General features: G+C 37.1%; 2 protein-coding genes across 2 annotated transcripts; one reads left to right on the top strand and one right to left on the bottom strand.

Moving 5' to 3' along the window:
- Positions 1–3,184: 3,184 nt before the first annotated feature.
- On the top strand, positions 3,185–20,717 carry LOC114316956 (ras-related protein Rab7). The gene is made up of 7 exons (XM_028263661.2): positions 3,185–3,641; positions 3,853–3,879; positions 4,011–4,110; positions 16,742–16,888; positions 17,275–17,355; positions 17,461–17,606; positions 20,393–20,717. The coding sequence occupies exons 1-7, from the start codon at positions 3,589–3,591 to the stop codon at positions 20,457–20,459; spliced, it is 621 nt and encodes a 206-aa protein (XP_028119462.1). The 5' UTR covers positions 3,185–3,588; the 3' UTR covers positions 20,460–20,717.
- A 10,139-nt stretch (positions 20,718–30,856) lies between these two features.
- Positions 30,857–31,395, bottom strand: LOC114316954 (uncharacterized). Its single transcript, XM_028263659.2, has 2 exons — positions 31,351–31,395; positions 30,857–31,165 (listed from the first exon to the last, which is right to left on the bottom strand). Exons 1-2 carry the CDS (start codon positions 31,393–31,395, stop codon positions 30,857–30,859), a joined length of 354 nt encoding a protein of 117 aa, XP_028119460.2.
- Positions 31,396–63,831: the final 32,436 nt, after the last annotated feature.

The raw sequence follows: 63,831 nt of genomic DNA, 5'->3' as shown, positions 1-63,831 counted from the left end.
AACTCTGCCAATCTAAAGTTTTGTTCTTAGTTATATTTTTGTAACCCTTTTTGCCATTGGCACAATGAAACAAGCAGACCATTTTCTTGAGAATTGTTGTATTTTTGCCTAGCCAAGCAGATTTAGTGCGGTCCAAGGGGCAACTAACAATCATTTTGACGGAAAAATCAAAATTCCTTGCAAGGCGGATTTTTCTCGGCAAGAGATTTATTGATGGTTTTGATCAACTTTGGAATTCCTTGTCGGATGAATTTTACTTGGTAAGAGGTTTGTTGATGGTTTTAATCAACTTTAGAGTTCCTTGCCGAGCTGATCTTGCTCGCCAAGAAGCAAGTCGCCGAGCGGACCTTGCTCGCTGACCTTGGAGTTCCTTGCCAAGCTGATCTTACTCGCCGAGAAAGAAGTTGCGGAGCGGACCTTGCTCGCCTTCTTTGGAGTTCCTTGCCGAGCTGATCTTGCTCGCTAAGAAGCAAGTCGCCGAGCGGACCTTGCTCGCCGACCTTAGAGTTCCTTGCCGAGCTGATCTTGCTCGCCAAGAAGTAAGTCGCCGAGCGGACCATGCTCGCCGACCTTAGAGTTCCTTGCCGAGCTGATCTTGCTCGCCAAGAAGGAAGTTGCGGAGCCGACCTTGCTCGCCTTCTTTGAAGTTCCTTGCCGAGCTGATCTTGCTCGCCAAGAACAAGTCACCGAGCGGACCTTGCTCGCCGAACTTTGAGTTCCTTGTCGAGCTGATCTTGCTCGCCAAGAAAGAAGTTGCGGAGCGGACCTTGCTCGCCTTCTTTGGAGTTCCTTACCGAGCTGATCTTGCTCGCCAAGAAGCAAGTCGCTGAGCGGACCTTGCTCGCCGACCTTAGAGTTCCTTGCTGAGCTGATCCTGCTCGCCAAGAAGTAAGTCGCCGAGCGGACCTTGCTCGCCGACCTTGGAGTTCCTTACAGAGCTGATCTTGCTCGCCAAGAAAGAAGTTGCGGAGCCGACCTTACTCGCCTTCTTTGAAGTTCCTTGCCGAGCTGATCTTGCTCGCCAAGAACAAGTCGCCGAGTGGACCTTGCTCGCCGAACTTGGAGTTCCTTGCCGAGCTGATCTTGCTCGCCAAGAAAGAAGTTGCGGAGCGGACCTTGCTCGCCTTTTTTGGAGTTCCTTGTCGAGTTGATCTTGCTCGCCAAGAGACAAGTCGCGGAGCGGACCTTGCTCGCCTACCTTGGAGTTCCTTGCCGAGCTGATCTTGCTCGCCAAGAAGGAAGTTACGGAGCGGACCTTGCTCGCCTTCTTTGGAGTTCCTTGCCGAGTTGATCTTGCTTGCAAAGAGACAAGTCGCGGAGCGGACCTTGCTCACCTACCTTGGAGTTCCTTGCCGAGCTAATCATGCTCGCCAAGAAGAATGTTGCGGAGCGGACCTTGCTCGTCTTCTTTGGAGTTCCTTGCCGAGCTGATCTTGCTCGCCAAGAAACAAGTCGCGGAGCGGACCTTGCTCGCCTTGGAGTTCTTAAACCGAGCAAAGTGGATCACCGAGCAAAAAGTATAGCCCGACCTTATAATATAATCCCAGTCACGTTAGCTCGGATGGGATTAAGGGGCAATTGAGAGGGGAGATTTGCACAGTTAGTATGGCCGAGCTACGATAGTGCCGGTCGTGACAAACTTCACGGCGCCGCGCTATTTCCTCTATTGAGACGGCCGGTGGATCTGTTTTGCTCGGTCAAGGAGATTGGCAGACCAGGCGTGAACTACGCCCGGCCGAGCTGTGACTTGTAGACATTTGGCAGGGCACACAGTCGAGTGGCGAGACCGGGCTACGAGTAGCTCGGGCTAAACCGAGGACGAGGCGAAGACCGGCATGCCTTTGAACGGTTAGCCGAGATGGACAGATTCCAGATAACCTCGGATGAAAGTAGAACGAATGGAGGCCGGCATGCCTCGGAACTGGTAAGCCACAATAAACCGGTCAATATCAGCCCGGCCATGGGCATCACCCCTTGGCCTCTTTGCCAAAGGGGCAGGCCGGCGACCCATAGCTCGGTTGCGTGCATGTGGTGACAGTTCTCCACAAGGGATAGGCTGGTCGTGGTACTCCGGTTAGGTGTGCCACCTGGGCCAATGACGTGAGGGAGAGGACATCTGCTCCACACACGCATCAATACCGTTGGACAGTTCTGCGTGTACTGGTGGGAGGACTAAGCCTTTACACGCGTAAGGTGGTGAGAGGCGAGCACTGTCACCTGTCCAGGGAAGGACAGTAGGGGTAGTGCGCGCACAATCTTGAGGCTGCATGGCCAGCCTAGAAATAGAAAGAAAGAGGAACGTTAGAGGTATGAAAAATTCACTCTATCGCTAACACTCTCTCTCTCTCTCTCTGATAGCCTTCTTCTTCCTCCAGTGGTCTGACTTGATCGTCGGAGGGTCTATCCGGCACACCACCACCGGGCAGCTCACCATTTCTGTGTTGCAGAGATAGACGCCGTCACGAGAAGCTTGAAGTCCAAGGAGTACGGAAAGCAGAGGATATTTCGCCCCTGTACAGTTACATACACCCACAAACGTAAAAAAATTATAGTAAGCTTTTTCCAAACGTTACATACACCCGCATCATAAATGTTTTCCCAAATGTTACATACACCCACATCATAAAAAAGCTATAGTAAGGTTTTCCAAACGTTACATACGCCCACATCATAAATGTGATTTTTCAAAACGTTACATACACCCACATCATAAAAAAACTATAGTAAGCTTTTCACAAACGTTACATACACCCACATCATTCAAACATAATATCACCAAACCCAAAATAGTAAGTTCATGGGCAAAACTGTCCACCTCCAAATAATGGGACCTTTGTGTGTAGAAAATTAAATATGCGATTGATTAAATTACAATCCTACCTTTTAGGATTTATGGGTCAATTCCCTCCAATAAAATTAGTAAATGAGAGAAATTAAGGGTCACAAATTTTAGTTCAATAAGTGAAATGAAACATTTGAGATACAAGTGGTTATCTAATGAGGTGTTTGTGTAAATTTTTTTTTTCTACCCATTGAGATTCCCCCTTATAATAATCATAAAATTATGAATTATGAAATTTATCATTGATCAAGTGAGTTCATCATAAAAGAAAAAAATAAAAAATAAAAAAAATCAAGTGAGATCAATGAAAAAAATAAAATAAAATAGAAGGGGGTTTTGCAGTAGAGTTTTAAACTGTAAGTTCTAAAAAAGTTTTAAGGAGTGACCTCACTTATTGATTGGATATTTCAATTTTAAATTTTATTTTTTATTTTTTTAAATTTTCAACTCAAATTAGAGGATAATCATTGTTGAATGGCGCAATAGGAGGTCGCGACAGCTCTGTTTTGAGTCCAACGTATTTACAGCTTTCGATGAGAGTATACATGTAGAAGACTCCGTCCACACTAGATATTTATATATGTTCGAACATACCAGAAATGTTCCTTACGCAGTAGAGAGACAGGAAGAAGAACCTAGTTAGACTACTCAACTACTAGTACAAATCCCCAATTCCATTCACAGCTCTCTCTCTCTCTCTCTCTCTCTGGATCGGGTGCTTCTCTCAGCTGATTCGCACCCCCACCATGCCTTCCCGTAGAAGAACGCTTCTCAAGGTCATAATCCTCGGCGACAGCGGGTGAGTTATCTCTGTGCTAGCTCCGATCTTCAATTCTAGGGTTTTCAGACGTAGATTTTTTGTCTAGATCTTTCACTATGTCGATTCAATTGAAGCTCTTCAAGTTCTGCCACTTATTGAACTTGGATTCTCTCGATTTTGATCTAATCCAGGCATTATATGTGCCTGTATTTGTATGGTCTGACTGATTCGTTTTGTGTGTTAATTGCAGGGTGGGAAAGACCTCTTTAATGAATCAGTATCCTTCTTAGTTTGTTTTGTTGATTAATCAATGAATCTATTGGTGTGTTATATTGAATAATTCAATCTTTCTATTGCAAGCCTTTTTCTCTGGATTTGGTGTTGTCTGCCTTGATTTCTTGATTTTAGATATGTGAACAAGAAGTTTAGCAATCAGTACAAGGCGACCATCGGAGCTGATTTTTTGACCAAGGAAGTGCAGTTTGAAGATAGGCTCTTCACTTTACAGGTTAGTGATCAAATTAATAATGCTCAATTTCTTATTCTATTTGTTTTTTTTTTTTTATTTTTATTTTTTATGAGCTTTAGTTTCTGTGTTTTTGCTTGCTTGTTTCCATACTTGATTCTTCTTAGTTGTTGAAGAACATCAATTGTGGCTTCCCACTATGTAACTATGTTCAAATTGGTTGTTGAGTAAACAATGAAAGAAATGATAAAGTAGAATGAATTGGTAGGTGATCAAGTATTTTCCTAAACTCTGCAGTTCCATGACCAGAGTAAGTTAGATTCTGTTTTGTGTCTGGTCAACCTTGAATATGATGCTGATAATGTCATTTGAACAATGTTTTGTGCTAACTGCTGGCCAGGAATTGATGTTAAATGGTAAAAGCGCTGACCTGTTGACATTGTTATCTGGTAAGCTTGTGTGATGCTTGGAAACAAGTTTGCTGCAACTATCAACAACACTTCTCATATCAACAACAAAGGTTTTTGAAAGAAAAAACGATCTTTTTAAATGAAGCAAACTTAGCTAGTGTACTTAGTGACATATTGAACCTGTCTACAGTATTGCAAATTTGCAACTATTTATAACAAAATAGCTTGTGTCACTATACAAGCTTATTTGTTACATAGATTCTTCAAAATAAATCAAATACCCATGTCTGATACCCAACACTTGGAGAAGGGAGTGGGAATGTGTATGATTCTTTCCGTCGGACACTTATTATATATTTGTATTTAACACTATTTTTATGTATATATTGTTGTATAATTGATCTAAAATGAGTAAACACTATATGTCGCATATAATGCTATCTTTTTTGCCTAGTTCGCATACCCTTAAATTTGAGGGTTGATGGATCCAACATCTAGATATGTACGCACACATGACAACTGTATCTGAGTCCATGTGGCTTTACACATTGCAACCACCTGTATTATGGTGCTTTAAACTTTTTTGGTTGACAGAGAAATCCCCATTTCAATAGATACCTATTTGAAATTTTGTGAGGGATGAGATTGTATGGTTTTTCATTTTTTTTTTTGCTTTTGATCATGTGTGTACATGTCAATTATGTTGGTTTTACTCCTTAAATGCCTTGTAGCGGATTTATTAATGCCACCATCCTCTTGGTGTCTTCTAGTGGATTCTATTATTACCACCCTCTCCCAACTAAGAAAAAACTCTTATGAACATCTTTTTATTGGGTGGATTCTAGAAGTTTGGAATGAATTATGGAATTAAAATGGATAGATGGAGAAAAAAAAAACAAGATAACTCCCTCCATCCCATTTTGTTCGTCCACTATTCCATTGTGGGATGTCCCAAAATTATTGTCCCATTTGAAAAGTCAAAGTAAAAAATATTTGATTTTCCAAAACTATCCCTTTTGAGTAATTATAAATATATTAAAATTTTGAAAATATAGGGGCATTAGTGGAAAAATATTTTGAAATTTATATTTAAGTGTAATGATTTTATGCCTCCTTAAAAAGTTAGAATCTCCAAAAGGGACTAACAAATTGGGACAGAGGGAGTACATCTTCTATTGGGTTTAATATGAGTGGTTTGGTTTAAGCTCATCATAAAGAAGTTTGGCCATTAAATTTGGATATATCATTAGAATTGGGTGGAGTTGAACTGAATATGTCATTGTGGCCACTGGCCATAATTTTACGCTTTATCATGATGGAGGTGTTGGTAAAATGTTTGAAGATTTTAAGGATCTTGAATTTATGCAAATAGGGGGCTTTAGGATCTCTATAATATGAAAGATCCTTGTGACATATATCGTTTTTTTGCTTGATTGGTCGGTCATATGCATATATCTATACACTATAATAAAAGGAAATTGAAGCTTTTGAACAGTGTTTTCATTGTTCGCTGGTGGCTTCTTTTTTGTCAAGTTTTGCCCATAATGCTCTTTTACTTTTTTAGTTTGGTGAGTATCTTTAGTCAATTAATATACCCAAGCCTCACGGTAACTGTGGCTCTCTTTTTTTCTTCCATAATTGCCTTTCCTTTTGAAACTTACTTGAAATATGTGCAATGGTGTGAAGGCGACTTTAATGCTGATGTTGTAACATTTAATTATGATGGTGTTTTTTTTTTTAATTATTTGTTTATTTTTTTTTAAAGAATTATTATCATAATAATGTTACGGTTGGCCAAAGTAGTTTATCAAAAAATTTCATCTTTTATATCGATTCTTATGTAGCATGGTAACTCTCACTTTTTATTATATATGATGGGTTCTACACATGCATGCCTTTTATTGCACCGATACACATAAGAGGTGAAAACAAAATGGTGAAATAAAATCAATGATAAATAACATTTCACATAATGTTATTTATGATATCATAGTTATTTAGGGAAAAAATTGAAACCCTTAAAAAGGCTCTCCTAATTTACGCTCTCCTAATTTACCGACAATGATACGTATGTCAACTTTTGATTTGTCACAAATTCAACCATGTAAGGCCCGCCTCCTTGCAATGTCATTGTGAATTTTTAACATTCTTCATTTATTATATATTATATTATTTACATCTTATGTGTCAATACTCTATTGATTATAAATGTGAATGGTAAAACTCACTAAACCCATTAAATTGTTCATCCCAGAATTACTCTCTTTGAAAGGAAAAGGACAAGAAAGGGAATTGATTTATATTCTATATGAATGTATAAGTGTGGTTATATTAAAAAAAGGGTTAATTACACAGACTTTCCCTGAGATTTCTGACAATTTCAAAGACATCCCTTGTAGTTTTTGAAATTATGCTGGCCTCCCCTGTCAGAGTTGTCAGGTCATAGTCATTAACAGTGGATGTGATTTTACCAATTTACCCTTCTACTCTTTGCTTCTTTATGTCCTTGTACCCAAACAATCTTACCCCGAAGCATCTCACCCTATAACTAATTTTTGCAACCAAACATCCCTATTTCTTTGACTTTTCATTCCTTACCCTTATCTCCATCTCTTTTCTGGCTATGAAAGTCCGTTCCCCCAATATTTACAGAAGTTTAAATTAGATCCAATTCGCATGGAACCACTTCTATTAATTTAACCCGTTCCAGCGTTGACCACCTCGCTACGACAACCCCTTCACCTCCCGCAGACCACATCTTCCAATTTACACACCTTCAGAATGATGAGAGTCTCATTCCTTCTAAAATTCACAAGCCCACCACCTAATGCTCTATTTGGTTCATTAGAATGTGATGGAATGGAATGGAATGACGATTTCTTAGGCTTTTCTATCGAATGACCATTCCTTTCAAATTGTGAAAGATGATTCCATTTGTAATGCCTTTGTCATTATATTTTAGTTGAACCAAATATGTGAATAACTATTTTGTTGGAATGATCATTCCATTCCACTTTATTCCGGTGAACAAAACACTAGCTAAAGAGGAAGCTGTGGTCTACCACGTTTTGTTTTTCATCATAAGTGATAAAAGTTTGTCACATTCCATTCCCACACCTGACAAGATATTTATTGGAGTTAGTGAGGGTAATCTTGCGACCTGAATTGTTGATCTTGACCAGTCCGATAGGTTTCAGATGCTAAAGAAAATGAGATGATTAACAATGAAGACAATCCAATTAATTAATTTACATCTGTTAGAATGTTAGTGTTGAGTGGATGTTTTGTTAGTTGAAGGTAATTACTGTAGTAGTCAATGGATAGTTAGTTTCTATCTCACTTTTCTCTCTTTCTTGACTATTCTGTTCAACAGTTTCTTTACCGCCAACACAATCTTTTTCCTTTCCTTAAGCGAATGAATTTTCATGTCTCATTTCTGTCTCCTCTCATCTCCCTTTCTTTTTCCTTTACCAATGGGTTGACCTCCACAATTTGTTTGTGGAAAAATGGAGATAGTGGCTCACAAAGTCACAGAGGTGGTGGGGGAAGAGGTAGGTGGTGGCTCACGGGGGAAAGAGTGGTGTCGGTAGTAAGTGATTTCGGGTGAGGATGGGTTTGTGATTTCGGTGGGTCTATAATTCTATGGAATGGGTCTCTGTAAAAGGAGACAAACTCATTTTGGGTGATTGAAGTTTTGTGATTTCGTGGGGATAAAACTCAAAGAAAGGAAGCTAGCTACAATATATGTATATATATATATTCGTATGCTTTAATGTTTATATATATATATATATATATGTATATATAAAAGATACGGTAGTGGAAGCAAGTTTTCCAAAACAATTTTCATGGTTTGGTTTTCTCAAAAGGAAACAATCTAAGGCCTAAAGGTTGGTAGTTGTGGATATATATAGAACATGACTTTTTTTTTTTTTTTTTTTTCCCTTCAGGTGGTCGGTCATGGATTGTTGAGATAACCAGAGAATTTGATTAGGTAGGTGTTTGGACATAGGATGGATCAATAAAAGTTTGTTTGGTTATATTTTGTCAAAGCAATTTTGGCATTTTGATACTAAAATTGGCTTACATCATCAAATTCTGTTAAGTAGTGTAACAGTGGGATAACAAAGGGGAGGTTATATTGTCAGCATAAGTAGGGGAGGTCAGTGTAATTTCAAAAACTACAGGGGAGCTCCCTGTAATTGTTAGAAACCTCAAGGAAGGTTTGTGTAATTAACCCTAAGAAAATTAAGTTTTTGTTATGGAAAACTTTTGTATGTCTTTTTAAACATTTGTTTTTTTGGTAGTAGTGTACCATTTTACACTTGCTTATTTAGCAAAAAGTAAACAAGTTTTTTACTTTAAACCTTTTTAAGCCAAAAATGAACTTATAGCCAAACAAGTCTTCAGTTTAAAAATTCGCCTAAGATGATAGGAATTAAGTTCAGTGATGAGGGAGGCTGAGTGATGAGAGAGTTTCCTAAGGTATTTACCTACTGTACTTTAATGGTATTTCAAAATCTTGAGCTAAAATTTAACAAAGTTAAATTTTGTGTCAAATTTGTCTCATCAACAAAGACAATCATGATGACAAGATGTTTTTTAGAAAATAGATCCACTGATCAAAAACTGATATGGAGTTGGTTGTGCCAAAATAACATGGGAACCATTGGAGTAGTGTAGTTAAAAATGATTTTTTATTAACATTTTGTAAGAAAATATTGCTAAAATTTTACAATAACTAGCTATTTAGCTATTGAATCATTGAAGACACTAAGAATGTTACCAATAGTCACTGGATTCACATGATTTTAATATCAGCTATTTTATTTGTGCTTAAATTAATAGTGGATTTTGTTAATGTGAGCCATTGGGACATTTGTCAAGAAGTTCAAAGTGCTTGTACATCTTGCATAAAAATGCATGCATCTAAATAGTTAAAATCTATGAAGCACGGACACGGACACGGACACGGACACGGACACGGACACGTGACACGACACGGACACGACACAGACATGCAAAAATGCAAATTTTCAAAAAATAGGGAACACGACACACTGGGGACACGTTCAATATATATAATTAATTTTATTTATTATATAAAATTATTAAAAAAATCATTATTAATAAACATACATTATTAAAATTATTAATAACCATACATTATAAAAATTATATACTCAAATAATAGAAAAGAAAAAATAACATCAGAATATAGAAGAAAAAATAAAAGAAAAGAAAAACTAAAATAAAATCAGAATAAAAGAAAAAATAAAGGAAAAGAAAAAATAAAATAAAATCAGAAAAAAAGAAAAAAAAAGAAAAGAAAAAATAAAAGAAAAGAAAAAATCAGAGGCTGAGAGAGAGAGAGAGAGAGAGCGACTGAGGGAAATCGAAGAAGAATGAAGATCGAAGATTAAAGAAGAAGAGGTGTACCTTAACGACGAAGGGCGAGACACGACTGACGACTGACAACTGACGACCGACGAGGAGCGACGACGAACGACCAGGTCCTCTCTTTCTCACCCTTTCTCTGCTGTTTGTGTTCTAATCGAAGTAGATTAGGACAAATTTTGATATGTTTTGACTTATTTACAAATCGACCCCAAACAAATGTTGTAAATTGTGAAATTACCACGAAGGTCTCCCGAAGGTGTCTATACCGTGTACAGAACGTGTCCGGATTTTAAAAAAAAAAAAAAAAAAGGGACACTCTCTGCTGCATGTCGGACACGTGTCCGACACGGGTACGGAGCCCTCGGAGAGGTGTCTGTGCTTCATAGGTTAAAATGAATAGTCAAAACTAAATTTAATTAGTGCCACATTGTGCAAATTTTAAATTTTAGCAATATTGCTCCAATGGTGTAATAGTTTTCTTTTTCTTTTTTCCTTTTTTGGTCAACTCAAAATTCCATTTGTGGGCTTCATTACAAAACCAAAAGGGGAAATGCTATAATGTGCACCCCTAAAAATGTGCACATCGTAAGAAATGTTACTATTTTTTTTGGTGAAAGTTATGAATGGTGAAGTTACCGTGTGCGCCCCTAAAGTTATGAATGAAAAAGTTACGTTTTTTGTAATATAAGTTTACTTGTTGTCATAAAAAGTTATTTTTGGTGGTAAAAGTTGGTACTTTTTTTTTTTTGGTAAAGTGTATACCATATGTATCCTTTTTGGGATGCACATTTTGTCAAATCTTGTGCCAAATTTGATATAGAGTTTATCAATACTATATTTTGGCAACCCTTTTAACATACTATTAGGGGTTCTCCTATGATATGCACCCCTTAAGGGGTGCATACCTTATGCACTCCTATCACAAAATGTGTAATTTTATCATAACATTTTGTAACATTAGCCACAAAATGCATAACCTTGTCACAAATTGGCATAACAAAAAATGTTGTAGCCAAGTCACAAGCTTTTGCAACATCAATCACAAAATTTTGGACATTTTGTTATGCCAATTTGTAACAAGGTTATGCATTTTGTGGTTAATATTACGAAATTTTGTGACAGAGTTTTACATTTTGTGGTAGGGTGCATGTGGTATGCATCCCTAAAGGGGTGCACACCAAAGCATTTTCCGACTATTAGACTTTACTATTTAGATGATGTTGGTAAAATTTAGCAACAGAAAACACCATAACAATTCCACCAAAACTCATTAATAATAAACTAGATCCCATGCAAAGCACGGGCATCTTTACTAGTTTACCTAATAAGGCACCCTTGCTAAATTGTTTTTTGTTGAAGTAGAGATAGTGCTTGGGCTTAAGATGAACTTTTTGAGTGACTGGAAGTGTTTTTTCTGTTGTTATTATTATTGCCACTGAAAATAATTGAATCTGATGTTTTCTCAAGTGGGTGCTCAAGTCTACAATGCAGTGCCATCCATGTCTCCAGTGCCAAGTGAACCTAGTTGTTTTTTTTGGATGGTTTTACTTGGATGGATCATCATAGGACATGTCAATATTTGTAGGATAAAGTGATGCCCAAAGTAGAGGATGTCAATCCTTGTATTATGTTGCACATCACTGCAGTTTCTTGTTTGAGATGATGAAGTTTTTGCATTGATTGATTGCCTCTCTTTTTAATCATCATGAGTTCTTTACGTATTTATTTGTTTTGCTCTTTTTCCCAATCACCATAAACGTCAAACACAAGGGTGAACTGTTGTTGCGAAATATATTCATTTTGCAATAAGGGGGTCATGTCGATGGAAACTAGTATGTTTACCTTCAAAAAATTGTGATGGCTGGATTCATTATCAGTTTAACGGTGTATTTCCTTTCATATTGTCAGATGTGAATTAAATGCTTTATGTTCTCCAATCCAACTTAGCAGTCTCTCTTATCATATAGTAAAGATTTTTTGGTTCTGTTTTCTGCCCATTTTATTCAAGAGATTGAACTGCAAACTACAAGTGGGAAGGCAAATGACTTCAGTAAATAAAATATTTTGTTGTTATATGTACTGTACGGATAGAAGCAACTAAGCATATAAGCCAATATAACTGCATTGCAATAAATAAGATCGGGCAGCAATGTTTGTACTGTCCAAAATTAGAACAGCCCAGACCCTGGCATCCCAACAGGGGAAGGGAGCCTAATCATATCAATGGAATCATTCATTATGAATAATACAGATTTAACCTTATCGATAATAAGGCTAATGCCCCACTTGAACTGAGATTTCAATCCCCAGTTATTCGGCATCTTAATGTGACAACTTGATTTTGAGTAATTGGAACAGTTAACATGAAATTTGCTTCCAATTGATGAGGGAGAAACATAGACCTAAATCAATTATCGTTGCAAGAGTATAACATTAAGTTGGAAAAGATGGAGCATTTCGTTCTTCTTTCTTCCGATATGTGTAAATATTAATTGCAGCTTGGTGTATTCTCAAGTTCAACTGTAGCCTATAGCTACAAACTCCTTTTTCATAGATTTCAAGGTAAACTCATTGGTAGCATTGCTATCAAAATGTTAACCCTAAGGAGTTGGCCTGGTGGCCCTCCCTCCAAGGTTTAGGGACCGAAACCTTTTAGGTGCTAACAATTCCTCGGGCCATGGGATTGGGAAGAAACTCTTAAATTAATTGTTGTGCACTTGCAGAAAACTCCTTGCTGAGGGCCTGTGCACCCTTGGGATTAGTCGGGTTTTTGATTTGGACACCCTGGTGCCAATCGGAAAAAAAAAAAAAAAAAAAAAAACCATTGCTATCAAAATGTCGAGATGATCTTTGAGGTGGCTTTATGCTAGTTGAATATGTAACCATGGTGGGATTAGGGTGCCATTCATTTTGGAGGTGTGAGATTCTTATGCTAATTGTTTACCTGTTAACACTTAAAAACTTTGAACTGTAAGGCTACTTGGAATCCATCAGGTGGATGAGGGAGCTATTTTATTTGTGATCACTGATTCCATGATTTATTAGAAGTTTAATGGTTACTTTTCCCTTTACACCTGTTTTTGCTATTTGGGGTGTTTATCTTGCATGTCAGAAGTAAAGTTCCTTTCATATCTTGCATGCTAACAAATATAAAGGAAAAAGACAACCAAAAAAGCCAACAACCAGAACTCAAAGAGTATTTAGAAAATCCATTAAAGAAAACAAATTTGGAGCCACTCTACCCGAAATCCAGCTATACAAAATCACCAATAACCTATACTTCAAATGAGCCACACATTCATCCCCCTCTTGAAATATCCATCGATTGCGCTCCAACCAAGTCAACCACATCAATCACAATGGCGCAAGAGCCCACACCATCTGGCACTTCTTCCCAACTCTAACCCCTCTCCAACTATGAAAACCACCCTTGGCACTGTGTCACGGGTTGCCTTGCAAGGTTAACTCCGTGATGTTTCGCTCGCGGTGGTGTGGCCATTTGAGTGCTCAAGAGTGGCCGTTGGAAGTGCCCCAACGTGGCCTAACATTGGCCCCAAGCAGCCCAAGGCATGTAGGCCACCAATAGCCAGCAAACGACAAGGCTGCAGCCCATGCTAATAGCCAACCAGCGCTGCCAGCAGCAGCAAAATACAGCAGCAGCAGCCAGCAATGGCAGCCAACAGTGCAGAATTTTGGCGCGTTGTTTCGGCATTCAAACGAAGGAGTTTCGGGCTGAAATTTTTACTGGAAAGAGGTCTTGGGGGAAGTGTTTTCCCGACCAAGTTTCGTGATTTTTCTCAACTTGTGGAATTTATGAAAAATCATTATGACTCCTCGGACATATTGATGTTTCCTCCTGCCAGAGGGCAAATTGCTTAACAAGCATATATAAGGGGGCAAGGTGTGCTACCTACCTACCTCCCCGCCCACACAGGGCTTCAAGTGAGCAACCTTGGGGCAACTCAAGGGCGGGCTTTAGGCATCCAGAGGGGTGTCTAGAGTCTCCACGTGGGTTTGGGAGCTCCGTGGATAGTGCAATAATGTAGGCACTGCGTGTACCTCCCCGAGGGAGAGGTTCACTACGTTGTTTCCATTATGCCACGCAATATGTTATCTTTGGGACTCGTTTTGAACCCAATAGGCTATCGAGGCACCACTAAAGGCCTCGTGTGCCGACTCAAGGGCTTGGTTTGGGTTCAACCTTACACGAGGGGATCCCGTGGCTTAAGCTAAGCGGTTGGAAGGCGACACCGCATATGTGGACTATCGAATGAAGGCATCAAGCTATGCATTGACTAAGTCCATTGAGGGACTACATTATGCTACAAGCAAGCTATGGATTGAGATGTTGCCTTACTCATGCTACACGTTGGTGCAACGCTAAGGTGCGCAATGGCCTTGGGCGGAATCTAACACACGTGTTGGCACGAGGACTACGCCGTGGGCAAGAGATTGACCCTCGGTGGCTTATGGGCTTTGCATGACCAAGTGGCCATCCACTATGCATCTATTGAGGCATGCTTGACCCTACGACACTTCGAGATGCTATTAAAGACCCAACATACAACGTTGGCTTGTCGGCTAAGTCGAGGGCCTTCGCTAACACGTTGTTGTGTGGCTAGGCACCTTGGTGACATAAACCTAAGTTGGGCGAGCACCTTGCTTAAGGTAAGCTTGGCGCTATGAAGCGACTTATGCCGTGCTTAGTGCACTTGAGGTGTTAGGCCTACTTGTGACATCCGAGTGAAGACGGAGCTTCCTTGTGAAGTTGTTTTGCTTGACAAAGCATTGGGCCCTAATGTTCAAATGGGTGAGACCATCAACACTTGATATGTCAATGAGCTATGGCGGGCTTAAACTTGGTGGAGTTTGAACGCCACACGGGCGAAAAATTGATCCGTTGCGCCTCTAAAGGAGTCGGCCCGTGACACACTGCCTTGTTGCATCAAAACCATGCAAAACACATACAATATCAACACCCAAAACTAGTTTGCCACAGAGCAATGAAGAAGATGAGCAACCAATTCCGCATCCCCATGACACATGCAACACCAATCTCCTATCTACTACTACTTTAAAAAGTACTAAGAATGTTAGTGCTTTCTACTCTTTCACTATCCAAAATACCCTCACGTTTCTTGTAGAAGCTGTTGCTATATCATTTAGCCACAACTTGTACCAAGAGTTGCAGCATTTCATTTGTTTTTCTCATCAGCCAGAGTTGCAGCGTTTGGTAGATAAATAAGAAGCGGTGCACCGCACATGGGTCCCGTATCACAGTAAAATAAATAAATAAAAAATAAAGAAAGCAAGAATGAAACAGCATACAATCTAAACAGGCCATGGCTATTGGAATTCATATAATCATTTTGTATACAGAATCCACCATTGGAGATGAGTTGATGGGACTGCTGAAAAAAGAGATTTGGGAATTCTTGTTTGAAGGCAAAGAGTATTTTCGGCACTGTCAAGATCTATTGCAGAATTCACAATCTAATAAAAAAAAGAAAAAAACTCTTTATCATATTTGTATTCATTGTTAAGTCATGGTACTCATCTCTGGCATTGGGTTCCACATCAATTGTGTGCTTGAGGAAGGGGAAAAAAAAACAAAAAGAAAACCTACCAGTGCACCATCAAAGAGACAAAAAGTTATTTTCTCACCAACAGAAATGAAATTCAAACTTTAATATTTATAGACTGTACTTGATATCAAATCATATTATTTCGTGATTTAAGTTTCGTTTGGGAGCAAGCTATTTTAGTAACTTTTTAGCTTTTTTGCTAAAATATGAGGTAAAAAAAAAAACTAGATAACCAAAATTTGCCAATACCGAATAAGATTATCAATTGTCGAAATCCTTTCTAACACTGCCGTCCACACAAAATGCAACCTTGGAAGGAACTCCAGCAATCCAAATACTCTGCCACAAAAATTGAGGCCCTGGTTGGTTTGTGTTTTCTTGCTAAAAAAGCCACAAAAAAGTCAAAATGCCAAAAAAAACCAAAATGTCACATCATATATATCAATCAATCACTTTTCTCCTCACAACTATCTATTCAACTAAAAAAACATTCCAAACATAACTTTTTTCACCTCATAAAAAGCCAAAAAATCACTAAAAAAGCCAAGTAGGCAAACGGGCACTTAGTATCTACGCCTCCCACCAAAGCTTAGAGAAAAGACAACGCCGAAAAAACCTCCTTAGCACCCTGCCGCTGCCACACCAAACAAATATCCCCCTCACCCACAACTCAAACTCCATACAAACCAACCATCAGATCTACTTATTGCCCAACCTCCCAATCCTGTCGCTGATGGAAATCATTGCTTTTCCAATTTGACAGAGGTCTGGTTGTGTTAATGTCTCATGAAGCGTGCTGTCTTCCATGTGATGAAACTGCTAACTCTGTTTAACATTTGCTCATGAAAGAGATAAAAAAAAAAAATACTAAAATGTTAAGTCTTCTACCATATAGTGAGAAGAATGGAGCAAGTTGTCAAACAATTCATAAAATGTGATAATGTGAGTGTTATTTACTAATACGGCCTCTTTTCTTTTTTATGGGACTGCTTGATTGAGAGTGCAATAATATAATCGTTTTTTAAATTATGTTGTTGACATTGGCATGCTTTTACTGCTGTATGGCTTAAGCAGAGTCTCTCTGTTTACCAAATTATTACTTCTAGTTCGTTAGAAGGTGCCAATACTATTCACAGTTCTGCTTTCATGTTTACAACATAGTTATTTTGCCGTGCCATTTCTATCGTTAGATTTTTAGTGTACCTATGTGGGTATCTTAAACTCCTGTTTAACTGAATGAGTTGTGCCTTAGATAGAGTTCACCTTTTGTTTTGGCAGATCTGGGATACAGCTGGCCAGGAAAGATTTCAAAGTCTAGGTGTCGCTTTCTACCGCGGTGCTGATTGCTGTGTTCTTGTATATGATGTAAATGTGATGAAGTCATTTGACAATCTAAACAATTGGAGGGAAGAGTTCCTTATTCAGGTATAGATGTTCATGTATTCTTGGGGGATGTTTGATTTTTCTACATGATAGGATCTAGTAAATCAAAATTATCTTTTTTTTTATTCTTCTGTTAGTCGTACATTCTTTTTTTTTTTCCCTTGTTTTGTGTCTTCCCTTCATCAAGAATATGTTTCTATGCAGAGCTGACTCGAGCAGAAGGCTCCTTGGGTCAACTGCAAGTTGTTGGGTTTTTTTGCTTTTTTCATTTGAGTTTCCCCTTTTTCTTCTCCTTCCTGTCAACAAGAACAACAATAAACTTATTGCGGCATGGATTAAAAGCTTACTTCTTGTGGTTGTGTATAATTTAGTTTTATAATTTAAGTGAAACATCAATATAAACTGATGGCTTGAGAACTCTCATGCAGGCAAGCCCTTCGGATCCAGAAAATTTCCCATTTGTTGTTATAGGCAACAAGATTGATGTGGATGGTGGAAATAATAGAGTGGTTGGTATTTATTTGAATCTTTAGGTTTACCAATTAGTTTTCGAAAATGATATGATTTTCTCTCAATGTAGATATCAGCTTACTGTTTTTTGTGAATTTCTTCAGGTTTCTGAGAAAAAGGCTCGGGCTTGGTGTGCCTCAAAAGGGAATATTCCATACTTCGAGACATCAGCCAAGGAGGGCATCAATGTTGAAGAAGCTTTCCAGGTCATAGCAAAGAATGCCCTGAAGAGTGGGGAAGAGGAAGAAATGTGAGTAAAAAAATAAATAAATGAAAATTATCCATATCATTGCACACGACACATCATAATTTTTGCATGCATCCACTTGATAAATTATTGGTAGTCGGTTGTGCTGATGGAGCATACAATGATTGGGACCCTTGAATCTTGACTGTCTGCAGTCAGCATAAAAAGAATTTCAATTTGTCATCGTTAATGATTCAAAACATGTATGAGATGCATAACAAATTTTTGGATTTCCATAGAAATCAACCTGCTCTCTAGGAGGTGCACAGTGCACCACTGAAATTTTGGGTACTTGCTACCTGTATGTGGGTGGGATTGTATGTGTGTTTATTTTCTCTTACCTGTGGTGAGTGATGGTACTACCTAGATGAAATTATTTTTGCATTTGCCGAGTTGCTTTTCTTGGTGATTGCGAAAATTCGGATTGAGGTAATAGTGAATCCTTCTCTGATGAAATTACATAGTGAACTTTATATTGGTTAAAATTTCAATGTCTCAAGACAATTCGTCAAATGTAACATTTTGAGTTCATTGGGTGCATTTTGACTTGTGTATATTGTCTTTCAAGTGTTGTGTAAACCTCCCATTTCGCTTCTCCACTTGGTTTATATATTGTTTTCTTTAATTTTTAGTGGGTATGTTTTTTCACTTTGAACAATGCTTATTTATTTTAGGGTTTATTACATTTGCTACCCCTAAATTATTTCCAAATTATGTACTTAGTCCTTGAACTATCGATTGTGTGTACTCAGTCCCTATATTATCGATTGAATTTATTAAGTCCTTAAAGTATTTAATTCAAACTTACTTAGTCCCTGAAAGGATTACAAAAATAAAATATATGCCCATGAGTGTTATTATTTTGTCTTTAAATTTTTATTTTGTCTTGGAAAAATGTTTTATTTCATTGTATATTTAAATTAGTATTAGATTCTAGTTTTTCAGTCTTGTCAATAAAATTATATGAGTATTAGCTATACTGAAAAAATAGAATTAAATAATTTAAACAATAACGCTTCACTACAAATAATAATAATAAAATAAAATAATACATTAATTAAGTTATAAAAATAACTTAGCAAAAAACTTAAAAACAAAAGAAAATTAGTCTAAGGTCCCTATTCCATTTTTAGTAATGGAAGAGATCTACAATATTATTTTGTGACGTCTAAGGTCCCTCAATCTAGACACCTATATATCACAGAGAAATTTAATTCTCTCAAATCAAACCGGTCTCTCTCTCTCTGCTCTTCTCTTCCTCAATGAACTCCACCTCTATCGCCGCCGCCAATAGCTCTTTCTTACCGCTGCATCTCCTCCCATCGCCGCCATCTTCTCCCGCATCTCCTCTCGCGGTCGTATATATTCTCTCTCTCTCTCTCTCTGTGTTTTTCTCCTGTTTTGTTTTCTTTATTTTTTGCAATATAGCGTGTTTCTTGAAAATCTGTCTCAAGAACAATGTGATTACGGTTTGTTTGACAATTTTGTATGGTGTTGATGGGTCTTAAAGGATTTGGGAATGTGTAGTTCTTTAATTTCGGATTTAAAGTTTTAGTATTTAAGGAGTTGTATATGTATTATGTGTATAGACAAATGCAAATTACAGTGAAGCCAGATGCTCTATTCCTTAAACTTTTCATTATTGTTTGTTGAAATCCAGAGCAAATCCAGAGAAATTCTCTAGACTGGAATCCAGAGAATTTCTCTGGCCTTTCCAGAATTTCTCTGGAGAGAAATTCTCTAAGAAGCCAGAAGAAATTCTCTGGATATATGTATATTGGTTGTTTTTGTTGTTGTTGCTTATTTGGGTGATCGGTTTGTGTATTGCACATCGTGATTGGAAAGGCAGAGAAATTTTCTGGTGTTTCTTGAACTCTTCATTACTGTTTCTTGAAATCCATAGAAAATCCAGAGAAAATCTCTAGATTGGAACCCAGAGAATTCAAACTCACCTCACCATAAGAACTGACGCCCAATTTTTTAAAGACAAAATACAAATTTAAAGTTTTTTTTGAAATAAAATTTTAACTTCATAGGGTATTTTACTAATTTATAATATTGAGGGCTTATGTTTCATTTTTGTAATTCTTTCAGGGACCAACTAGGTTTGAATTAAATATTTTAGTTACTTAATAGATTTAATTGATAGTTTAGGGGCTAAATAAACTTTGATTTATATATATAGGGACTTATTATACTAAATCTAATCGATAGTTTAGGGACTAAGTAGACAATTTGACGATAATTTAGGAATATAAAGTGCAATAAACCCTTTATTTTATGGAAACTAATAAACTACTAACCATAGTTATGGAATCATTCAGGAAGAATTTACAGGTACTTTAATCTACATATCAAAATTTTGAAGATTAGCCTAATTTAAAGGTCTCTAGGACCTCTTAATTCTACTGTAATATTTTTTTGCACTTTATGAAGTTTTAATTTACCTGTCTGCCCTCTTACCCTGGAATTAATTTCATTATCCTGTTAGATATTCTGCTGTTAGCAAGTCCATAAAAGTTTTATTTACCTTCTGCTCACTTATTCTGGAAATAATTTAATTATGAAAATTTCATCGAATTGTTAGATATTCTGAAGTTAGAGAGAGTGATTGTGTTATTTATATAGTTTGTGAAGTTGGAGGTGCTTACTGTTCTAAGTGAAAATTACTTTATGGAATGAAAAATGTTTTTAGTTTTGAAGTATTGCATTACAAATTGTTATTAACACCAAATTTTCTGCTTTTTCCTATTTTTGTTGCTTTGTCGGTAATTTTTTATGGTATGAAGATACCTGCCGGACACCATTGACGTTGCAAGCAGCAGTCAGCCGAGGCCAACTGGATGCGATTGCTAAATCTACTATCTGATATTTTTCGGGTAACTATAAAAACCTTGGGATAGAACTTGGTTGTATGGTGCTTGATTTCGGAGAGTCGCATTTGATTAACTTTAAGCACACTGTTCAGTTATTGTTGAAAGTTAAAATGTTGTGATTTTATTTAGCTAGTGCTTTTAGGACTCCATATTTTGCTTACTGTGCTCAAAATTGCGAGCGGTGCGGATATTGTGAATGAATGGTGAAGAAATATTATAATATGCTGGAGTTTGAAGATGTGAATGATTGTTTTTTTCTTTCATTTCCAATCAGATGCTTTAGATGTTGAATTTTTTTTATACAAATTGTGGTAGAAGGTGGAGTATTGGAAATACAATTGCTGTCATATAATAATATGTTGGAGCTTGAAGATGTCAATGATTGTTTTTTTCTTTCATTTCCAATCAGATGCTTAAGATGTTGAATTTTTTGATACAAATTGTGGTACAAGGTGGAGTATTGGAAATACAATTGCTGTCTTCATGTCACTCGAGGTGTTTTTTTTTTTTTTTTTGGGCTTGAGGGAATTCGAGATGATGCTGGTGTGCACATTTTCCTGGGATTTTCATACAATTTCTGTGCCTTAACTTTGCTATCAAATTTTGGTTTTCCAAAAAAAAGTTTACAAATATACCCAATAATTATCCCAGTTATGTGCAGATAAGAACGTAAAGCAATGTGTGCGAGCCTCATCAAACAAGTGTTAAATTTGAACAATACTTAATTTTCTGAATTTAATTTTTTAAAAATTGAGATTTTTATTTGTCGTCTTTTTTTTTTTTTGTTTTTAGTAAATACTTAAAATTTTTAATTATTATTATTATTTTTTTTTTTGGATGCACTTTACTTAGATGAGTTTAAAAAGTAAAATATTTGTAAAAAAAATATTTTAAAAAATTAATAAATACATAAGAATATAAAAAATGTATTAAATTTTTGTATTTTTGGTTAGTGAAGTTCTTAAAGATTTAGTTTACAAATATTATACTTTTTAAGTATATTTATGTTACGTGTATTTAAAAATTAAAGGGTAAATTACAAATAAACATTTTGAGGTTTACTTAAATTACAAATTAACTCTTGTAGTTTTAAAAATTACATGATGCCCTTTACGGTTTCTAATTTCATAACAAATATGTTTTTTTATTAATAAATCATCAAATTAATTTACAGTTTTTAATAATGTTAAAATTTTATATCAATTAATAATTCATATAATTTTATTATTGTATAGGTGAATGATTAGAAAATTCACTTTTTCAATTAATTTTCTTAAATAAAAAATTATGACAGTGAGGTATTTGTAATTTTTCAAATCACAAAGGGCAATTCATATTTTAAGTAAACCTCAAAGGGTGTATTTGTAATTTATTCAAAATTTAAAAAATTGCTTAAATATTAAAAAAAATCAATAAAAACAAAAAAAATACGAAAAATAAAAAATTTCGATTTTTTAAAAAGTGAATCTTGAGTTATGAAAACAAATTTCTACATTATTTTTGCATATATTGTGTATTAATGAGTCACCAAGCAATGGATTCTGTTTTGTTTGGCTTTATTTTGAGAACTTGTTCGTTGAGATAAATAAATAAAATTTAAAGCAGAAATCAGTTTGATTAAAAAAATATATATATCCAAAGGATTTGTTTGAATTTTCAAAAATTATTTGTCTCCAAAATAGATAAACTTATATGAAAATGATGATTGTTTTTTAATTTTTCAAAATTTTCACCAAATTAGTTTCTAGCCTCTTGAATTTTTTTTCATAAAATCGATTATGAAAGCCGACTATGTGTTTTGATCAATAATGCTGGTTTGAGATCTCCATTGCATTAGGATAGGATTAAATCTCATTTGTACAAACATTTCAAAGATATCAAAACATTCAGACATAACATCCCAAAATTCACTATTATTCAATCCAACATCTCAAACTCCTTATTTTGAGAGTAGACATGACTCACTTCACAATCACGCTACATATAACACACCACGGACAATATAAACTTGGTACGATAACATGATGCAAACAATAGAAGCACTAGTCACCAAATAGATGGAGCCAACCAGACATTTCAAAACAAGCTCGGTCATGTGCATCCCTTTTGAACTGCCTCCGTGGTCAAGAACACTAAATGCATGGTAGTGCTCTGAAACAACTGAGTAATTTCCTTCTTGATTGTCCCTTAATCTTGACAAACAACATTGTCATCACGGTAAGCTGTGATGCAAGGCCTTGGCTCAAAGTCTTTCACAAAATATTTCTCTTCGGTTAGTTTATCATCACCACGGTAAGCTGTCATGCTAGGCCTCGGCTCAAAGTCTTTCACAAAAGATTTCTCTTTGGTTAGTTTATCATCATCACGGTAAGCTGTGATGCTAGGTCTCGGTTCAATATCTTTCACAAAAGATTTCTCTTCGGTTAGTTTATCATCATCATGGTAACCAGTGATGCTAGGCCTCGGTTCAAAGTCTTTGACAAATGGCCTCCTCTCTTTTGCACTGTACTCCATGGTTTCTGTTGATGTGTGAGAGTCTGTTTTCTTCTTGGAGAGAGCTGACAATGACAATGAGCCCTGATGGCCCATGAGGCCCTGAATTGCTTTGGGCATGGGTTGATCTTTCATAATGTCTTGCCAGCATTCTCCTCCTGGGTCTGGTCTTGCTTCAAGAGTGTTTGCAAACTGCTCAACAATGAGACACGAAAAGAACTAGAAAATTATTTGTTTCTGCAAAATACATTTTATATGAACTTTTTTTAAAAAAATGTTTTTTTAAAGAAAACATTTTTCTATATTTAGATATGATCTTGAAACTAATGTACTAATAGTTGTATTAGTAGTGAGATGATGGTGGTTGCAACGATAGTACAGCTGATGTTGGAGGTAGTAGAGCGGGTGGTGGGGTTGTGGGCATGGTAGTGGCACCAATGATGAGCTAGTGGTGATTGTGGGGTAGCATTCACAAAACTTTACACCAGAAAATGTTTAGAGTTACTTGTGATATCTTCACTTCAAGTTGAAGGTGGAGGTGGTGGAGATTGTTGTAATGTGGTATTGGTAAAAATTTAGTCTGGAAGATGTTTTTTCAAAAATATTTTCCACCAAAATAAGTTTTTTTGTCATACCAAAAGTCAGAAAATGTAAAAAATATTTTTCAAAAGAAGTAAGGAAATTCCCAAAATGATTAGGGGATAGATGAGTCAAATGATTCAATACAAGTATGCAAAGGACCTAAAAGGGTCAGGTCTCGACCCAAGCCATTACAACCTGAGTCTCCAAAATTCTTGAACTACGGTATGACAATTCTCTATTGTCATCGCCCAGAAAGTGAAAGCAAGGTCTTCAGGTCAGTTTTCTGTTAAATCAGTTTATAAATGGTTGGAATTGAATGGTGCTTCAAGGCTCAATGTTCCTGATATAATTTGGAAAAACATTGCTCTTCACAAGGTACAATTTATCCATTGGTTGGCTTGAAGAGGTAGATTAAAAACGTCTGTGCTATTACAGAACATAGGAGTGTTGGACCAAAGTGTTAGACCCATGTGTGTTTTCTGTAATTTTCATGATGAATCAGTGGATCACTTGCTGCTCCATTGCTCGGTTGTTTGGAGGATCTGGTCTGAGATACTATCTTGGTGGGGAATTCAGTGGGTTATGCCAGCTTCCATTGTTGACGTGTTGCAATGGTGGGTCAGTTCAAAAAATTGGAGAAAGGTATATGGAACACATTTGCCTGTTGCTGTAATTTGGTCGACCTGGAAGGCTAGGAATGACAGTAAGGTCAACAGTGTTACAATTCATTAAGGATCTCTATGTGAAGCTATCAAAGTGAGATTAGCTCTTTGGGTTTAAGTTTAATATCAGAGAGGTGGATTATTTTTTTAGTAATTGATCTAGCTAGTTTATGGATTGAAATCTATAAGGGATAGATCACGCATCCTTGGTTTGGGCTCAAAAGTATGACCAAAACTATGAGTGTGTGCTGGGTGTCTGGCAATAACTTCTTTTATGTTTGTAATTGCCTCGTAGTTGAATCCTCATTAACCACTGTCTTGTTGTTTTGTGGTTTGTGATGTAGATGGTTGGCCATGTCATTTTGTGCTAATCTAGTTGGGATGTAGTGTTTATGCTTTGATGCTTATAGCACTTTTCAGGTTTTCACTTTATTTATGTGCGATGTAAGATTTCACCTTAATTCTTATTCAATAAAGTTCATTTTGTCGATAAAAAAAAAGGCATTGGATACTTCTGTCAGTATATATTTATGTTACGTTCATTGATAATAGCTAAAAATGTTGATCATATGTTTTGAGTAACTCTTTTTTGTTGTGAGAATTCTTTATTTCATGAGGCTTAAGGAGGGATTTATATTGCAATGTTTTGTTTCTATGAATAAAATGTTTATTTTTTGATGATTAAAAAAAATAAAGAAAAGAAAAAAAAGAGAAAGATTTATTGTTGGAGTAATTTAGAATTTAGTAATTAAGATACATTGGATGATAGTCAGAAATATTATGAACTGAGACTTAACTAGGTAGAAACTATCTAGAATTGTTATTTTATGGTTCAGATTTATTCTACATATAGACCCCACACTACACAAATTTAATTTCCGCCATGCAATCTCCCGCCTAGAAAAATCTGGGTCCCTAAGTCTGGGACTCTAGACTTTTTGTAATATAATTCGTCTAGGGATTTTAAGAGTCACTTGGGTATGTTCAAAATACGATTTCAATACATCTTAATGTGTGTGAAAGGGAGATGAATACATTTATTATCACAATTTATATGCATTTTTGTAGACAAATATTATATATCATCGATTTTATAATACTTTGTACATGAATATTCAGGATTACTTCATTTATTTAGAGATAATTATTAATTAATTAATAAAATAAATAACTAATATTTTATTATAAGATATGATGATATAATACCGTGAAGAAGAAAAAAAAAAGTGATTTCATTAAACTTCAAACTCACCAAGTCACACCAACAAACAAATTGTGAATCAAAGTTATTAAACAAAACAAGTTCGTTATTGTACGAGCACAAAATATACCTCGCACGTATACTCCTTGTGATCAAGCTCAAACTTCTCTCAACGGTGTCGTTTGACCTTCAAAACATCTCCGATGAGCTTATCAGTAGGTGTATGCCAGAAAACACTTCTGATGCTTAAGTTAACACTCAAGATCAATATAAGAAAAAGCTCTCTCAGAGTTCGGTAAACAAAGTTGCCATACCCCGTTTAGGGTTAACTCTAAACATTTATATGTTTCGGCACAATAGAGTCCTAGCACGACTCGAATTTCACTTCGTAGAGTCCTATTAGGAGTCCTCTTCTCAAGGATAATGTCCATTCTTTTATCACCTTGACCATGCGGGTCTCTATGAAGGCTATCTGCTTCTAAGTCGACAATCGGGCCGAGCACACCATCTTCCCAGTTGTTCTACATTTGCTCAGCTACTTAGTCATTCCTTACTCATTTCGGCCCAAGGGCTACCGAGCTATGGAGTAAGGCTTCGCTTCATATATCACCCAAGCTAGGTCTATTAACCTAGCATAATTCTACCCAGTCATTAGATCATCTGAACCTAGATCGACTCAACACTTGTGCGACACAATGTGAGATGCTTTTGCTCGGCCCAACACTTTCTATGCTCCAAGTGTGCCAAAATGTCATTTTGCTAGGTCACCAAAGTTAGACACACTTTGATAGGTTACCAGAGTGGGACACTTTGTTCGATCGCCAATGTCAGACAAGCACTTTGCTAGGTTGCCAAGTCAAAGCCCATCACCTAGCATAATTCTGCTAGGTTGTTAGAGTTAAGGCTTGGTGGGCTTTGCTCGACCCACCATTCTGGTGGAAATCTCCCTCTCAGTTATTTATTTATTTATTTTTTCCAACATTTATGTAAGCCACAAACCAAAACAAAACAAAACCAAACCAAGGCTTAAGTCTCATAAAATGGGGTCGGCTACATGAATCCTTCTTTTTCACTTGATTTTATAATGGCTATTTAGTTAGTCAAATTAAGGAAATTCATATTTTATTTACCACACTCACCCATGACAATCTAGGTGTGCCCATTCTCCTAACACTTTCATATGCCGTCACTGTATCATATTTCTTTATTACTACCTCTATTGGTCTCTATTGTATATGACCAAACTATCTCAATCTATTCTCTCTCAACTTATCTTTTATCGGTACTACTCTTACCAATTTAAGAATATACTCATTCCTAATTCTATCTTTTCTAGTCTTACCACACATCTACCTTAGTATCCTCATCTTAGCAACACTCATCTTATGTACATATTGTTTCTTGGTTGCCCAACATTCCATCCTATACAACATTGCTGGTGTAATAGCCGTTCTATAGAACTTTCTTTTTAGTCTAGTGGGTATTCATTTATCACACAGTATACTAGACGCACTCTTCCACTTAAGCCACCTTGTCCTAAATCTATGAACCACATCCGCTCTAATCTTCCCAACATTGTGATAATTAACCTTAAATAACGAAAATTGTCACGACCCAAACCCGCACCTATAGGTTTAGCATCGTAATCGGCCAGTAATCCTTGGATTACAGAAGGCCTCTGAACAGATTAACAAAATTAAGGGGCTAGCGGAAGCAAATACTTAAATATAATTGTCCAATGAGCTGTGCTGACTTATATGAACAGAATATTTAAAACTTTATATACATAATCAAAAGTCATTCATACATTATACCCACACACATTAAAGTATCTGAAGTACAGCCAACAAAATTACATCAAGTCATATATATACACAGAACCAACAGAACTTGAACACAGGACACTTCGGGAACCTCCACGTGAGGCACAATGGCTGGCTGACAACAGAACACAGATCCAGATAAAAAGTCTCCAGACTTGAATTCCAGAATGCTCACCTATACATATATATATACAAACAGTGAGCTAAAGCCCAATGAATAACATTATGGTAAAGAGGTTAGTGAACGAAATCCGAACATATCATAAGCGGAAAACAGATCATAGCATAATCATCCCCATATCAGAACATAATAATGGTACATCCCATAGAACACATCACAGAACGTCTTCCGACTAGAGTAATCAGTTCCGGATACCGATTAAATACATATCACCACAATGAAGTGGCTAACGAGATCTCGTAATTACTTGTATGTCATGGACCCGCATTTTCATGTCGTCTCCCATGACTTGGGACTATCTATGGATGCCATAATAGATTTCAAACTTGGGATGTTCGCTCACGTAAACAGATATCATTTCAGAAATCATAGCTTATCACATTTCATTTGGAACATAATTTCATATAAACGTATCTTTACGATAAGTTACTCATAGTGGTTCTCGCAAACGGTTAATCAATCTTCAGACATTGACCTAATAGTGGTTAGCCACAAGGTTATGAATAAATTATATCATTATATAAAAATTTTTAGAACCTTGTGGCAAATTGTGTTTTGAATAAATAGTTTTGAACTTGATTTTGATATAATTTTTGAAAGAATTATCAATTGAATTAAATTAACAGATGTAATAATGATATGAATTAGGTTTTTATCAAGTTCACATATCAACTTAAGAGAACTTGAGGGGCTCGTGGGACCACCCCAGGTACCATTTCAATAATTCGAATTGTTTATTTTATAAGACCCTTATTGTATAGCATTCATAAAAAAAATTGGGTCGATTTGATAATCGTAACATTTTATTTTATTACGTTTGTTTTTGAAAAAATAAATGACAAGTAAATTTTAAAAATCGACAACCTATTTTTTTGAAGACATATATGATAAAATAAAAAGGTTATGATTATCGGATCGACTCAATTGTTTAATGGATTATATATACAGAGTTACTAATAATATAAATGGTTTGAATTATTAAAACAAGTTAATAGATCTCACAGACCCCTCAAATTCTCTCAAATTAAAATATAAACATGAGATAAACTCAATCCGATTGATCACACTTCTCTTCTCACTATCAAACCAAAATAACTAATGATACTGATATGCATTATAGGTTCAACCGGAAGAATCTAAAGATAATATTATAAATAATTCACCTTGTTTGGTTAAAGTGTCAAATTTTGTTATATATATAGGAAAAATCAATCTAAGGTCCCTCTCCCATTCTTAGTGATGAAAGAGATGCACAATATTATTTTGTGATGTTTAATGTCCTCAACTCCTAACATTTATATATCATAGAGAAATTTGATCCCTCAAATCAAATTGCCTCTCCCTCTCTTCCTCTCTCTGCTCTTCTCTCTCTGACGAACTCCACCTCCATCGTCGGAGTTCATTGCCATCGTCGTCTTCTCCAACTCTCTCTCTTTTGTCAAGCAAAGCTCAAAACATTCTTATCCATCGACAATTTCACCGATATCGGAATCGAAGCGTACTGCGACGAGAAGACAACCTAATAGTGGGAGTGAACAACGATATCATCACCATCAAGGTCGATAATGAAACTGATACTGTCACTTTCATGTTTGAAAGCCCTAGTAAGCTTCTCTTTGTTCTTCCTCCTCCGGCTCCCTCATCTACTGGTCCTGGAACAAGGTCTCTCTCTCTCTCTCTCTCTCTCACACATACACAACTCATATACATACAAACATCTATATATATAGTATGAAGTTAACTGTTTGATAAAATGCTTCTTAGAACTCCAAAACACATAGCTGTGAAATTTGATTTGACAAAGTTCTTCTTAGAACTGTAAAACATATAGCTGTGAGCTTTGAAGCTAACCTATTTGATAAAATGCTTCGTAGAAAAACAATCACAAAGAAAAACAATCACAATTTTCTCTAAACTAGAGAAAATTGTGATTATTTTTGGTTTCTAAATAACCCAATTTTCTCTGATTTGTTCAAAACACAAAGAAAATTATGATTTTTTTTTTTTTTTTTTGGGTTTCTAAGTAGCCTAATTTTCTCTGATTTGTTTAAAACACAGAGAAAATTGTGATTATTTTTTTGTTTTTTAGTAGCCCAATTCTTCGATTTGTTCAAAACACAGAGAAAATTGTGATTATTTTTGGTTTCTAAATAAGCCAATTTTATCTGGTATGTTCAAAACAATCAATGTGATTGTTTTTTATTTCTAAATTGTCCAATTTTCTCTAATTTGTTCAAAACGTAGAGAAAATTATGATTGTTTTTTCCTTCTAAGTAGCTCAATTTTCTGTAGTTTGTTCAAAACACAGAAAAATTTCTCTGGTTTGGTGAGAATTTCTCTGAGAAGTCTAGCAAAAAACTAGAGAAACTTGCAAACCAAAGAAATTTGCAAATCAGAGAAATTTGGAGAGAATTTCTCTAGAAAGTCCAGTGAAATTCTCTGGATTGATGTGCAAGGGATCTTAAACATTATAAAAATATTGAATGTCCTTTATGCTATAAAATCTTAATACCAGAGACCCTAAAAAATTCTCATATATATATATATATAATAGAAACTAATTTATTGAAAATAAACATTAAAAAATATTTTTAAATTTTTTAAATATCATTTTAGAGAGAGAGAGAGAGAGAGAGAGAATCATATCAAATGATTTCTTTTATTTTTATTTTTGACAAAATTAGCTTTTAATTTAAAAAAAATATAAAAATATATTTTTTGAGAAATCAACCAAATAGTGATTTTTTATTTTTTAATATATTCAATCTGAAAAATGCATCAAGCATATTTCTAAAACTGGAAGAGCATTTTAAAAAAAGGAATACCAAACTAAGAGCGAAACTTGATTATATATTATGCCAATGTTTTTGATAGCATGCAATAATTGGGTTTTTCCATGCCCGTTTAGGTAATGAAACATGAGTAATTTCACATTCACGAAATTAAATTATAGAAACTAATCATATGGAATGACGGGCCCACTGTTGAAAATAATAAGAGTTTCATGAGGAAAATGTTATAGATTCTAAATTTTCTGCCAAATGAATAACCAAATATGTGGGCATCTCATATCCATGTGAGACATTTGATCACTCATTTGATAGAAAATTTGGTATTCCTAACATTACCCATTTCATTAGGTTAACATGTATATTCTTATTTTATCTTATTTTTTTGTAATTTAATTCTGTATACAAAATTTTCATTAGTCAAAATCATCTTTATAGTATTTTAGATACTGATTTTAGCATAGCAAAATCTTTCCTATAGACAATATTCATAGTTTGATCAACAAAATCACCAAATTTTATAAACATTGATCACAGACTTACTACATGAACAAGGCATAATAAACATAACAAACCCACGTCTGAATTGCGCGCACGCGCGCGCACACACATATATATATATGCATATACTGTTCTAAGCTCTCTTTCATGGCTTAACAACTGATTTATGCCCTTGAGACTCAATTCCATGTCCTAAATTCAAGTCCTTCACAAGAGGCTTCACTTTTTTAGTCTCATCATGTCTGTGATAAATTATCGCGATAGGCCTCGTGTCGAAATCCTTCTTGAAGTGGGCCACGTTTATAGCCTCGTGAGAAGATGCTTCCCACTTCTTCTCGGATGCCACTGAATTTCCATGAACAAGTTCTTCAATTGCTTTGGGCATCGGCTCGCCTTTCATTACCTTCTTCCAATAGTCTTCTGGATCTTTTCTCGCGTTGCTGAGGTTCAAAAGCTGATCATCCACAAAGAAGAAGAAGAAGAAGAAAAAGAAGAATTCATGTTAATTGGTGTATTATTACATGTATATATATATATATATAGATATAAATAAGATGCTTGATCAACTCTGTAAGAGAACAGTTAAAAAGGGTGATTCAGTGCATTAGAAGATTTATATGTGCATATAGGAGTGCTTACCAAGAAAAGCAAGAAAAGCAGGAAGAAGGCAGATGGAGATCTCATGTCTGCACTAACTTGTTGAAAGGCAATTTGAGCTTATAATTTTATTTTGTAGGCTCCTCTTCAACCTCTGACTTGGTATTTATATAGCCCGTTTCAAAGGGAAAGAAAATAATTTTTTTTAGAGAGGGGTTCTTTAATGGTAGGTGGTCCATGTTAGGCAAATTACCATTAATTCCAAAAGCCTGGCCCTTATATTGCAACAAAAATGTTTGACAGTTCTAAAATAAGAACTCTAATGTTGTGTTTGGTTAGGAGATTTGAGAAGGGATTTGAAAAGGAAAATGGAAATGGTAGGTGAAATGTGAATAAAACATACCTATATTTCACCTAGTTTCACACACCTTTTCCCTTTCTCTTTCCAAATCCCTCCCCAAATCCCCCAACCAAACACAGCGTAAAGGAGTTTTAAGGGGTGGGTTCCATCTATTGATGTGACATTTTGATTTTTTTTTTATTATATTATTAGAGCTCAATTAAAACTTTAAAATTAAGAGATGTATTATTGCTCAACAAAAGAAAAATTATAAGACAGGATCCGATAGGACCCATTAAATGTATGTTTCATTTTATGTGAGAAAGTTATGTTGAATTCTATTATTAAATATGTGCACCTGGAAAAATTGATTGTAAAACAATAATGTGGAAAGATGCCACCAAGTCATATTGTGAGTGGAAAGATGCCACCAAGTCATATTATGAGTGGATTGGTGATCCTATTGCCCCAGTGGGAATTGGAGTAGGTGCTGTGCTGTGTGACAGAGCCCCCATTCGGGTTTGTTTCGAGTTTATTTTTATGATTTGGATAATTTATATTATAAAATTTATTGAGTAGGTCATGCATTATAAAAATCAGATTAATTGAACATCTATTACTCTATAACAAACAATATTTGTTTACAAAAATTAAATGGTTGGTATAATTCTAATTAATTTTTTTTTTCTATGGATAATATACTCAATAAATCTTATAATATGAACAATCCAAATCATTAAAAAGAACTCAACACACGCCCCATGAGGCCTCACAACATGGGTTTGTGGCACAACACCGACCCCGATCTGCCCCAATGGCATAAAACAATATCGATTTGTGTTTTAAATTGTAAAAGTAAATAAAATAAAATAAAATTCCTACAATTCAAGTTTTAAAATACAAAATTGTACCGTTTTGAACGTAACAATAATTCCAAGTTCATTATGAGTGGTTCACACTATACATATCATTTTTGTTTCAAAACAAATTGTTAACCCATATAGAGGAAAGGGTTTTGATTCCATTAATTTCTGTTTGGTTGGAAAATTTAAAAAAGAATTTAGAAAAAAAAACAAAAAAGATATATAAAATTAAGTGAAATGTAAATATATTCTAAGATAATGTTAAGACTATCAAATTTTTTACCAAATATAGTGTAAACTCCATATCACATATAATCATTTATTTAGTAAAAAAATTAAGACCTATAATATTTTTCTATATTTTATTAACATTTCATTTATTTTTCTCCTTCCTATTTCTAAATTTCTTATTAAATCTCTAACCAAAGACAACCTTACGTTTGGAATATATGTATTGTGCACATGCGATGCTTTGTTTGACCTCCCTCAATATAAATTTGTTTTGCAGGGCAGAATTCGCAGCTAGCATGTAACTAAACTCACAGGAATCACTGATTAGCGACCATAGATGCTCCCATGGCCGGTTGATTAAAACAAGAAGTACAAAAAGTCAATGCTTGGGGAGGGGGACCCACATCCATGATCTGTCCTTTTATTCAGAATGCATGGTATCTGGGTTAAAGGTCTTTCTGTACATGCCATCATTTTTTATTTATTTATTTTTTTTTATTTTTTTTAAGACTAACAGCATATGGTAATCCATGCAAGATTATAATATTCACTTGAAACAATGACTTTATACAAATCACTTCAACAGCCACTTGCAATTTCATTAGTCTAGGCTAGATTTGAGTACTTTGACTTTACTAAAAATAATATTATAACGATGCTATATACATCAAATCTCAGCCTGAAAATTATTAAACCCCAACCCAATTAGTCTTTTTGTAAGGACTATTTAAGCCATATCACCACTTGTTTTAAAAATTTTAAAATGTACAATGACAGATAAAATAGAGTAAACAAGGTTTAAACTCAGGAAGTTCTCACACTATGTTAAATTATCAATTGTCAAAAAAAAAAAAAATGTATACTAAGCAAATATTTTGAAAGAAAAAAAATATCAATTATGCAAAATGTCCACATTTATTGTATCATCTTATGTGTTACAATTATAATCTTTAGCACAATGAGCCTCACATAAATTTTTGGGTTATTTATGCGAAGACCCCCTAAATTATTGAAAAATATTATTTTTATCTCTTAAATTATAAAAACGTGCACATCGACCGCTTAGACTACTGGAATGTATCATTTTGCCTACTATGCATATAAATAAACCTCTAAACTATAACAGCATATAAATTGAACCCCCTAACAAAAAGGATCAAAGTGAAACATGCCAATAGTTTAGGATGTCTATTCGTACGCTTTTATAATTTATGGGACAAAGTGATATTTTTTAATAATTTAGGAGGCCAATAGTTTAGGATGTCCATTTGTACGCTTCTATAGTTTAAGGTATCAAAGTGGTGCATCTCAATAACTTAGGGAGTATTCATGTAAATAATGCTAAATTTTATTAATAACCAATCACTCCGCATAAAGTTTTTTATTACTTCGGATGCAAAACCAAGATCGAAAGGCTGATCTCGTTCCTACATCCGGTTGGTTAGATCCGACTGTAACAACCTTCACCACTGTTTACCGATTAACCACTGATTACTGCTAAACTGAGACTGATTATGATAAGTAATTGAATCGACTGAAATACTGAACTGATCGATTGAGTGTGCTAGTTTAAATGCATATCTATCTGTTGATTGTTAAATTATCTGTTTATATTTTATGATTTAAACTGCAAAGTGAATGCCTTATCGGCGGCCGAATCTGAAATTGATTGATGATTTATGATCATTGGAATTTATGTGATTTTATGGCATATATAATTAAAATGCGATTTGGTATGCTTAAATTAGATTAATTATTGATAAATTGCAAACTTGGACTTAATCACGACTTTGTCATGCCTAATGACCCACTAACTAAACACTTTGAGCCTCATACACACTTGACCAAAACATTTTCTTCAGCCATTTCCTTGTTCTAGCCGACTAGAGTGAGAGAGTAAGAGGAATTGAGTTGAACTTGGAGAATTGGCTAGAGAACTTGAAGAATTGAAATATAGATTGCAAATTGAGCTCCCTTATCTTGCATTGGAGACCTAAGGTAGTACAATCACCCTCTTGTTTATGAATTGAGCTTATTCTTGCATAATTCATGTCAAAATTAGGGGATTGAGTCTAGAATTGGCTTAATGTGTTGAATTGTAGCATAGATCATGCATGCATGCTTCCATTGTTGAAATTTGAGTCGATTTCATGGAAAATTGTTACTTGCATGTCCAAGTTCTAGCTAAGGTTCATGAATTCATCTTGTTTTTGGAACAATTGGCACATTAGAGCAATTATTTGAAGCTTGAAAGTTGTTTAAAGTCTTGCATGTTCAATTGAAGTTATGTTCTTGAAATTTGGTTTGAAATTGAGTTGAATTGATCTTCTTTTGGGGCTTTGGTTTTACAATTGACCTTTGAAACATTTTGTTCTATGAGTTTACAGATGTTTTCCAGCAAATTAGCCCAAGAGTATCAAAATTCATGTTTTAAAACTTGATTTTGAGCTTGAGGTTCAAATCTGGGAATTCCAGATTTTGAACTCACGCTCGAGCGGGGTGACTAGCGCTCGAGCGTAAAATTCATGCTCCCAGCACTTTACACTGTTTTGAAGTTTGCTCGAGCGGGACCTTGTTTCTTACGCTCGAGTGGGTGTCGAGCGCCCAATCGAACATGATTTTCACACATCCAGCACTTTTGACTGTTTTGCAGTACGCTCGAGTGGGTAAGTCTACGCTCGAGCAGAAACCTTTGTCTGCATGTCCGCTCGAGCGGAGTAACCTACGCTCGAGCGTGAACCCTATTTTCTGCAAATTCTGAAAATACTTTTCAAGTGCATCTTTGTATCCTCATTTCATCCTAGGCATTCATAGGCCTAGTTTAAGGTATCTTATGAGGATATTGATGTAGGACCACACCGAGTCGAGTCAGGGATTAAGTTATTATTTTCTTAATTGTATAGCTTAGTGTGTGTTCACTCTGTAACTGTGTAGGGTTGGTATCTGAGGACGCGTTCTAGCTTAACTGTAGCTCAGAACTCTGTGAGTAACAACTGTGTAAAGATATGTTCAAATATGATTATCTTCTGAACAATTGAACTGTACTATTTTCTGAAATGATACTGTTACTGAATGAATGATGCCCTAATTGTGAACTATATTGTGGCATCCTTAGCAACTGTTCTGCATTGTACTGCTACTATCACAGAGATCTCTGTCGGTTTCCATGTTGGAACCACTACTATTTACTGATATGATGGCCATCAATCGACTGTTCGGTCTGATAAGACCTACTGTACTGTTTTGTTACTGGATGTACCACATATGACTGTAATGACTGAATAACTGATATACTGATCGAAGTGACTGTTTTCAATACTGTAAGGACATTCATTCTTAACCTCTTTACGCATTATGTTATTCACTGGGTTTTAACTTACTGCTCATATATATATGTAAGTGTGCAGGCACCGGACCGTTGCTAGAAGCGTCGGGGTAAACTCCAGTTTTGTCAAGCCAACCTATGTGCCTCACTGCGAGGTTCCGAGTCCGTTCAAGCTAAGGCTATGGGGGTGTTTTAGTTTCCCCCTTTCTGTTCTGTTTTTGTATAGACTGTATACACTGTTACTGTACTGTTTTAATAGGGATTAAGTCCCTGTCCTAAACGATTGTAAATGTCGTACATACTATTTTGCTTTGCACTGATTGTATATATGTATGAAAAGCCTTTTTGCATACAGACTCTCACAGCTCATTGGACATTGTTTATTTACTGTTTTGGCTTCTGCTATGCCCCTGTACTTTGTATTACTGTATTACTGTTAAGCAGGCCTTCAGTAATCTCGGATTACTGGCCGGTTACGGTACTAAACCCATAGAAGCGGGTTTGGGTCGTGACACCAACCAAGAAAGGCATAAGAGTCTTTTGTATAGCTTGGGCTGAGTTAATATTTAGTTGAGTCTATCTCTTTAGATGATAAATAAAAGGGCAATTCTTAAGTGTACAAATGCATATCAAATGTACTTGCGTAAATTCTCATAAATATACGTAAGTTATCTCTCAAAATTACTTAAGTTTTCACAAATATACTTAAGTTAATTCATAAAAATTTAAGAAATCACAACTTATGTATATTTGTGAGAATTTACGTGATTTTGTGAACTAACTTATCTATATTTGTGAGAATTTACGCAAACGCATATAGCATGCACGTTGCACACCCAAATTCGTGTAATATTATTGAAAATTTTATGGTAATAAAGATATAGCTATAATTCGATTGGAATATAAATTGCACATCTCCAATCCATTCATGAAATGGAGAGGATCTGGAACGAAGATTGTATGCTAATGGCTTAATTATTTTCTCTTTCTTGCAACATCTTTCTCTTTTAACTTTATTTTATTTAATTAATTAATTTTTTTATCTTTTATTTTTCTGATAGCTATCTCTCTATGCCATTTCCTGACTAATTGGAATCAGGCTTTGGGCTAATATTGGTCAAGCTTTCTCCCTATGGAAGAAAGGAGAGAGATAGAAATATAGTACATACTACAAGTGTTGACACAAATTACGTGTATGAATTAGTTAAATTAACAATTATTAATTAAAACAGTTAAATAGGGCTAAGAAATTACCCCAGAAAGTTATTGACGTGATTCAATCTCATTTATATTAATTCAAATATTGACTTTATATAATAAAATAAAACAAATGGTGAACTAAAGGAGATGAGACTTTCTTTCTTACGTACATAAAGATAGTATAAATTTTGCAGTACTTCTCATGTGTGTACAATAGGCATCTTTTGCAGGTAGGAGACAACTCTGCACGCTTAAACCTAAATATGTCAAGGTCCAGTCAGCAAGTGTCCTTAAGAGCATCCACTAAATTACAATTATTTTAGTCTCAAACATTTTTTTGGACTCATAGAATCCTAGTCTCGTTTGGGAACAGGTTAATTTAATAATTTTTTGATTATTTGGCTAAAAAGGTAGATAAAAAAAACTTGTATGTTTGGGATGACTTTTTGGCTAATTACGAAAAGATGTGCAAAAAGTAGAGAGAAAAGAGAATTTTGACTTTTTGGTATGGGTTGTTGGCTTTTTGACTAATTTAATAACTTTTTGACTAATTAGCTAAAATAGCCTCTTGCCAAACGAGGCCTAATGTATAAGCAAAAATCGTTGTGATCTTTTAAGGCTTGAAATCCCAACTTAGGCCTCATTTTGACAGTTGGATTGAAAGTCAGTTTATTGGTTTTTGGCTTTTTCATGTCACATTATCTCTCTATTTTTTTACGAATTTAAAAAAAAAAAAATTAGAAAGTCAACGTTTTACCTACTTCTCAAAATAGATCTTACTTTTCTCAATTTTTTTTTTTTTAAATTTTAAAAATATAAAAATATACATATCAATGTTGATCATTGGTGATATGATTAATATGATAGTATATTTGACATTTAAACTTTAACTCTTTAAAACATTTTTTTATGGAAACTAAGGCTAAGAGTATCTCCAACCATATGCTATTGCCATTGTTATAATTTGACAATGAATAGTATTATTTTGTCAAATTATAGTAATGGTGCTCCAATGGTTATTGTTATTTTAGCAAATCTCCACTAACTTTCTCTTCAAATTTGTAAGTGCTGTTTGGATATAGGTTTTTTTGTGATTTTATTTTTGTTTATTTTTTGTATTTTGTGACATTTTTTTACCTATTTGTTAAAAATATATATATATTTATATTATTCCTAACTAGACAAATATAAAAAATTTAAAAAAAATGAAACCTCATCGTCTAGTTAGTAATTTTTTTATATTATTATTATTTATAAAAAAATATATATTTATATTACTATTATTCCCAACTAGTAATTAATTTTTTTTTTTTTTTTGTTAAACAAACCAAACAGACCCTATGGCTCTTTATTACACTGAGACATCACCGTCTGCCTCCATACATCTAGAATGATCCATCCTCATCCTCTCCCTCTCCCTCTCCCTCTCACTCCTCAAACCCTTCTCTCTTCTCTCCTCCATGATCGAAACCTCTCTCACTCTCTCAGTCTGTCTCCCTCTCACTCTCTCACTCCCTAACTCTGTCTCCCTTTTTTGAAACCACTCCCCCTTCTCCTCCATGGTTGTTGATGTGGATCGGTCTCTCCCTTCTCTCCTCCATGATTGAAACCTCTCTCACTCTCTCAATTTGTCTCCCTCTCACTCGCTCACTCTCCCACTCTGTCTCTCTCTTGTGAAATCACACCCCATTCTCCTTCATGATCGAAACCCCTCTCTGACCCTCTCACTCTCTCACACTTGGTCTCCTTCTCAGTCTCTCACTGCGTGATGTGGATCGAAACCCCCCTTCTGGTTGTTGATGTGGATCGGTAATCGTGGTTGTTGATGTGGATCGGTGATCGTAATCGGTGATTGAAACCCCACCACGGTATTTTTTTTTTTCAAATTTTTTTTATTATTTTCTGTGATCGATTTTTGTTCATCTGATTTTCATATCATATCTGCCTTCGTATCTGTCTCAATTTCATTCATTTCTTCATATCTGTCTCAATTTCATTCATTTCTGTCTCAATTTCTTCATATCTTGATGTTCATATCTGATTTTCTTCATATCTGTCTTCGTATCTGACTGAGATTTGGTGATAAATGAATTAAAAAAAATAAAATAAAATAAAATTTGAGAAACTGAATTTGGGTTTGTCTCAATTTCATTCTGAAATTTGTTTTCATCTCAAAATTGGATTTGATTTTGAAAAATGGGTTCCCTACTGTTTAAATTCTGTTGTATTCAACTGAATTTGGTGCCAAATTGATGTTCATTTTTGCTTATTTGGCAAGCTTGGCAGTTGCTATTTCACTTGCCATATTTGACAACACATATGGCATCTGCCATCTTTGGCAAGTGAAATAGCAGACCATTGGAGACCTGTTTTTGCCATTCTTGTCAGTTTTTAGCTTTGGCAAGTGAAATAACAGCTCCCATTGGAGATGCTCTAAGTTTGGCATCTTCAAAATAAGTTAAAAAGTCAAAAAGTTACTATCATATTTAAGTCATATCATCTTATTTAAGTCACATCACATCTCTACTACATCACTTCAAACTCAACTCATATTTTATAAAAAGTCAAAAAGTGCACTTATTTAGAACATCTCAAATCAGTTTTTTTTTTTTAAATCTATTAAATTTCAAAATATCAAAATGCATGTCATTAAGATTCATTGATCAATAAGTTAATGTTTTTTAAATTCCCTTAAATCATGATACTATTTTTAAAATAAACTAAGATATATTTTATAATTTAAAAATACACATATTACAAAGTAATAAAATTAATAATTATTATTTTTTCAATATTATTAAAATTTATCAAAACACTATTCATTATCACATTTGGGGATTGACGTGGGTAAGCTCATAAAGATTATAGCCTGCCATTTAGGGCCCAATACACAACTTAAATGCTAAAGCCCAGCACTGCTGAAGCCCCATGTAGCAATAAGAACCAATGACATCAAGACACATGGCGAGAGAAGGGCAAGCCACATCAGCAGATAAAGATCTGCAAAGTTATTGCCACGGCACATAGCTATTAATGAGGTCCCTTACAGCATTTATTGCGATAACCCCTCTCCGTCGGAATAGAACGCCTTCACCACGAACAAGGTAAGCTAGAGTATAGACTTTCGGTCAAGGTGACAGGTCGGAAGGGACAACAAAATGATTACCAGACGATATAAGCAAAGGTCGAAGACAGAAAGAAAGTTAAACTTTTTATCTCTAATTCATCTCTATACTCTACTTCTCTCTCTAACTTGCTCGTCGGAGGGTTCGCTGGGGGACTCCCCGTTCCCCGTTGAACTCTTGTGTAGGTCTTCAGGTGGGCTTGGTCATCCGGATTCCAGTTTGGGAAGCGTAGATAAGTCCGACCCGTTCCGTCTGGAACCCGTTGCATCATCAGTTGGCACCGTCTGTGGGAACAGGTTTGCTCCGCGTACCAGTTGTGTTCATTGTCGCCGGAGACCCTATCCTAGCAACTCTTTCCTACCACCCATCAGGGTGTATGGTCACGACTAGATCCATGGCTTCTCACCACAATGTAGCTGACCCTCCCAATCCAAACGACCCACCGCCGTATATCACCGAGCTCACCAACAGCATAAACCGCCTGGCCGAGCAAAACCAAGCCCTTATTAATGCTCTACTCCAAAGAAACCCTCTTATGCCTCCTCCGCCACCTCCAGATATCCTAACTAACCAAGAACGAGCCCCGAGCCATACTATCCTGCAGCCTAATCCACCAAACTTGGAAGGCTTGCAACCCCCCGCTCCAGGTGTAAACCCGCCACCCCGGGCCCCGCATCCATCAGTCCTGGTACCAACCCCCGAGGGAGAGACCAGTAGCATCCAGCCCCCGTTCCCCTCCGATGGTGACAACATTCCTCTCTAGTATGCAGAACTCCGAGCCATGAAGCTCCAGCACCAAGGAGTCATATAGAACATACAGCATAAACCATCCACCACAGCCAACTCACCATTCGTCGCCTCCATCAGGGGCAAACCTCTACCCCCCAAGTTCAAAATGCCCACTATCGACTCTTTTGACGGTACGACAAAAACAGTCGACCACTTGGAGACCTATAGAACCCTCATGATCCTCCATGCAGTCCCTGACGAAATCATGTGTCGAGCTTTCCCCGTGACACTCAAGGGGTCAGCTCGACTTTGGTTTAGTCAATTGCCAGCAGACTCTGTCTCCACTTTCCAGCACCTCAGTGACTCATTCCTCAGCCATTTCATTAGAGCCCAGCACCAGCGGCGTCCGACAAGCCAACTCTTCAATATCCGTCAGATCGAGGGGGAGTCGCTGCGCAGTTTCGTTACCCGCTTCAATACCGAAGCCTTGCAGGTAGCGGAAAATGATGATAAGGTCATCCTTACGGTTTTTATGGCCGGCCTACGGTCGTCTGACTTCCTTTTCTCCCTCTCTAAAAACCCCCCGACCTCCATGGCAACCCTACTCTCCAAAGCCCAAAAATACATGAATGCCGAAGATTCCTTAGCCACTCGTCAAGACCCTACAGCAAAAAATCTGAACCCCCGGGAAAAACGAAAAGACTCAGAACCAGAAATGCCCAGTATAATAACCCAACAAGTCAGTATACCGATTGACCCCCCCCCCGAGCCGACTGTTCGACACCAGCCCGATCGGCCGGGCGGTTTGAGCGGTACACACCCCTCAATTCCCCCATGGAACAAGTCCTCAATCAGATTCAGCGGGACTACCTCCTAAAATAGCCCCAACCATCACAGACTCCTTCCATTCGGAGATACCAGTCCAAATATTGCCGTTTTCACCAGGACCACGGCCATAATACCGAGGAGTGTGTTAACCTCAAAGATTAGGTCGAGGGCTTGATTTGTCAAGGACGTCTCAGTCGATTCACGAATACTCGCCCTCAACAGAGGCAACGGACTGAACCTATCAGAAACAACCGCCGGCGCACCCCTCCCCAACAACCAGCGCAACCTAACCAAGGTCACGATCGCCCTCCATAGCAACCTTGGGTACAAGGCAACCCTATCCCACCTGTTGGAGAAATCAGAGTTATTTTCGGTGGGCTTGCTTGTGGAGGACCATCCCGCTCGACTCAGCGGGCAAAACTCAGAAGAATAAAGCAGGGTTTAGACAAAGAAGTTGCCACATTGGCCCGACCCCCTAAACAGTCCCGACAGTGGACCGAGCCTATCACCTTTATGGACGCTGACTGCACAAGCATCCGTTACCCCCATGACGACCCTCTCGTCATATCCGCTCTCATCTCCAATTACAAGGTCAGACGGGTTCTCGTCGACAACGACAGTTCTTCAAACATCATCTTCCTCAATTGCTTCCGCCAGCTCAAGATCGGAGAAGAAAGTCAGTCTCCTCTCTAGACCCCTTTGGTCGGTTTTACTGGTGACCGGGTGACCTCCATCGGCTCCATTGATCTTCCCATCACAATCGACGAGTACCCGCGTCAAACCACCAAGTTATTCACCTTCCTTGTTGTTGACTGCCCTTCTGCCTACAACATCTTCCTCGGCCGCACCGCCCTAAATGCTTTCCAAGCTATCACATCCACTTACCACCTTGCCATCAAGTTCCCCACTGACCTTGGGGTCGGGACAGTAAGGGGAGAGCAGACCGTGGCCAGAGAATGTTATGTCGCCTCACTTAAAGAAGTCAAGCTGAAGGAGGTTATGATCATTGACGGACTCGATGTCAGAGACGAGGACGAGCTGGTTAGAGGGAAACTAGTGGAAGAACTCGTCGAGGTCCTCATCGATCCCCCCAACCCAGCAAAAACCACCAAGATCGGCAGCCAACTATCCACCCAGGCAAAAGCCGACCTTACCGCCCTCCTGATCGAGCACAAAGATGTGTTTGTCTGGACCCACTCTGATATACCCGGCATTGACCCCTCTTTCATAACCCATCGCCTCAGCATCAAACCTCATTTCCGACCCTTTCGCCAAAAGCAGCGCATCTTTCATCCAGAGCGCAACACCCTCATTGCCGCGAAAGTAGATAAACTCCTTGAGGCACAATTCATCAAGAACGTAGACTACCCTAGATGGTTGTCAAACGTAGTCCTGGTTCGTAAGAACAACGGTAAATGGCAACTCTGTGTTGACTATTCTGACCTCAACCGAGCTTGCCCCAAAGACAGCTATCCTCTTCCTCGCATAGATCTGCTGGTTAACGCCACGGTCGGTCATCAAATGCTCAGCTTCATGGATGCCTTCTCTGGGTACAACCAAATTCTGATGCACCCGTCTGATCGAGAACATACCTCCTTCATCACCGACCGAGGTACCTACCATTACCATGTGATGCCATTTGGGTTGAAAAATGCTGGGACCACCTACCAACGGTTGGTCAATGCTATCTTCCATCACCAAATAGGCGAAACATGAAAGTATATGTCGACGATATGCTAGTCAAGAGTAAGCTCTCCACATATCATCTGGCCGACCTGCGAGAGACCTTCGCCACCCTACGAAAGTACCAAGTGAAGCTCAATCCAGAGAAATGCGCCTTCGGCGTAAGATCTGGGAAGTTCTTGGGTTTCATGGTCAGTCAGCGGGGCATTGAAGCTAACCCTGAAAAGATCATGGCCTTGATTGAAATGCACTCTCCCAGAACGGTTAAGAAGGTTCAGAGACTTACTGGCCGAGTTGCAGCCCTCAACCGCTTCATTTCACGCGCAACGGATAAGTGCCTCCCCTTCTTCAAACTGTTTCGGTGAAATTTTGAGTGGACGGTCGAATCCGAAGAGGCCTTTCAACAGTTGAAGCAGTGCATGGCCACCCCCCCTCATTTCTCAGGCAATCACGAGCGAACCCCTCTTCCTCTATTTAGCCGTGTCGAGCACCACAGTCAGTGCAGCTCTTATCAGGGAAGATAGCTCGATCCAACGGCCAGTCTACTACATCAGTCGGGCTCTTATGGGAGCAGAACAGAATTACCCATTGTTAAAAAAAATGTCCTTGGCCTTGGTCACCGCCTCCAGACGGCTCTGTCCCTACTTTCAAGCCCATTCCATTGTGGTCCTCACTGACCAACCATTGAAAAAGATAATGCAACAACCAAAGCTTTCTGGTAGACTTATGCAGTGGTCGGTCGAACTCAGCCAGTTTGACATCTCCTACTGGCCTCGGACAGCAATTAAGGGGCAGGCTGTTGCCGATTTCATCCTGAAATTCACTAATCCCACTCCAACCACAGCACCCCCACCTCCACCACCCCCAACTGAGCCAGAAGACCCCCACTCTTGGACCCTCAACGTCGACGGATCATCCCGCAAAGAAGGCCGCGGGGCTGGTCTTATCCTCACCGCCCCTGAGGGTGGTTATTTCACATGTGCTCTCCGCTTCTTGTCCGATGCAAGTAATAATGAGGCCGAGTATGAGGCATTGATAGCAGGTCTCCGCCTAGCCAGAGACATTGGTGTCAGCCATATCCAAGTGTTCAGCGATTCCCAACTCATTGTCGGCCAAATCACGGGGGAATTCGATGCTAAGGACGACACAATGCGAGCTTACAGGGACATTTCAGTCCCTCTCGTTCGCCTTTTCAGTAATTTCCACATCTAGCACATCTCTCGGACAGAAAACTCCAAGGCAGATGAAATGGCTCAGTTGGCCTCGGCAGACCAGTCAGACCTCAGCCACGGTGTCCGCCTCGAGTACCTGACTCACCCTGCCATTTCCCCAAACCAACAGCAAGTCTACTTTCTCCAAAACGAACCTATCCCTTGGGTAGCCGATATCTCTCTCTTCTTGACAACGGGGGAACTGCCAGCCAACAAACAGCAGGCCGCCAAAGTCAAGGCCCGGTCGTCTAACTACATTCTTGTCGGCGACCTCTTATACAAACATGGTTTTTCACGACCATACCTCAGATGCCTCAATCCTGCTCAAGCAACCTACGTAATGAGGGAAATCCATGAGGGTATCTGTGGTAATCATTCAGGCGCCCGGTCTCTAGCCCACAAAATACTTCACACTGGTTATTTCTGGCCTACTCTTAATCAGGATGCGACAGACTTTGTGCTCAAATGTGATAAGTGCTAGCGTTTTGCCAACATCCCCCATGTTCCTCCTACAGAATTAATCATGCTTTGCAGTCCCTACCCATTCGCCAAATAGGGGATCGACCTAGTTGGCCCATTGCCCATTGGCCGAGGCCAAACCAAATGTGCCATTGTCGTCATTGATTACTTCACTAAATGGGTGGAGGCAGAACCCCTTGCCACAATTACTAAGCGGAACACAACCAGATTCATTTGGCAGTCGATCGTATGCAGCTTTAGCATCCCTCAAGCCATTGTCTCCGACAACAGTAAACAATTCGACAATGCCAAGTTCAGGAAATTCCGTGCAGAGCTTCAAATCCAACCATGTTTCTCTTCCCCAGGTCATCCCCAAGCCAATGGCCAAGTTGAGGTCACCAACCGTTCACTTCTGAAGATCATCAAAACCAAGTTGGAAGCTGCTAAGGGACTCTGGGCTGAGGAACTACTGAATATACACTGGGCCTACCGCACTACCGCTCGAACTCCTACTAGGGAGACCCCCTTTCGCTTAACATACGGCATTGAGGCGGTCATCCCAGTGGAAGTCGGTCTTCCTACCCCAAGGGTTCTACATCTGAATCCAAAACTGACTGAAGAGCTATGTCGGACAGATCTAGACCTAATTGAAGAGCTCCGACAAACCACTGCAGTCAGACGGGCTTCATACCAACAGAAAATGCAAACTCACTACAACCGCAAAGTCCGACCGAGGGAGTTCGCCGTGGGGGACCTTATTTTACGAGAAGTAACCCTTGCCACCAAAAATCCGACTGAAGGGAAACCGGCAACCAAGTGGGAAGGACCTTACGTTGTTAAAGCTAGACCTTGTCCGGGTACATACCGACTTTAGGACATGGAAGGTCGAGACCTCCCCCATCCGTGGAACGCCGAACACTTAAAGCGTTATTTTTAATAATTTCCCATTCTTGTACTGATCAGTTATTGTATTTTCCTTTCGGAAATCTACACACTTGAATGTTCTTGTTCTTCTCTCACATGATGAAAATTTCTGATCAAATGGGCTACACTTTAATGACAGCAAGCTTATATCTCAGTTATTTGTATGGTATTCAAATAACCCTTTAATTGCAACCTCGGCCAGACCGAGTTACTTAAAGCCTCAGCCAGACTGAACACGAAAACCTCGGCCAGACTGAGTCACTTAAAGCCTCAGCCAGACTGAGCGTAAAAAGTCTCAGCCAGACTGAGCACGAAGACCTTGTCCAGACCGAGTTACTTAAAGCCTCAGTTAGACTGAGCATGAAGACCTCAGTCAAACTGAGCATGAAAAGCCTTAGGCAGACTGAGCACGAAGACCTCGGCCAGACCGAGTTACTTAAAGCCTCAGCCAGACTGAGAACGAAGACCTCAGTCAAACTGAGTCACTTAAAGCCTCAGCCAGATGAGCATAAAAAGCCTCAGTCAGACTAAGCATGAAAAGCCTCAGCCAGACTGAGCACGAAGACCTCGGCCAGACCGAGTTACTTAAAGCCTCAGCCAGATTGAGCACGAATGAAGAGCTCGGTCAAGGCCATTCCTGCCAACTTCATGGTTATGGCATAGTGGCCATACTTAGTCAAATTCCAGGTCCAGGCTTTTACACCTCTCAACACTCTTTACATTTTTTGGCTTTCATTTCCCAACTTAATTTTTCATTTATCAACACCCTTACAACATAATTTACAACTTCATTTTTGGGTGTTATTTAAAACTTCACATTTTTGACATTCTTACATGCTTCCTTTACAAGTCAGATTGTTTTTTTATTTATCAACTTTTACAAGTCAGCCTCTTTCCTTACAAGTCAAGCCTAATTTGAACAAACCATTCTCATTCATTTCAGACTAACAAACCCAAAGACAGCAGTGTAACAAACACAACCTTATCATTTTATTCATTCACAAACTTATACACAAGTTTATTACAGCAACTCAAAAAAAACAAAAACAAAAACAAAAACAAAAACAAAAACAAAAACAACAACAACAACAACAAAAAGAAAAACCACACAAATACTCTAAGTACAAATTTTCTCCACCCCACTCACTCCTCTTCACTTGAGGCGAGATCTTCTTCTTCAACGCCCTCGTCTAGGGGGGTCTGGGCCACGTCGTCTTCGTCAATGTTGACCCTGCTGAAGTCTAAGACTGGAAACAGCTCTTTTGCTTTACGTTTGAACATCTTCCAGCCGTTGTCCCAGTACTCAGCCATCTCGTGTTTGTAGAAGTCCGACTGCTGGAAGCTCTGGATTATTTCTTCTTCACTCCTGGCCCCAACGGTTGCTCCCGACGGACTAGCCCCCCCAGAGGCTTCCCTTGCCAGGTTACTAGCGATCGCAGCATCGATCGCCATCTAGAAGTCAGCAGACCCCTTGAACTACTCTACTGCAGCGACGTACAGGTCAGGGAATGCTGCCCTTTCGGACGCTGGCTTGGTTGTTTCTTCCTCCAATTCCTTCTCCAGCCTAGCCTTCTCTGCCACTGCCTTGGTATGCTCGTCTGCCAACTCCTTCTCCAACCCAGCGATCTTCGAATCTACTTTTTCTTTTTCCTTAATCGATTGGGCCCGCAGATCCTTATTGCAAGTCATGGCCTCATCCCACCGGTCATTGGCGACTGCGCAAGGTTTCTGCGCCTCTTCCAGCTTCTTCTGCTCACTCCCCAATTGGAACTCAAGCGACACCACCTTGCGGGGTTCGTCTTCTAGCTCCAACTTGACTGTGAGTAGCTCAGCATGGGCACGGTCGGCAACATTGCCCTGCACCACCGCCAACACCCCTATCTTCTTGGCCTTCTGGGCCTCTTCTAAACCCCTGGCACATGCACTTCGCTCGACTTTCCGCCACCCTGCAGTCTCCCTCCTTAAGCTCTCAAGTTGGGCCTCCACCTCCCAAACTTTGCCACCAACGGCCCCATTTCGTTTTTTGCAGCCACCGCCTTTCTCAGAAGGGCCCCCCGCTAAGGAGGTCGCCTCCACTTAGGCAGAACACAACCCCCTCAGCAGCTCAGCTTCAGTAAAATTCTCCACCAAATGCACGGCTGCATCTTCCACTACTCGTAAGAGGCGATCTGCAGCGGCCCTAGCCTCTATTCTTTTTCCCCCCAGCTGCCCAGACACGACTGGGACATGGTAAAAGGTGGTCTTCAACTTCTTCCACTCTCTTTCTCCTTGGGGCGTAGTAGCGTCTTTGGGTTGCTACTCCACCCCCCTCACAAGGTCAATCCCACCAACCTCCACTTGCTCTTCAGAGACGATCGACCCACTCTCCACCCCATTCTACACCTCCCCTAGCCCCACCTTTGGGGCGACCTCCTCCACCGTCACCTCCTTCCTCCTCATCAAGGCGGGCTCTTCCTCATTCTCCCTCACCATCTTCTTCTTCTTCACCACGCCCCCATCTCCCCGATGGCCCTTTTCTTCAACGGATCGCTTGGGGGCAGTCTCGGCTCAAACTCACCCAAATCCTTTTTCCCCAACGGCTTGGGGCGCGGTCGGATTCTTTCCCTCGGGATTGCCTTCAGTGGACGGTCTACTTGTGCCCCTTTGTATTTATTCGCCTTTGCAAAACTCGCCTTATCCTCCACCTCCTGCGCCCTCCTCCTCGCCTCTAACTCTGCTGTCGCAAAATCTCCACCGGTCGGCTGAGGGCCCAGCTTGGCGGCGAACAAGGCTAAGGGTTGAACGAGGTCGTCCCATCTGGCGCCCTCCTTCTCCCTCGATGCCTTTACCTTCTTCACCCTCTCCTCTGCTGCTGCACTCAGTTTCAGCTCCGCAGACTTGTTGGGCACCCTCCACACCGTCCGCACTCTATCTCCTCCGTTCGCGGATACGTAGAACCACCGCGGCCTCCATCCCTTAATAGACGACGGCAACCCCGCTACCAGCCCCTTCCTTGCCGCCGCTTGCAACGTTACCCAAGTTTGTTGCTGGCCCGAAGCCTTGTAGCATGCAAAAAAATCATTCATCGTCATTTCAGCCCCCTCGTTCGCCTGCGGCCACGCGCTCACACAGGCCAGTAGGATCTTTCACGCATTGGGCATCAGTTGGCCTGGAGCCACCTCCAACCTATCCAACACGTCTACTACTACTCGGGGAAGTGGCAACCTCAAGCCCCTCTTCCGCGCCTTGTTGTGCAGGACGAACTTCCCTAGACGGGCGTCAGATGCCCTCTTCCTTGACGCCAGCAGTTTCAACTCTATTTCTTCGGGAATCTGGTATCTCTCGCGCATACCCTCCAACTCCCCCACGATAACGGTCGACTTGTCTACTTTCGTATGCTAGTGATCTGGCTCTACCCGGCTGATTGGCTTCGGAACCGCTATCATTGTGGCCAAATGAGGTCGCCCCGACAGCTCCCCCCCACTCCCCACTTGCCTCTCCGACCTGTATTGCTTCGCCAAACCCACCGCATCGTCGTTCCCTAATGGATCAACCCTGGTGGTTGCAGCTTCTTTTTGGGCCATTTCTGTGGTATGTCTGCGAATGGCTTCGGATGCGGGCGCAAGAAAACTCACAAAGTGTTGCAAGGGTGTATCGCTAGCAACGAAGGAGTCTACACTTGGAATGTTTTGATTTTCTTCAAAAATGTAGGTAAACCGAATAATACCAAAGGCCCAAGGCTTCCCTGTATTCCAAGGGTCACAATTAAATTTTGCCAGTTCGAAAACTTTCAAAAATCTGTCAAAACTGTCTTTTCAACACCCTATAATGCCCTAACGATTCACTTATTGCCCAATGCCTAACCTTCCCCACTACGAGATTCTGCCACGTGTACGATCACGATCCACTGCCTCTTTCCCCTTCCCTGTCTATTCCACTTCACTTCACCACGTGCCCCGCCGCCTCTCGAGCCCCGTGCCGCACCACCAACCCTTCACGGTCGGCCCTCTTCATGGTCGGTCTCTCCACTCGGCCACCCTTCGCTGTCGGCCCTCCCCATGGTCGGTCTCTCCACTCGGCCACCCTTCGCGGCTGGCCCTCCCCATGGTCGGTCTCTCCACTCGGCCACCCTTCGCGGTCGGCCCTCCCCATGGTCGATCTCTCTACTCGGCCACCCTTTGCGGTCGGCCCTCCTCATGGTCGGTCTCTCCACTCGACCACCCTTCGCAGTCGGCCCTCCCCATGGTCGATCTCTCCACTAGGCCACCCTTCGCAGTCGGCCCTCCCCATGGTCGATCTCTCTACTCGACCACCCTTCGCAGTCGGCCCTCCCTATGGTCGATCTCTCCACTCGGCCACCCTTCGCGGTCGACCCCATGGTCGGCCCCACGCTCGGTCGCCTTCGCGGTCGCCCCTCCATGGTCGGCCCCGCGCTCAGTCGCCCCTCCTCATGGTCGGTCAACCCTCTCACAACCCTCATTTTTTTCATTATTCCCTTCGTGGACTAAAGCTGCACTTGGGAATGGGGGACTACTGACGTGGGTAAGCCCATAAAGATTATAGCCCACCATTTACGTCCCAATACACAACTCAAATGCTAAAGCCCAGCACTGCTGAAGCCCCATGTAGTAATAAGAACCAATGACATCAAGACACATGGCGAGAGAAGGTGTAGCACTTGGGCCCTTTTAAAACTTTTGGGAAGTGTATTTGAATCATGTATTATGTTTTGGGAATCTCTGGTGTTATTGTACCTTGGTTTTCGATGAGTGAAAATTTATTTAAACATGTTGGGATTGCTCGTTCACGCTTGTTCGCGTTGAAAAGTTGTTTGGAAACTTGAAAATCATGTTCTGGGATCGACACCGGTCTTGGTGGTGTCGACACATTCTTTTTTGTTTGCCATAAGGGTTGACACCAAAGCTGGGAAGGGTCGACCCTTGTCCTGAATTTGTTCACTGCATTTTGGTGTCGACACCAGCCTTGGTGGTGTCGACACCTTCTCTTCTTAGTTGGCCGCAAGGGTCGACACCAATCTGTGGAAGGGTCGACCCTTGTTTTGAAATTGCCCACTGCATTATGGTGTCGACACCAGCCTAGGGAAGGGTCGACACCTGCAATCCAGTCTCACTTAGTGTTCCAGATTTCTTCTTAGGTGTCGACACCTGTGTTGTGAAAGGTCGACACCTGCGACTTTTTTCCAGATTTTTCTCACGGTTTGGACCTACCTTTTTGGGGATATTTTGACTAAATATTTTGAGTTGACTTTGGGGCTTATATCTATTTTTGACCTAGTACTATATAAAGGTTCTCACTTGACCTTTTCTCTCACTTTTTCTTCCCTTTCCTCTCTCCAAACCGTGAAACACCTTCTCTCTCTCTCTCAAAAGGTACTTTTTACTCAAAGATCCTTAAATCTACTTGTTTGAAGACCTCTACTCACCTTGTTCCTTTGAGATAAAGTGTAGAGCTTGTCGAGGGTTTCATTGTGATCGGAGCAAAGCTTGGTTTCTCTTCCGTCGACTTTTGGGTTTTTCTTCCTTCTCCATTTGAGCTTCTATGTTTGAGGTAGGGATTTCCTTGTTCTTTTTCAATACTTCGTCTATAGATAAACATGTGGTAGTTTTGTATTGCATGAAAATCATATCTATGTTGGATTTGTTTGAAATCATGAGAAGGAACCTAGGGTTGGTTGGTTGAAAATGGTTATTTTATCATTGATGGTTGTCTTGGGCTAATTGGAGTGTAAATTAGCATGTTATAGTTGAAAGAAGAAAAAGCCCTAAATTATATTTTGATTTGGTAAATTAAAATGGAGGGTAGTTAACCTATGTTGTAAATCTCTATTGTTAATGTGAGTTGGGTGAAGGTGTTAATGTCTAAGGGGTTAACTTTGGTTTTTGAAATGGTTTTGAAATAAATGTAGTGGATTAATGTGAGTTATGGCTCTATTATCAACGGAATTGGTTTTGTAAAACAAAAGGAAACGGAATTTGTTTTATGAAATGAGAAAAGTATCTTTGATAAGTATGAAAATTGGATTGTTGTTTCTTGAGTGTTAAACACACACACATGGGAGTTGTATCTTTAACTACCGTGTTAGTGTTGTTGGTGGGTTTATGGTCTCATAGCAATTGAGTCTTTAATAGATGTACTAAATATTTACATCTAGAGGTTTTGTCCTTGGTCATCGGTGGAGGATGACACGGTTGTGTTAAATTGTCGTGTATACATTATACCATTGTTGATTGAACATCGTATGTGATGAAGTGTTGAGATACATTATATATGTATACTTGCTCGGAAGGAGGTAGTTATGCGTTCATATACTTTAACACATTGCTTGTATCTTGATGGTTTATGTATATGTACATGTTAGTTATGCCCTGTTGTATTTTGGTTGGTGTTGTTATACCTTGCGCTAAAAATCAGAGGTACTATGACCTTCCAGCTAGCGCCTGGTAAACTGGTAATGTTGTTGTGAGAGGTGTATCTTTGACTTACTACGCACATAGCTAGTAGAGCAAAGTGTTGTTGTTGATGTTTCAGTGTGTCTGGGAATATCATGGATTGTGTCGGTTACAGTTTTGGAGGGCCGAGTTGCCTCATTGGTTTATCTTATGCATGTTGGTGAGTTGTTATCTCCCTTTTTATAACGGTGTATGTATAGATTTGATTGTATCAGGAAGAAGCCAAAATGTCATTCTGTCTTTTGGAAAGTGTGAAGGAGAACAGATATTTTAAAGAAATATATGTTTTGAAAAGGCACATCTGTGTATGTTTGGAAAATGGAAGAGAGTAGTGGGCTTAGTGAATTTATTTCCTAAGGAATTGTTAATGTTATGAAAGATTGGGAACGGGGGTTAATGAAAAGAAAGAAAAAATCGAATCGCCTATGGCGTTGATTGAAATAGTTGTTTTCGAGAAAAGTTCATACTTATGTATATTTGGTACAAACTGTCACATTACTATCCTAGTATGAGATTGAGCATTCATGAACATAGCTATCTGTAAGTTGTTATTGTTGAGGGCCATGTTGAGATCCCTACTGGACTATATGTTTATCCCACGTTGTTGAATCTTTTTCAGGTGTTGAGCTGAATGTGCTGCAAGATTTGGATCTTCTTATTTGTTGGCCATGAGGCCTCTCTTGTGTTGGCGGAATGCCATATGTGTAAAAGGGTTGTACCCTTTTTCTTGATTCGTTAATGATGTAAGCCCATGAGCAATTTATTTATTATACTCATGTTGTATTTACTTACATATGAATGAGAGCAATGTTATTCACTTTTACGAGTTAAATATACTAGTTTATTTCCGCATATTATCTCTGAAATGGAATTAAGTTAATGAAATTGCTAATACTTCGAGTAATAAAAAGTGGGGTGTGACAGAAGGGCAAGCCACATCAGCAGACAAAGATCTGCAAAGTTATTGCCACGGCACATCGCCATTAATGAGGCCCCTTACAGCATTTATTGCGATAACCCCTCTCCGTCGGAACAGAACGCCTTCACCACGAACAAAGTAAGCTAAAGCATAGACTTTCGGCCAAGGTGACAGGTCAGAAGGGACAACGACATGATTACCAGACGATACAAGCAAAGGTCGAAGACAGAAAGAAGGGTAAGCTTTCTATCTCTAATTCATCTCTATACTCCACTTCTCTCAATAACTTGCTCGTCGGAGGGTTCGCTGGGGGACTCCCCGCTCCCCGTTGAACTCTTGTGCAGGTCTTCAGGTGGGCTTGGTCATCCAGATTCCGGTTTGGGAAGCGTGGATAAGTCCGACCCGTTCCGTCTGGAACCTGCTGCATCATCAGGGATCATTCTAAAAAGATTGCCTTAAATTATGTTGATTCAACATTTTTTTTTTTCAAATATGTTCTAGGCATACCTTTTCAATGTCTTTTAAAATTCCTTCAGTTAACTTTTTTAAACACTTTCCTAAGTGAGAGATTTATTTATAAATTTCATTTTGAGAATTTACAACCCAATAAGTTCACAAAATATTTTTATGTTCCATCTAATCCTATACATTTGAACTTATATTGTAATAGGTCATTTTTTCCATATTAGAAGTATTATGTGAACTATTTTACTCTTATAAAGTTTTATTATAATATATATATATATATATATATATATATATATATATTATACCATATATCTAGAAGAAAGAAAATAATTATTAGATTACTTTCATTTATGATATATATAAAATATTGTATATAAATATAGAAGATTATTATTCTTAGTATTTTCTTTACCTCAATGTAAGGGATTCACTTGATCAAAGATCTTCCTTCACCCTTATTTTGCAATAAGTTCCTGCCATAGAAGAACATTTGGAAGAGTATGTTAGTTGTACATATAGAGCAATGATAGAGATGAAGATGGACTTGCAATAGAGATGGTAGTAAACCAGTGATGAACAATCATTTTTTTTGCTATTGTTATACATAAACCGTAGTCTCTTTATCGGTTTGCGTAGTCACCAATATTATGTAGTTTATTCACTATTATTATGCCGAAGTTGATTATATACAGATTTTTCTAAAAAGGTGCGCCAATATATATGAACTATTTTATGATTTTTTATTTATTATTTGATGATTTATTGTGTATTTGTTTGTTAGTATGTTTGTTGGTTGAATAATCATTTTTATTGCCATTGAACAATTGAAATAATCAATTTTCACTTTTTAAATTTTATTTCTTGTTTTCACGTTGCAGTATAAATGTTCACATTGATTTGAGTTTAATTTTTTTTATAAGATTAGTTGTATGTTAATTGTAAATTATGAACATTCATATTGTATTTTGGTATGAATTTTGTTTTTTAAAAGGTCAGTTATATGTTTGTTGTTTTTGTTACTATACTTGTTGGTTGAACAATCATTTGCGTTACTATTGAACAAATCGAAATAGTAGATTTTTACTTTTTTTCACTTTTGTTTTATGTTTTCACAATACAGTGTGATTGTTCGCATTTGTATAAGTTTAGTTTTTTAAAAGTAATTATATATTAATTTTAAACTGTCAATATTCATATTATATTTTGTTAGAAATGATTTTGAATGTTTTGGAAAAATAGAAATTTTCCTCAACTTTGGTTTAATTTTTAGGTGGGACCCATGCATATAATTTTGCAGGTCTAAGTGGTAATGCGTTGTATGCCGCATTGTGATTCACGTGATATATTTGGTTACTCAAAACTATTATCGGGTGAATGGGAAATTAAAGCCAAAGAGAGCTCCATGGAAATGGTGGTTTTGGTGAAAATTTCTAAAGGTTTGAATAAAGGCTTGGCCCACATTGGTTTGGTGGGAAGAAATTTATGGGTTTACAAAGCTTGAAATTATAACTTGAGAAGGGCCCCAAGGGGCACCCCAAGTTTGTAGAGGGGAGAGGTTATGGGCAAATTAGGCTAGACCCATTGGACCCAAAAATAATCACACGCAGCGCGCTGCCGCCGCCATCCGTCTAGTCAGGCGGGCTAGGCTGGGCTTGGGCACGGGTGCATGGTGTGAGGTTGGATTGGGCTTGTCCGGCCCAATACTAATCTTTTTAGGCCAAAAATATTTGAATTCAATTTTATTTTTTGGTAAAATAAAATCTGTCCAATTTAAATTTCAACTTTTTGAATTCAAAATTGTTGCACCTCTTCAGAATTTTCTGTACAGGTTCACTGTCCAAACAGATCCGAATCTGTCCACATTCAAACCCAAAACAGTTTTTATCTGTTTGAAATTCAAACCAGATCTGTTGGTCTTTCCGAACAGGTACTGCACCTGTTGAGTTCAAAATGAAAAGCCACAAATTCATCTATAAATAAGACAAGCCCTCATTTGGATATTCACTCCAATTTTCGTCCTTAAATCTGCTACTGCTCTTTCGATTTTGCGGTATCTAATTTTCTGTGAGAAAGAGTATAAACACGAAGTGTGTTCGTTGTGCGAAAAATTCGTAGTGCTGCAATTTTTCGTTGTTGATCATTTTATTTTAGAAGATAGATGTCCACATTCTGAAAGCACCGTGGAGAGAACGAATATATCTTAAGGACACAGTGTTAAACACTAGACTTGATCAGAAAATTTGTTTAAGAAATTAATTTGGTAAGTAATTAATCTATTTTTTGTTTTATTATTTTTCTGTTTTAGATTTTCATTTTGTTTTTGTAACAAAATAAAAATTTGTTTTATTTATTTTATTTTATTTTCTGGTTTGATTTTTGTAATCAAATAAATTATCTCATTTCCTTTATTTCTTCTGTATTTCGTTTGTTGCTAAGTACACAAACAGAATTTATTTTTTCAAATACAGTGAAGATTGTCCAACAATCTTAAGACAGATTATTTTTTGGTGTCTTTATTGTATTTATTTTTTTGTACTTTCACAAAATTATTGTGGTATTTTATTTTTCTAGTTTTAGTAACAAGGGAAATAAAATTATTTTGTATTATAATTTATTTTCTGGTTTTAGTAACTAGAAGATTAATTTGTGCTTTGGTTTTTTCTGATTTTTGTAATAAGATATTATGGCTGCTGAAAGTAGTACTCCAAATACAATCGTTACAACGACTCCGGTCCCTATCCAGAACCATGTTCAAGTTCTGATAAATCGTGGAGAAAAATAGGAAAAAATTAATGGCACTGAGTTTAAGAGATGGCAGCAGAAAATGTTGTTCTATCTTACAACTCTAAATCTAGCTCGGTTTCTCCAGAGGCTCATGCACTTAAAGAGGGTGAAAGTGATCGGCAAGTTGTTGCCACTGTAGACACTTGGAAACATTCCATTTCCTGTGCAGAAACTACATCTTCAATGGCCTTGACAACATGTTGTATAATGTTTACAGTCCTCTGAAATCAGCAAAAGAATTGTGGGATTCTTTGGAGAAAAAATACAAGACAGAGGATGCAAGCACAAAGAAATTTGTTGCCGGTAAATTTCTGGACTTCGTAATGGTAGACTCCCAAATGGTAATTTCTCAAGTTCAAAATTTTCAGTTAATTTTGCATGATATTCATTCTGAAGGTATGTCTCTTAGCGAGTCTTTCCAAGTCACTGCTTTGGTGAAAAAGTTACCACCGGCTTGGAAAGATTTCAAAAATTATTTAAAACATAAACGTAAGGAGATGACCATGGATGAATTGATTATAAGATTGATAATTGAGGAAGATAACCGAAAGGCTAAAAAGAGGAATGGCAGAAATCTCATTGAGTCTAAAACTAATGTGGTTGAACAAGTGCACAAACCACATAACAAAAAGAGGAAGATTGCTGGAGATGGTCCTAAACAAGATGACAACAATGGCAATGAGAAGTTCAAAGGAAAATGCTATAATTGTGGAAAGGCTGGACATCGAGCTTCTGATTGCCGCCACCCTAAGAAGGATCGCGGAAGTACAAACAAGAAGACCACCAATCAAGCCAATGTGACAGAATTAGATTATATCTCTGACGGGGTAAATGACATCAATCTCTCTACTATGGTGTCTGAGGCTAATTTGGTTGGAAATCCCAAGGAATGGTGGGTTGACACTGGGGCAACTCATCACATATGTGCAAACAAGAAGATGTTCACAACTTATAATGAGGCTGCAAATAGTGAACAACTTTCCATAGGAAATTATTCTACTTCTACTGTGGCTACATAAGGAAAAGTGATCTTGAAGATAACATCAGGGAAAAAACTTACCCTCAACAACGTACTGCATGTACCAGACATTTGAAAGAATTTAGTTTCTGGCTTTTTGTTAAGTAAAAATTTTAGGCTTGTATTTGAGTCTGATAAATTTTTATTATCAAAGAGTGGTATGTATGTTGGTAAGTGATACATGAGTGATGGTCTCTTCAAGTTGAATGTAATGATGGTTGTACCAAAACTTGATATTAATAAGAATAATACATCTTTTACTTATATTCTTGAGTCGAATTTATGGCATGGTAGATTAGGGCATGTAAATTTCGATGCTTTGCATAGATTAATTGGTTTGGATTGTATACCAAAGTTTGAAATTGATCCTAATAACAAATGTGAGATTTGTATAGAAGTGAAACTAACTAATGCTCCATTTAAATCGATTGAAAGAAAAATCGAACCTCTAGAATTAATTCATACTGATATATGTGATATTAAATTTATTCAAACAAGAGGAGGCAAAAAGTATTTCATAACATTTATCGATGATTGTATAAGATATTGTTATGTTTATTTACTTAGAAATAAAGATAAAGCCTTAAAAATGTTTAAACTCTACAAAACTGAAGTTGAAAATCAACTTGGTAAAACTATTAAAATGTTTAGAAATGATAAGAGTGGTAAATATGATGCACCATTTAATGAATTTTGTGCACAACATGGCATTATTCACTAGACTATAGCACCCTATTCTCCACAGCAAAATGGAATTGCTGAAAGAAAGAATAGAACCGTAAAAAAAATTATGAATGCCATGTTACTAAGTTCGGGCTTACCGCAGAACTTATGAGGGGAAGTAATATTGTATGCTAATTATGTTCTTAACAGAATATCCCACAAGAAATCCAACAACACTCCTTATGAATTATGGAAAGGTCAACCACCTTTCTATAAATACTTAAAAGTGTGGGGGTGTTTAGCAAAAGTTGAAGTTCCTGTTCCGAAAAGACAAAGATAGGACCAAAAACAGTGAATTGTATGCTTATTGGTTATGTTCAGAATAGTAGTGCATATCGGTTTCTGACTTATAAATCAGAAATACCTGATATAAATGTGGACACTATTATAAAGTCAAGGAATGTTGTATTCTTTGAACATGTCTGTCCTTACAAGAAATGATAGGAATTAAGTTCACAGAAAAGAACTTATGATTGAACACAAAGTCAAGAGACTAATGACAATCAAACACCAAAGACTAGTAATGGTCTCGACCAATAGGATTTAACTGATGATGAACCAAGACGAAATAAGAGAGCAAGAACATCAAAATCCTTTGGTCCAGATTTTTTGACATACCTGTTAGAAAATGAACCTCAAAGCTTCAAGAAAGCAATGACAAGTCCTCAAGTACCTTTGTGGAAAGAGGCTGTTAATAATGAAATTGAATTCATTATGCAAAATCATACTTGGAAATTGGTGGATCTTCCACCTGGTTCTAAACCTCTTGGATATAAATGGACATTCAAGAGAAAAATGAAAGCAGATGGTTCAATGGACAAGTATAAAGCAAGACTTGTAGTAAAAGGCTACAGACAAAAGGAAGGTCTAGACTATTTTGACACATGTTTCCCTATGACAAGAATAACATCCATTCGCATGCTTATTGCTATTGCAGCGTTGTATAATTTAGAGATACATCAAATGGATCTTAAGACAGCTTTCTTAAACGGTGAACTAAATGAAGAGATCTATATGGAGCAACCTGAAAGGTTTGTAGTGCCGGGGCAAGAAAAAAAAGTTTGTCGGCTTGTAAAATCTCTTTATAGATTAAAACAAGTGCCTAAGCAATGGCATGAAAAATTTGATCATGCTATACTTACTAATGGGTTTAAGATAAACGAATGTGACAAGTGCGCCTATGTTAAAAACACTGACCAAGGATATGTCGTAGTTTGTCTTTATATGGATGACATGCTTATCATTGGAAGCAGTCAAAACATGATCAAATCAACTAAGTAAATGCTGAATAGAAGATTTGATATGAAAGATATAGAGGTCGCAGATGTAATATTAGGAATGAAAATTACTAAAACATCTGACGGATATGCATTATCTCAATTACATTATATTGAGAAAATTCTTAGTAAATTTATCAAAGATGATATGAATGTAACTAAAACACCTGTAGACACTAGTCTTTATTTATCAAAAAATAAAGGTGATGCGGTGTCTTTGTTAAAATATTCCCAAATCATTGGAAGCCTAATGCGCCTAATGCACCTAATAAATTGTACTCATCCTGATATAGCTTATGCTATCAGTAAATTGAGTAGACATACTAGTAACCCCGGAGAAGACCATTGAAAAATGATCATTCGGGTTCTTAGATGTCTAAAATTTACCCGTGATTATGGTTTGAACTTTACTCGATATCCAGCAGTACTCGAAGGTTATTGTGATGCCAATTGGATATCGGATATTAAAGATTCAAAATCCATTAGTGGATATATTTTTACTCTGGGAGGCGCTGCTGTTTCTTGAAAATCCACGATACAAACATGCATCGCACGATCCACAATGGAATCAGAGTTCATTGCTTTAGACAAAGCAGGAGAAGAAGTAGAATGGTTTCGTCACTTCTTAGAAGCATTCTAATGTGGCCTAAACCTGTGCCAGCTCTTTGCATTCTTTGTGATAGTCAATCTGCAATAGGCAGGGTACAAAATCATATGTATAATGGTAAGTCACGACATATTCGTCGTCAACATAATACCGTAAGGCAATTGCTCTCAAATAATTAATGCCAAATGCCAAATGCCAGCTATTTTTTGATGATATGGCATGTTTGTCAACATAATGACAGCTATTTTTGATGATATGGCATGTTTGTCAAATGCCATTTCTATTGTCAAATTTGACAATAAAAATGACATCTTCTATGTCTAGTAGGAAAAATAACATGCCATTAGAGATTTTTTTTTTTTTTTTTCACTCTTGTCAAATTATAATTTTGACAACTCGTTTGATAATACCATTGAAAATGCGCTTAGTGCACAAAATCTCAGTAACTTTCATTATGATGGTACGTGAAGCATCAAAACTAACAACGCAATATAATAAATAAATTCAAATTCTTGGAAGTAAACATTAAAAAATTAATAATAATAATAATAAAACAACACCATGTCTAATATAGGGAGTTGACTCTCCTAGAGATCATATTATATAAAAATTTGTTTATACCAATTTCCCGTAGAAAAATATGTTGCACCTAGGGGCGGAGCCACGTTGGGCGCAGGGGATTACGTGTTCCCTGAGTTTTGGAAATTTATTTATTTATTTATTTTTATTTTTTTAATTTTAAACATAAAAAAAATATATTAAATAAAAAAATTATAAAAATATTATTTAAAGTGAACTATCAATGATATTTTTAAAATTATGAGAACAATAATAGTTATTTTGATTGAAAATGAAGAGACTATAATAAGTCATATTATTATTTATAAAAATTTCAATATAGTGGTGATGTCTATCATTATTGACAAGCAAACATAATTAATTTCAATGAAGATATATAAAATTTATTGGATTATTAGTTACATTTGATATGTGGAGTTTATCCTTCATGTGTTTCTTTCCATTCATAACTAAAATGACCACTATATAAATTACAATCAAGCAACACATATTCAATTATAAAAATTAAAAAATTAAAAAAATTACAATAGGTCATAATTAATATCAGAATGAGTCATAACTAACTATTACTTGATATATAGTCATAACTAAAATAACAACCACAAGAAGTTATAACTAAATTATATCTAACACTATAATGTGTTATGACTGAAGATCACGAAGATCATAATTGCGACATATGATAGATACTTTTTTTGCGGTATGTTTTATAGAATTTCTCTATTAAAATATATCACTTCTATCTCAACGTATCTTCTTTTTTAATTTTCCAATCCACCTATAAAATAGTTACTCTCCAAAATTTATATAAAATTTAATCTCAAATTCTTTAATTTAAAATTCACATTTATCCAAATGAACTTTTAATATTTAAGTTTAGTAATATCTCATTATTGTTTATTATGAAAAAAAAAATTAATCAGTGTGTTTGGATTGAGTTTTTTGGATTAAGTTTTTTAAAAATTGAATTTTTTTATTTTCGTGTTTTTTTTTTGTTTTTAGTAAATATTTTTAAGATTTTAAACATTTTTTATTATTTTTTTAGATGTACCTTACTTAGATATATCTAAAAAGTAAAAAATTTGTGAAAAAATATTTTTAAAAATTAATAAATACATAAAAATATAAAAAATGTATTGAGTTCTATTTAGTGAATTTTTAAAAGGTTTTTTTCACAATTTTTTTACTTTTTAAGTATATTTATGTAGGTATGTCTAAAAAGTAAAAAAAAAAAAAAATTGTTTAAAATATTAAAAAAAAATCAGTAAAAACAAAAAAAAAAACATAAAAAACAAGAAAGTAGAATTTTCTAAAAAATATTTTAAAAAAAATGAAACCAAATTATTATTAATTTGTGCCCCTCTACATTAAATTCTGGGCTATGCCATTGTTTGCACCCCCAATGATATCTCAGGAACTTTCTCAAACTTGTTATATCTCTACTAGTGTGAAATACAAATCTTAAAAATACAAAGTTACTTAGATCCTTGCAAGTATGAGTTATTATTGTGATAAATTTAAATTTTAAAAATACAAATCTTTTAATGAATTAATTTGTTTGGTTTGTTTGTTAAAAAGTTGATTTTAGACCCATGTAAGGCACATGTTATTATTGTGATAAATTTAAATCTTTAAAATACAAATCTTCTAATAAATTATTCTATTTGGTTTGATTTTTAAGAAATTATTTTTACACGATTTTCATATGTTTTAATGAATTTTTTCATATTTTATTCCTTTTTTATTTTTTAAATTCAAATACATTTAAAAAGTAAAATTAATTGACTGGACTATTTTTAAAAAATACTAAAAACAATGAAAATCAAAGCAAAAGAATGTGTGCATTTTTGTTTGGCTTTTCAGTTTTTTTTTAATTTTTATATTTTAGATAATTTTTGTAGTACTTTTTACGTGTTTCTAATTTTGATATATCTATAACTTCTTTTTTTATATATATAAAAAGAGACTTAAATATGAAAAATAAATTATCTATTTTATTACTAAATAAATTGTGAACGCATAACAAATGATTCATTTTGTTAATAAATAAATCATTAAATCAATTAATATTTCTAATGTTATGAGAAGTATCTTTCAATAAATAATTTTGATAATTTTATTGTTGCATAGGAGAGTAGTTAGATTTTTTTTCCTAATTATTTTGTTAAATTAAAATTTCTAATAAAGGATAATTGTAATTTCTATTATTATAGGGGCAGTTCATATTTTAAGCATACCTTATAGATGTATTTGTAATTTATCTAAAAATAAAAAATTCGTGTTTCATAATTGACCAATACATAATAACGAAAAACCCTTCACTCAAATTAGTATCACCAATATTGATAAATAATACCAAAGAAAAGGGCAAAATGAGAAAACTAAAATACAAGCCACCATTAGTAAATTATACAAAATAAAAGGCCAAAATGAGAAACAAAAAATACATGCTAAAGGCTTTTTATATAGTTCGTTTGGAAACTTGGTTATTTTAGTTGACTCTTTGACTATTTTAGCTTGGTTAAAAAAATTGTATAGAAAGTTATTTAGCTTTTTTTTGTGGTGTTTTGGGAAGATGGTTAAAAATTGATTTTTTAAAACTTTTTTCACTATTTCATGTGAGAGGTGACGTGACTTAAAATGGATTAAAAACTGGCTTTTGACTTTTTTAGTGTGTTACCAAAACACCCAATTGTGAAAGAAAATATCAAATAATTATGGTTTGAATGTGATATTTTATCCTCTTTTTTTTTTTTTATAAGCAAAGAGAGACTTTATTGA

This window comes from Camellia sinensis, chromosome 3 (genome assembly GCF_055761805.1).
Source record: "Camellia sinensis isolate YWXY chromosome 3, ASM5576180v1, whole genome shotgun sequence".
NCBI lineage: Eukaryota > Viridiplantae > Streptophyta > Magnoliopsida > Ericales > Theaceae > Camellia > Camellia sinensis.
This window is presented reverse-complemented; position numbering and strand designations above follow the sequence as displayed.

Bases quoted from the DNA above. Each gene is read 5' to 3' on its own strand.
- LOC114316956 (XM_028263661.2), top strand. From the start codon at position 3,589: ATGCCTTCCCGTAGAAGAACGCTTCTCAAGGTCATAATCCTCGGCGAC. The intron at 3,642-3,852 runs GTGAGTTATCTC...TGTTAATTGCAG, and splicing joins ATAATCCTCGGCGACAGCGG to GGTGGGAAAGACCTCTTTAA. The intron at 4,111-16,741 runs GTTAGTGATCAA...TTGTTTTGGCAG, and splicing joins ATAGGCTCTTCACTTTACAG to ATCTGGGATACAGCTGGCCA.
- LOC114316954 (XM_028263659.2), bottom strand. From the start codon at position 31,395: ATGAGATCTCCATCTGCCTTCTTCCTGCTTTTCTTGCTTTTCTTG. The intron at 31,166-31,350 runs GTAAGCACTCCT...GTGGATGATCAG, and splicing joins TGCTTTTCTTGCTTTTCTTG to CTTTTGAACCTCAGCAACGC.